The 72089-nt window shown below is 45.5% G+C and overlaps 1 protein-coding gene across 1 annotated transcript; it reads left to right on the top strand.

Moving 5' to 3' along the window:
- Positions 1-13837: 13837 nt before the first annotated feature.
- Positions 13838-49656, top strand: KCNC4 (potassium voltage-gated channel subfamily C member 4). Its single transcript, XM_021000904.2, is given in 5 exon segments — positions 13838-15244; positions 30890-31634; positions 31637-31828; positions 37996-38193; positions 48467-49656. Coding segments are annotated over 5 exon segments (1878 nt in total). The 5' UTR covers positions 13838-14563; the 3' UTR covers positions 48529-49656.
- Positions 49657-72089: the final 22433 nt, after the last annotated feature.

Raw genomic sequence — 72089 nt, 5'->3', positions numbered from 1 at the left:
ATTTATTTTTTAAGAAAAAAATTTGAATGCTGAATTTTCTCACTCCCTTTCATCCTTCCCCTTACCCAGTGTGAAGGCAAGAATTGTGATATCAATTACACATGTGAAATCATGCAAAACACATTTCCGTGTTAGTCATGCTGCAAAAAGTACCCACCAAAAAACAAGTAAAATAAAGAAAGTGAAAAATTGTGCTTCAATCTTCATTTAGATTACACCAGTTCTTTCTCTGGAGGTAGAGTATATTTTTCATCATAAGTCCTTATAAATCTTGGATCATTCTATTATTGATTAGAATAGCTAAATCATTCACATTGTGAATTCACATTCACTTTCACTTTGTACAACATTACCATTACCATGTACAATCTTTTCTTGGTTCTACTCACTTCACTTTGCATCATATCATATAAGTCTTTTCAGCTTTTTCTGAAACCATATTGTTCATCATTTCTTATATCACAATAGTATTCCACCATAATCATATACTATAACTTGTTCAGCCACTCCCCAGTTGATGGGCATCCCCTCACTTTCCAATTCTTTGCCGCCATAAAAAGAGCTACTATGAATATTTTTGTAAAAATAAGTCTTTTTCCTTTTACTTGGATTTCTTTGGGATATAGACATAGTGGTGGTACTGCTGGGTCAAAGGGTATAGTTTTATAGCTTTTTGGGCAAGGTTCCAAAATGTTCTCCAAAATGTTTGGATCACTTCACAACTCCACCAACCTTGCATTAGTGTCCCAATTTTTCCACATCCCCTCCAACATTTGTCATTTTCCTTTTCTGTAATATTAACCAATCTGATATGTATGAGGTGGCACCTCAGAGTTGTTTTAATTTACATTTCTCTAATCAAATTGATTTACAGCATTTTTTTTCCATATGACTATAGATAGTTTTGATTTTTTTCTCTGAAAACTGCCAGTTCATATCCTTTGATCACTTATCAATTGAGGAATGACTCATTCTTACAAATTTGACTCAGTTCTCTACATAATTAAGAAATGAGGTCTTTATCAGAGAAACTTGCTATAAAAATGTTTCCCAGTTTCCTGCTTTCCTTCTAATCTTGCCTGCATTGGTTTTGCTTGTGCAAACCCTTTTTAATTTAATGTAATCAAAATTATCCATTTTACATCCCATGATCTTCACTATCTCCTTTTTGTTCATAAATTCTTCTCTTATCCATAGATTTTCCATGGTAAAATTTTCCATGCTCTCCTAATTTGCTTATGACATCACCCTTTATACTTAAATAATGTAGCCATTTTAATCTTATCTTGGCATATAGTGTGAGATGTTGGTCTATAGCTAGTTTCTGCCAAACTGCTTTCCAGTTTTCCTAGCAGTTTTTGCCAGATAGTGAGTTCTTGTCCCAAAAGCTTAAATATTTGGTTTTATCAAATTACTATGGTCATTTTCTACTATGTATTGTGTATCTAATCTATTCCACTGATGCACCACTCTATTTCTTGGCCAATACCAAACTGTCTTGACAATTACTAATTTGTAATACAGTTTGAGATCTGGTATAGCTAAGCCATCTTTTTTGCACTTTTTTTCATTGATTCCTTTGATATTCTTGACCTTTTGTTCTTCCAAATGAATTTTGTTATTATTTATTTCTAGCTCTATCAAATAATTTTTGTTACTTTGATCTCAATGATCTTTTAATATATACATAGTACGTAGAGTACATAGCAAATTGGAAAAAGTCAGGAAGATATGAGTTTAAATACTGCCTCACTGATAGTGCTTCTGCATTAACACCTCCTAGTTCTTTCAGCTTTGGAGAATGAAATTCATCTGGATCTGGTGACTTAAATCTGAAGGTACCTTGATGCTTTCATTATCTCTTTCCTTCTCTTTGTTTTCAACCCCATGTTAGCCATTTTTGTTCTGTCCTTTCCAGTAAAAAAAAAATGTTCTCTTAAGTAGGAAAAAAATTTGGAATAAAGTAAAAGTTGAGTAATTCTATCTTCTTTCTGTCATTTGTTATCATCCAGTCCAAGCACTCACCTTTTATTTTTCTTCTTTTTCTTTTTTTAGACAATTGGGGTTAAGTGACTTGCCCAGGGTCACACAGCTAGTAAGTGTCATGTGTTTGGTCTGAGGCTGGATTTGAACTCAGGTCCTCCTGACTTCAGGGCCAGTGCTTTATCTACTGCACCACCTAGTTGCTCCCCCAGGCACTCATCTTAAATCTTCCTTGATCCTCCTCTTTTCCCCCAAAAGAGCTTCAAATATCCTTTTGTTGTCTTTAGAACTCATTATCAGCCTCAGCTCAATCTAGGTTTCAGTCTTCCAGACACTTTTCATATAGGACTATGCTGTGCTTTTATATTCATCCTCCATTAACCAACTTTCATTTCCATCTTCTGTCCATGTGTTTTAAGAGTCATCTATATTGGTCCCTTTGGACAACTCTCCTTTTTGTTCTCCACTGAAATTATCTATCATTGTGTTTTCAGAACTTGGCCTTGGAGAGCTTCCCAAAGCCCCATGTGCTTTCTTTCTGCAATTTTAGTTGTTACAAAATGCATGTAGAGAGAGAAGTGAAGCTATCTTTCTTGAGAGAACAGTGTTCCTTTCGGATTTCGGAAGAGTTAGGTTCAAATTTTGCCTTTCAAACTTACTTGCTGTAAGATTTTGCAAAAGTAATTTTAATTTCTTTGAGCCTCAGTTTTCTCAACTGTAAAATGGAATAATAGTACCTACCTCACAGCCTTTTCACCAAACTCAAATAGAAAGCATATGTAAAGTGTTATGGAAACTTTAAAGCATTAATGTCAGCTATTTTTATTACAGGCATCAACTATTAAAACCATAAGCATCATTGTCCCGACTGCTGGAGGGAAAATCAAACTTTTATTGGATTGACCGATCCTTTTGGACTTAACTTCCATCTTGCATACTTACTAGCCAGGTGACCTGGGCATATCACTGAATGTCTCCAAGCTTCGATTTCTTTTTCTATAGAATAAGAGATGACAATACTTGTACTTCCCACTCCCAGTATTTTTGTGAGGAAAGCACTTGGTAAACCTTAAAACATTTTATACTTTGCTATCTTTAAAGATCTGTGATTCCCTTGATGCAGGAACCTCCTTCATTAACCCTGGACCTCTGCTTTTCCTGATGTCATCAACAGATCCAGCTGAAAACCTCATCACCTCCAGACTCACCTTCAGGGAAGAAACCCTTCTGAGCTTACAGTCTCAAAGACCTCATGGAGGTGATCTCTCCAGCAGAATACAAGCCCTGCTAAGTCTGACCAAGCTGGAAAAGCATTGAGAGCAGCCCAGGGATATGCTGTTCATCAGTCCATGCAGGACCAGTTCGGCTATAAGCACTGGAATTCATGAAGGGCTTGTGATTTTGTCGACATGAAAACTCCCCGTGTGGAAACTCCTTTCATCAAAGCAGAGCACAAACCACCTATAACTTTGTAGATAAGTCCTAGGGAGTTGCTTGCGTCACACAGAGGCTGTAATCTGTCCAGGGCTAAACAGAGAATAAGTGTCAGAAATAGAACTGGAAACCCATGTCTTCTTGACTGCAAGGCGAGCATTCTATCCACTTGGCTATTCAGCCTCTTATATACAAAAAGCACATTATCCATGTAAAAGCAATGATTATTACTGGGAGGTGCTTGATGGGGGTGGAACGGCATGGTTGCTTTGGAAAACTTGGATCCCACTTCTGTCACTACTATACATGTGTGGCCTTGGGTAAGTCATTTAATTTTTCCAGGCTTCACATTTCTTTTCCACAAAATGAGGAAGTCAGGCTGACTGGCCTCTAACATTTCTAAATCTATCATCCTTTTATCATTCTTCTTTTGTTCATGATCCTACTATTCCTAAGAAAGGATTTGGGGTTGAGCTTCCCAAACAAGGTAATGGAAGGTTTTGTTATACTTTCCCCCTAATTCTCTAGCCAAACTATTTAACCTTTACCAGGTTGAATAGAATCTGCTGCTGACCAGGCCTGGAGAGTGAATAAAGAGCATTAAATAATTCCCTTCTAAATCCAGCGAGGGCTGCAGGTAACAAGAGGAAAAATGGCAGCAGCTTTGAGCAAAGTGCTATAGGGATTATCTCTAAAAACTATGTCTAAGCTTCTACCAGGAAATCTAATCACTGCTGTCCCTTTGCCCTGAATTCAAATTCAGAAAGTATAGGTTAGCAGGTAATCTCAGGACATGTACACAAAGATCTTGGATTTATAGATAGTTGTAAACATTCAAAGTGCCTTTATATCCATTATCTCAATCTCCTTGGAGAATCCCGATAACCTTCTGATGTAGGCAGGTCAGATATTATTGGAGTCCTTTCCCACCCTCTAAAAGCATGTGAGTATAGTTGCAGCAGATAAATTAATGAATGAATTTATGAATCAATGAATTTAAAATATTAAATAGAGGTATTTGCTTGTACCTTATTAAAAGCGGGGGGAAAGATCAGTAATTTTGAAATACTGCATTTTAAATTATCTTATGAACCCAGGAAAATGAGATTAAATGTTATTTTATGACTGGTATTATATCTATATAATATATATGATGATTACTAACATGATATCCGATAAAGTTCAAAACCAAACTAAACTCCAAATATGAACAAGGCAATGTCACATCCTTGGATTTTTTCAGAATTTTAGAGTTGGAAAGGATCTCAGTGTCTTCCCAGCTAGTCCACCCCCCCAAAAAAAAAGATCTCCACTACAACATATCCAATAAGTGGTCATCCAGCATCTTACTGAAGGACACTGTGAAAGGGGACTCTACCTCTCCAAGCAGCCCATTACATTACTTCATAGCTCTGATTAGGAAAAGATTTTTTTCCGTGGTATTAAGCCTAAATTTTCCTCTTTGCCAACTACTGGAGTTAACTACTGACTTGCACCTACTCATTGTGAAAGAAAGTAGCTGCAGAGAGCCATTTTGTAACAAGGTCAAAGAAAGGAGAATGTAAAAATTTTGAAGCAAGTTTCTCTGATAAAGGCCTCATTTCTCAAACATATAGAGAACTGAGTCAAATTTATAAAGACAAGAGCCATTCTCTAATTGATAAATGATCAAAAGATATGATCAGTTTTCAGGTGAAGTAATCAAAGCTATCTATAGCCATATTAAAAAAAACCTCTAACTCACTATTGACTAGAGAAATGCAAATTAAAACAATTCTCATACCTATTAGATTGACTCATAGGACAGCAGAGGTAAATGACAAATATTGGAGGGGATGTGGGAAAAATGAGACATTAATGAATTGTTGGTGGAGTTGTGAACTGATTCAATCATTCTGCAGAGCAATTTGGAACTGTGCCCAAAGAGCTATAAAATCATGCACACTCTTTGACCTAGAAATACCACTACTAGGTCTACATTCCAAAAGAGATTTTAAAAAAAGCAAAAAGGAAAAGGACCTGTATTTACCAAAATATTTATAGCAGCTCTTTTGTGGGAGCAAAGAAGAAATTGAGGGGATGCCCATCAATTGGAGAATGGCTGAACAAACTGTGGTATGGGATTATGATGGAATACTATTGTGCTATAGGAAATGATGAGGAAGATGCTGTCAGAGAAACCTGGAAAGACTTGTATGAGCTGATGCAAAATGAAACATATTGTGTACAAAGTTAACAGCAATATTGTAGGATGATAAATTGTGAATGACTTAGCTATTCTCAGCAATACAATGATCCAAGACAACTCTGAAGGACTTATGATGAAAAATGCTATCCATCCCCAGATAAAGAACTGATGGTATCTGAATGCAGATTGAAGCATACTTTTTTACTTTATTTTTCTTGAGTTTTTTTGTCTATGCTTTCTTTCACAGCATGAGTATTATGAAAGCGTTTTGTATGATTACACATGTATAACCTATATCAAATTGTTTGCCTTCTCAATGGGGGAAAGGGGAGGAGAGAATTTGGATCTCAAAGTTTAAAAAAAGTATGTTAAAATTGTTTTTACATGTAACGGGGGGAAAATAAAATACCAAATAAGTTTTTTAAAAAGGAAAAAAAATAAATGATGAGCAGGCAGATTCCAGAAAAACCTGGAAAGTGATTACATGATCTGATGCTGAGTGAAGTGAGCAGTACCAGAAGAACATTGTATACATTATCAGCAACATTGTGTGACGATCTGCTATGAATGACTTAGCTCTTCTCAGTAATACAATGATCCAAGATTATTCCAAAAGACTCATCATGGAAAATACTATCCATATCTAGAGAAAGAACTCATGGAGTTTGAATGCAGATCAAAACATACTATTTTCACTTTGGTTTTGTTTTTCATGAATTTTTTTTCCTTTTATTCTGTTTGTTCCTTCACAACATGACTAATGTGGAAATTTGTTTTACATTATTGCACATGCATAACCTATATCAGATTGCTTGCCATCTTGGGGAGGGGGAAGGGGAAGAAGGGAGGGACAAAAATTTGGAACTCGAAATCTTTCAAAAAATGAATGTTGAAAATTGTCTTTACATGTAATTAGAAAAAATAAAGTACTATTAAATAAGAAAAAAGAAAGGAGAATGTGTGTCCAGAAATATTGAGATATGCATGCCTTACTGCTTCATCCTTGGTTTCATCCAAAAGGAAAACATTCAACACATGGATGGATGTGCGATTTTTGACAAATTTGATGGTAGACATAAATTGTCTTCCAGTTTAAAAAAAAAAAGTCATCGAGTCACCGAGCACTTATTAAGTATCTGAAATGTGTCAAATGCTATGCTAAGGCTGAGGACACAAAGGAATGCAAATATAAGGTCTGCTCTCAAGAAACTTATAATCTAATGAAGGAAGTAATATACAAACAATTTTGTACAAACAAGATACATACAGGATAAATTGGAGATAGTCTCAGAGAGAAGGCACTAGCATTAGTGGGGATTGGGAAAGGCTTCTATTAGCCAGGATTTGAAGAAAGTCAAAGAAGCCAGGAAGGAGAGATGAAGAGGGAGAGAATTCCAGGCATGAGAGACAGTCAGTGAAAAAGCACCAGGTTGGGAGATGTGATGAACTACACAAGACACAGCAAAGAGGTCAAGTATCCTTGAATCAGGTAGAGTATGTGAAGGGGAATAAAGTATAAGAGGACGGAAGGTGGGAGGGGGGCTTTGAAAGCCAAATAGAGAATTTTATATTTTATCCTGGACTAATAAGGAAATACTGGAGCTTATTAAATGAGGCAGAGGGTGGTAACATGGTCAGAACTGCCCTTTAGAAAGCTCATTTTGACAGCTGAGAGGAGAGTGGATTGAAATGAGGAGAGAGTTGAGGCACCACTAAGTATTACTGTTTCTATTTTACAGATAAGGAGACTAAGTGCTGGAATGACTAATTGACTCACCCAAGGTCATACAACTGCAGTTAGGAAGGGCTGAGTTCAAATCTACCCTCAGACAGTTACTGGCTATGAGGCTGTTGGCCAGTCACTTAACTTCTCTGTGTCTGTTTTCTGATCTGCACAATAGAAATAATAATAGTACCTACTTCTCAGGGTTGTTGTAAGGAGAGAATTAGATAATATTTGTAAAGCACTTCGCAAATCTTAAAGTGATATAAATGCTAGTTATTATATTATCACTAATGAGAGTTTAATTTTGGAGAAAGTTATTAGAGTTAATGAAGTGTATGTTTCCTTCCCTCTATTTCTTTTATTGTCTCATATTAGTCCATCTGTACTTTCTGACAACTCACTTTGCTTCTGTAGGACTCAGCATTTTCATATATAAGTTGTAAGGTTTGGACTATATTACCTAAGATTACTTTCACTGTTTCTGAAGCAAACTTTGCAATGGGGTGCTATACTCATATTAATCACCAGAGGTCGCTCTCAGCACATCCTTCTTCCCACCTTCCTTCCATTCTCCACATCACCCCTCTTATTGGTCCCCTTTGCCTTCTCCTTGTCTCCAGGCATCTCCCTACAGAGTTCATGCTACTCTACCCCCATACCTCTCATCTGAAGATCTGTCCAGAGGAAATGGGGTAGACTACAGCAAGAAGGCTTTGACTGGAGTGTGTGTGTGTGTGTGTGTGTGTGTGTGTGTGTGTGTGTGTGTGTGTGTGTGACAACGATGGTTCTAGAACTAAGCATAGTTAAGAAATAGATAAGGAAAATAATGTATGAAGGTTACTGTCTCTTTTTGGGGGAGGATTTTTGACTGAAATTAATACCCATCTACATGAGGCTAGAGTTATGCAGCTGAAGGGGCAGCAGAATGAACAGATTGACCCCTAAAATGGATCTTCAATGTTTTTCTTCTCTTTATCATTTCCATGGCTGTTTCACCTCTCTTTAAGAGACTTCCCCTTTTGTTTTCTCTATTCTTCCTGTTTCTTAGATAAATAACCTTTCCCCTCATTGTACTTACATCTCTTCTTTGGCACCTCTGGAGTTTCCTATTCCATCACTTCCTCCCTTACTTCTGGCCATGACTTCTTGAGTCATCATTGTCATCATCACAACCACCACCACCACCAACACTATTGTCAATAATCAAACAAGCATTTACTAAGTGCTCACTACATTCCAGGCACTGTGCTAAGTGATGGAGATACAAAGGAAGACAAAAAACCCAATCCTTGCCCCCAAGGAGCTCACATTCTAGTGGGGGAGACATCTCCTATGATCCTTTGAACTAGATATGTACAGAGTAAACATGTAGAGAGTAACCTGAGAGGGAAAGGTGCCAGCATTTAGCAGGACTAGGCAAGACCTCTTAGGGAATAGTGTTTGAGCTGAGTCATGAAGGAAGACAGAAATTCTAAGAGCTGGAGATGAGAAGGGAGAATATTCTGGCCATGTGGGATAGCCTATACAAAGGCAGAGAGATAGGAGATGGAGTTCTCTGTGTGAGGAACAAGTAGGCCAATATGGCAAGTCCATAGGACATGTGGAGGAGAATAATGTGTAAGAAGACTGGAAATATCAAAAGGGGCCAGATGATGGGAGAGTTTTAAATCCCAGACAGAGAAGGTGAGACTTGACTCCAGGGGTAGTAGGAAGTCACTAGGGTTTGCTGAGGGGGAGAATGACATAGCCAAGCCCATGCTTTAAGAAAATCACTTTGGCAGCATGTAAAGGATAGACTGGAGTAGGTAGAGACTTGGGACAGAGAGACCAATTAGAAAGCTATTGCCATAAGCCAGGCATGAAGTGATGAGGGCCTGAGCTAAGGCTGCAGAGCAACAAAGATGTGTTGGTTAGCTCCACCAACTCAGGCAGTGCTAGCTTCCCTCCCATTTCCAACCACTTTTCATTTTTCTACTTTCTCTATCCCCTTTGCTTTGAGAAATGCCATAGTCCCAGCTAGTTTATTGAAGTTGTTTATTGATGATGTCTTCAGGCATGAAAGGTTGGTTCTGGAATAATAGGAAGAGTAACTCTAAGGGATGAGAGTCCCATGACATTTTCCCTAAAGTTCTAAGTATAGGACATCTAACCCTGATACTACCTGTCCTACTATTTGAATTTTATTTATTAACTTAAATAAATTCTTTGTTATGCAGTTTATCAAACTCCCCTCTTCCCACTACCCATTCTAGCTCCTCACCCCTTTGACCTATTCCTGTCCTGTGACATTTCTGTACTGTTTTCAGATAAAAATAAGTTGAGGATTTTTTTTTTACTTTAAACCAGTTAAACACTAGGGAGGAAATATAGTACAGTGGAGAGAACACTGATTTTGAAATGTGAAGACCCAGTTTTAAATCCCCCCTTTAATAATTATTACCTGAGGGACTGTGGGAGTAAATAACCTAACTTCCTTAGGGGTTAGTTTCCTTATCTGTAAAAGAAGGGGGTTGGAATAGATGGCCTCTGAATCCAGAGTATGAACTTATGAAATTTTGAATGCTTAGTCTAGGGGCAATAAGGTCTCTGTAACCATGTGTCAACCTGCATCCTATAGGATCATAAGATATTAGCATTAGAAAGCACTTTAAAGTAACATCTCCAGGTATAGTAACATCTAACAGGTGTAAAGCAGCTTACCTAAGGTCTAAAGCTACACAGGGAATTACTTCTATAAGAACTGGTAGTTTAAATAGGTTTTAGTTTTCTGTCCATATTGTTATCAATCTTTTTTTTTTCTGCTAAGGATAATATGTAGCTTCACAGAAAAGTCCTATTCCAATACCTCTTCTTCATGGTATGGTCATGAAACCATGACTCTGGTTTCTAGAAGGCTATTCCAGGAAAACACAAGCTTTGGCTATTCCTACCATGTTGGAAAGGCTTTGAGACAGGACCCTGTGACAGGCTCATCCTCAGAGAGCCAGCCCAAGTGAAAGAAGCTCATCCCCAGGCTGACCAGGGGGTGATGACATTTTTTAGCCAGTCAAGTCTTCAAGATCATCTTTCAAGCTGCAAAAGAGTTGGGCTCTGTGTCAGTGAAAGAAGTCACACCAAGGCAATCATAGATGCTGAAAATATCAAAGTACCAACATCTTCCATTGTATTGTGTTCAAACTTCTCTCAGGGAACTCTGGTATTTTGCCTCCCTCCCCCACCTTCACTTTATCATTGATATTGTAAATGCAGGGCCTTTATTGTACCTATCCCTGGGACAAGCACTGCAGGTGAACAGTAAGCTACACCTGTAATTGAATAGGAGGGAAAAGGGAGCCCAGATAGCATTTGGGGAACTGTGCAGTGCTCAGCACTATCCCAAGCTCTTCTGTGACACAAAAGCCCATTTTTTAAAACACTGATATTCCCTCCCCACCCCACCCCCGTGTTTCTATATCATGGCTTTGAACCGTGAAACAGTTTCCAAAGAATCAGAAGTGTAGGTACCAAAGGACCATAGAAAGAGGTGCAGTGGGCATAAGTAGACCATTTCATATTACTAATGTGGTTTTGTGTTCAAGAAATGGTTTAAAAGATATCATCTGGGGCATATATGATTGGGGGGAAAAAGAAGGGCCAAGGATAAGAGATGGACAGCTCAGGGACTGCACTTGGTTGGTACTCATGGAATTAGTCAATCAACAGGTGTTTATCAAGTCTGCTAGGGTATTGCTAGGAGCTGGAAAATGTGCAAAGACCTAGAAGAAGGCCTATGCTGTGTTGGGTCGATTCTCTATGGAAGATTTATGGAAGGATATGGAAAATAATCACACAGGATGATAAGTTGTGAATAGGTAGTGGTCTGCACCAATGGAAGAGTTACCTTCATGGATGAGATCACAGAGCTATTGAAACATTGCAGCAAATTCAGTTACAATTAGATAGCACTCTGCTGCTTAATGTAAAATAATTTCTTCAAATCTCCTCACAAATTCCAGATAGGGAGACTGTAGGAGATGAAAGTGATTGGTACTTTTGGTGAGGCTTATATTTTCAATGTTCAATAAATATTTTTTGAGCTTGCCATGTGCCCAGCACTGTGCCAGGTGCTGTGAGGGAAACAAACAAAAAACAATATGTTCTTCTCCCTGCTTTGAAGGACCTTACAGTCTAGCTTGGGTAGAAAAGACATAAGTGCATGAAAAATTAAATAACAATATAAGAGATAAATAGCAAGGGAGACAATGTTAAGAGCTGCCGCCAGGCAGCGCATGAGCGCTTACTTTATGCGGGGCACAGTGAAGAGTTTTGTTACGGAATGGGCCTACAGCTGGCCACACATTCTGGCTACGTAAATTCCTTCTCCATTACAAAGACCTCAGGCAAGGGAGAGAGAGAGGGAAATAAAGGACACAAGAATGGGCCTGGCTTTGGTCTGTTAGTAAGTCTCAGTGAATAGGACTGGAGTCCCTGTCTCCCCCAAAGACTCATCTTCTTTCTGCCTCTTCTTTCCTTCTCCATACACTGTGTTCTCTTAAGGTCTCCCAGACGCGGCCATTACCCTGGACAGCTCCAGAACTCTTGCTTTGTTCCACCAAAGGGGAGCCCATTTACCCAAGGCCAAAGGGACCCTGCCCTCAATAGCAAATTCCAAGAATAGCAGGAGACGTCTCCTCAATGTCCTGATTCAGTCCCTGCGACGACTGCTGGTGACTGTTGCATCAGGTTCTCAGCAAAACATACAAATACCTCCGAGGCGCTCTTTTCCAGAACTCAGATTCCTGGGTTGGGCTGTGAGTAAACGAAGCTCATAGTTCGAAAGGTCTCTTTTACTGCAATTATCTTACGGATGGCTCACTCAAGACAGCCTCGCTTTCCAGCTCCAACCACTGGGGAATACCTTCAGTAACCACGAAACACCAACAGTACAGCTAATGGGTGGTGGTGGTGAGGGGGTGATTTAGAGGGTCCTGTCTAGGGAGACACCGAAACTGGAGGAGGCGGGAGATAAGTCAGGGGTCAAAAGCTCCTTTTTCTCGGTCCCCGGGGCTGCAATGGGCGGAGCTGCGGATTAGAGAGCCAGCTCCCTAGAGGGTGGCGAGAAGGAGAAAGGCAAGCAGAAACGGTACGCCGGGCTGAGCGCCGGCAGCGACGGGGTTACTCGGTCCGGCGCAGCTGCGGGCTCAGCCTGGGCCCCGAGAGAGAGAGTCAGCCCTCCAACCCCCAGCTGCTGCGCCCCGGTATCTCATCTTCCCCTCCTGGTCCAGGCACAGCGCCCCGCGCTCCGCCCACCCCACCCCACTAAGGGCGCGCCTGGGCAAGGCGGAGCCGTCAGGAAAAGCCTCCGGAGCTGGGAGTCCGCAGCCGGGAGTCCGCAGCCAGATCCCTGGGCAAAAGATGAGAAGATTCTCGGACGCCTGGGTCCCCAGCCCAAGCCGTAACATCAGTGATCCTTGGAGAGCCTCCACCTAGAGAGGCACCTTTCTCGGACCACCCCCACTTCGGTCTCACCCTCCGACTCGGCCAATCTCCCCCCCCACCACTTTCTCTCCGAGCCAAACGTCGTCCCCCCACCCCACCCCCAACGCCGACATGGGCAGAAGCTTGGATGGTGAGGCCCCCATTGCGGCTGGATCCCAGGGCCCCGGCGCCGGGGCGCTCCGCTGAGGCCAACCCCCCCCCCCCCGAACCCCGGCTCAGCCCTCCAGCACTAGAAGCGCTCAGGTGCCGGCGCTCGAGTCTTCCTCAGATCTACCCGGATAATCCGCTAAGGGCGCCGACAGCTCGGGTCAGCGCTACTGCCCCGCCCCTTAGCTCAGCGCGGCGCAGGACGCCCCGTCGGATTCCCCCGCCCGCCCCGGTCCGGCCCCCGCAACGCTGCACCCAGACGCCACCTCCCGGAATCCCGCTCGCAGTCCGCGCCAGGGACCCAGGGACCCGAGCCTCCCCCGGTCCTACCCGCACCGGCTTGTTTTCCTTCTGCAGGCGCCGCCGCCTCGCCCAGCGCAGCCCCTCCCCCCTCCCCTCCTCCCTCTCTGCGCTGGATTTATGAATGGGGGGAAGAGGCCACATGCCGCCACCGCCGGGGCTGTTGCTGCTGCTGCCTCGTGTTGACCAAGACTAGCTTGGGCTGGCGGAGCCGCTGCCTTGAGAGCATCGACCCGGCCCCGGCAGCCTCTGCTTCGAGGACTTGTTGCTGCTGCGCTACTGCTGCCCCTGCTGCCCCTGTCGCCACCGCGGCCACCGGCGTTGCTGCTCCTAGCTTGGAAGGAGGCGCTCCTGGGGCTGGGTCCGGGTCTGGTGGCGAGAGTGCGGCTCCGACTCCGCGGAGCTGCGAGCTTGAGGGTCAGGCTACTGGAGTGCGGCTTCGCGGGGCTGTGTGTGAGCGCGTCCCCGGCCCTAGCTAGTGCTGCTTTGGACGCTTCTCTGCCGTTTGCGGGGTGGTGGGGGTGGGGGTGGGGGTGTGTCGCGGGTCCCTGCGAGTCTGCCCGGTGTTCCTGTGTGTGTGTGTGTGTGTGTGTGTGTGTGTGTGTGTTTGAGTGTGTCCCTGCGGAGTGGGGGAAGCAGGGTGTGTGTGTGTGTGTGTGTGTGTGTGTGTGATTGTGCCCCTGTAGGGAGGGAGGGTCAGTGTGTGTGTTAGCGCACTCACGTAGTGTGTGTGTGTGTGTGTGTGTGTGTGTGAGAGAGAGAGAGAGAGTCTGTGTGTGTGTGTGTGTGTGTGTGTGTGTACGTGCGCGCGCGTGCCCCTGCCTCTCTGTGTCCCTTATTCTGGCCCTCAGTTTTCCTCTTCCCGCTTCCCCCTCCCGCTGCCTGGCTCCCCCTCCCTTCTTCTTCTTCTCCTCCTCTCTCTCTCTCTCTCTCTCTCTCTCTCTCTCTCTCTCTCTCTCTCTCTCTCTCTCTCTCTCTCTCTCTCTCTCTCTCTCTCTCCCTCCCTCCCTCTTTCCCTCTCTCTTTCTCCCTGGCTGCTCTGCCTCCCAAAGCCCCAACCACCTGTGCATCTGAGAAACCTAACTCCTTTCCTTGGAGCCTCGGGGAGTTGTGCCCTGGCGGGGAAGGCAGGGGCAGAGGCACACCGCTGGGAGGGGGCTGCCTGCCTCTTTCCTCCTCCTCCCTTCCCTGCACCCCCGTTCCCCCTCTTCTCCTCCGCCCCCCCACCCTCAGTCTGACGCTGCCTCCTCGGGAAGGGTGTTTAGAGGGCAGCGGCCGCCCCAAGCCGGAGCCCCGCAGCGCTTCTTATGATCAGCTCGGTGTGTGTATCCTCCTACCGCGGGCGTAAGTCAGGGAACAAGCCTCCGTCCAAAACATGTCTGAAGGAAGAGATGGCCAAGGGCGAGGCGTCGGAGAAGATCATTATCAACGTGGGCGGCACGCGACACGAGACCTACCGCAGCACCCTGCGGACCCTGCCTGGCACTCGCCTCGCTTGGCTGGCGGACCCCGACGGAGGAGGGGGAAGGCAGGATCAGAATGGGGGCGGCGGCCGCGCCGGGAGCAGCAGTAGTTGCGGTGGCGGCGGCAGCGAGTTTTTCTTTGACCGGCACCCGGGCGTCTTCGCCTACGTCCTCAACTACTACCGCACCGGCAAACTGCACTGCCCCGCCGACGTGTGTGGCCCGCTGTTCGAGGAGGAACTCACCTTCTGGGGCATCGATGAGACCGACGTGGAGCCCTGCTGCTGGATGACCTACCGCCAACACCGAGATGCTGAGGAGGCACTGGACATCTTCGAAAGCCCCGACGGCGGCCCTGCAGCCGGGGAGGAGGCAGGGGAGGACGAGCGGGAGCTGGCCCTGCAGAGGCTGGGCCCTCACGAAGGTGGCAGTGGAGCCGGCCCTGGGGGAGCAGGTGCCTGCAAAGGATGGCAGCCTCGGATGTGGGCACTCTTTGAGGATCCCTATTCGTCTCGGGCTGCCAGGGTGAGTAGACGTCTCACCTCTTCTCTTCAGGTGGATTCCCCCAACCAGAGATATAGGGGAGGTCATGTCCTAACTCAGTTTTGAGCTGTGATGTAAGAGAAGTTGGATTTGGGACTAAGACCTGGACCTTCTACCCACTGGGTCACCCTGTGTCTTTTTACATCTTTTCTATCCACCTGGGGCCCCACTTTCTGAGCAGCTTATTTACCTACATACATACTTGCCCAGAAGATTTGCACTTGCACATTTTCTTTCCCATCTTAGACCCTGGACATCATTAACTCTCCTCCTCATCCTCACTTAATCCCTAACCATGTCCCCATCCTACCTGCTTGTCCTGGCCTGCTCTCCATTCTGGGGCTATTTGAGGGTGTTACCTTGGCCTCTTCCCAAACAGAAGCCTTCCAGATGTGCCCTATAACGGTTTCTGGGACTCCTTTTCTACAAAATTCCTCCACCTGATAGACACACTGACTGTCTTTACAATTTCGATATACATAGGAGTCAACAGATGCTGCTGGACAGCTGTATAATGACAATTCTTCATAGGCTAGGAAGGAGTGGGAAAACAAGGGCAGAGCAGGGTTGAAGGTGGGGTAGAGAGGAGGTGGGCTAGATTTGGTCCTGCTTGTTTTCGGACCTTTAAGGAAGCACCACAGATAAGCCTAGAGCTCTAGATCAAGTCTGTGTTTAATCTGAAGCCTCACTGACCTCTGACTTCATTGCTCTTGACCTCATTTGGGGGTTAGACAAGAAGAGTATCCACTTTCCCTGGCTCCAGATGACTCGGGCACAGATTGGATTGTAGCTCATGTGCCTGTACTTCTTCATTGCTATTCATGGCCCTGGATGTGTGTGTGTGTGTGTGTGTGTGTGTGTGTGTGTGTGTGTGTGTGTGTGTGTTGTGGTGGAGAGGAAAGGAACCAGGATAGTCTGAGTGAATACTACTGCTCTCCTACCATGGCTGGGGGCAGGGAGAAGGGGAAGCTAAATCATCCCAGTCTCTACACACACACACACACACACACACACACACACACACACACACACACACACACACACAACGTGGAGGGAAGAAAGAGGGTAAGACTCCTACCCTACCCACACTATTATGCTTATATGACTAAAAGTTTAAAAATAGTTATGGGATAGAGTTTGGCCCTTAAAATAATTGGAGTCAGCTATGAGGCAGGGACCCTTACCCAACCAGCTATAATCTTGGCCCAGGGTCTCCTCAGCTGTGGTTCTATATAAAGCATTAATAGTTATCATGCCACCCTGACCCCCCACTCCAGCACAGAGCATTGTGCCTTGTACATGGTGAGTGGACTTTTAACTGCTTGCTGAATTGAATTGGGGAAAAGCTGAATGCTTCCTTCTGGGAGTGGTAGGTCACCTTAGAAATCCCAAGTTGCCTCATTAACGAGTCTTGTAAGGCAGCCACCCTCTCCCATTGCACCCCATGCCCAGTATCTCCCATTCTAGACCTCAACCCAATCACTGAATAGTTCCATTTCAGCACTCTGGGGAGAAGAGAGCAGAGCAGAAATGAGCGGGGTAGGAGATAGAACTGAAGGTAATGAGTGCATGGGGTTGAGTTGGCATCCTAACTAGAAAAAAGTCTCCTTACTCAGAAGGAAGGGAGGGCCAGGGCCAGAGGGCAGTCTCGCATCCCGTCATGCACATTAGCGTACACCGAGCTGGGCAACGGGGACTCCTGGCCCACGCTGTGAACTAAGACGAATGCAGTGTGGTGTGTGTTGGCCTCTTCCTTGAGCCCAGGATTAAAGGGAGAAGAACATTTGTTGAGGCTATTTGGGCATCCTGGGGTCTTTGGGACTACCTGTTCCTCCAGCCTGGCCCCTGGAATCCTTCACAGCTGATTTCACAAGTTCCTTCAGTAAGGCACCAGGACACTACAGTTGGGTCAGTCATCTGAACTAATGATGAGTGGGGGGAGAGGGCAAAGATAACCCCACAAAGTAAGATAATCCTCCCAATGGCTTCCATTTGGTTCAGGGCCCAGAAGTGGAGATGAAGAGGCAAGAGGATTATGAGTGATGGGACGCTGGCTCTGACTGAGGTGGTGGGGAGGCAGCCTAGGAGGCAGGAACAAAGGCTTCTAGGTTCAGCCCTTTCATAAGCTAACAGCCAAGATGCCCCATTTTCCAGCCAGCTGAGGCCTTTGGGGGTTTCTTACCCTTCTGAGGTTCTTCCCTCCAGGATTGCCCCTTTCCCTGTGGCAGTATCTGCCTCCCAAGTTCTCAGAGCAGACCTCTTGTTTGAGCACAGTATTGCCTCCAGCCGGGGCCCAGCCACCGTGTTTCCTGTACCTCTTCTGAATTTCTCAAGGATCCCAAAGCAGAACTAAGTTTCTCTGACGTTCAGTGCTATGGATGGTTGTGGGCACCAGCTAGAATGGTACTATAGTGGGGCCCACTGATCCAAATCCTGAAATGAACATGTCCAGGACTTAGGTATCCCAACTGGGGCAAGGGTGCCCCTGGGCTTATAGGCAGTGACCCCTTTCTTGAAAATTAATAATAACTGACATAAAAAAAATGCTTTAAAGCTTGCAGAGCACTTTGCATATATTATCTCACTAAAATGGAGTGTCCTAAGAGAAACAGGGATGTGAAAAACCCTTCCAAGTTTAGAGCTTCAGCAGGGCTGGGCCTCAGATTCTTGGATCTGTACCATTATGGTGGAAAAAACAATCGTATAGCAATCAGAGCTGGAAGGGACCTGGGTGCTGGACTTGGGAATCAGAAGACCTGCCCCTTCCTACCTGTGTGACCTTGGGTAACTCTCTGTAAGCCTTGGTTGCCTTCTCTGTAAAATGGGGATGATCCTGGCACTACTTCTATGGAGTTGTGTGAGGAATTATAGTTTCAAAACTGAAAGGGATCTAGAAGTCATCCAGTCCAACTGCCCATTTTACAGATGTGAGAAATGAGTCCCAGGAAAGTAAAGTAACTTACCCAAGGTCACACAAGTTAAATAGCAAATCCAGAATTCAAGCACTCCAAATCTAATGCTCCTTTCACTATTTCATACTTGAAAGAATTCTATAAATGTCACTGCTTTAGGAGTTCAAGACCATGGAGGGCACGCTGGGAGACAAGGGGAGTAGTAGAACAAGCATCTCTTAAGCACCTGCTATGTGCACTATGCTAAACTCTTTACAAATATAGTCTCATTTTGGGGGAGGCAACTGGAGTTAAGTGACTCGCCCAGGGTCATACAGCTAGTAAGTGTCTGGGGTCACATTTGAATTCAGGTCGTCCTGATTCCAGGACTAGTGCTCTATCCATTGCACCACCCAGCTTCCCCCAATGTTATCTCATTTGATCCTCACACCAACCCTGAAAAGCACGTGCTATTATCATCTCCATTTAACAGTGGAGGAAACTGAGGCAGGCAGAGGTAATGTGACTTGCCCTGGGCCACAGAGCTTGTAAGTGTCTATGAGGTAAGATTTGAATTCAGGTCTTTTCTGACTCTAGGCCCAGTCTTCTATTCACTGGGCCACCTAGCTGCCAAGGGAGGGAAGTGCAAACATCCCCTTCCTGAATGAATTTGTAAACATTGTTGTTTAGGCCCCGACCTTGAGTTAGGGAACCTAGGGCAGAAATCAGGCCTAGAGTAAGGGCTTATGGGGTAGAAGTCAAGAGCCCAGGACTAACCAGGAGAGGAGAAGGGCATTTCTCCCAGAAAGCAGCCAAGCAGCCCAGTCATTTGAGAAGTGGATTATAGCAGCAACAAAACAGAAATAAATTAAAATTGAACAAAGCTGGTGCTCAGCTACAGGCCTGGTGGGGCCCTGTACAAGTTCAAATCCAGGTAGATGCCTCATGCTTGGAGATCTGTTACCTTCAAGGTGCTTCTGGAGTCCAGCCTGAGGACGTGGGAATTGTCTCAGCTCTTGCCTGCTAACGTTCTAGGCAGCCAACTCCTCCAGTAATGCTAGTGGGTCTGGCCCTTGGTGCCTTGGTGGGAGCTGCCACATCCCTGCCCGGGGAAGGTAAGAGTATTTCCTGGTGTGGCTTCAGGACCAGAGTTAGATTAATGGCGATTTTGATTGAACTGCGGCAAAACAAGTAATCAGAACCCCCTCCCCGGAGCCAAAAATAACTGCATCCAGTTTTCTGTGGGGCCTCATAAAGTCACAGAAGAATAGAATGTCAGAGCCACTGGGGACCTGAAGGATCATCCAAGTTGTTTAGTGATGCCCTAGGGCAAGGACTAGAATTTATAGTGAAAGTCGGAACTGGAAGGAAACTTAAAGGTTATTCTAATGCAGACTGAAATGCAGAGGTCAAATGATTTTCCCAAGGTCACCAGCCAGTTTGTAGCATAGCAAGGATTACATCCTAGGTCTCTTGACTTCCTACCATCCCACCTTGCTCCTTTTTTTTTTTTTTAAACTGTAGTGATTTCTAAATAAGACTTTCTAGACAGGTGGAATGAGCCTCTTTCTGGGCGAATGGAAGAATGAAGGAGTATCAGCTTCTTCCTTGGTATCTCTGGCCTGTGAAAATTGTTAGTGGGATCCCTCTCTTAGGCCTTTCCAGTGGATATCACAGTCTCAGGGTGAGCAGTGGCTTCACCCAGGTGGTATTGGCAGGGCGAGCTAGGTCTCCTAGCCAGAAAAAAGGAGAAAGACAATGGCAGGGAGCAGCTAGGTGGCACAGTGGATAGAGCTCTGGCCCTGGAGTCAAGAGGACCTGAGTTCAAATGCAGCTTCAAACACTTGACACTTACTAGCTATGTGACCCTGGACAAGTCATTTAACCCCACCTACCTCACCAAAAAGGAAAACAAAAGACCAGTTGGGTAGCTGTGGTTGGGTTCTGACACACCAGAGCTCTAGTGTGGGGAAGGCTGATAGGGTCTGGTCCAAGATGCCACTTTGAAGGCACTAACATTTGCCCAGGCAGAGACTGGGTTGGTTCTGTACGTCAGAGCTATAATTTAATACTTGGCTTTTCCCTACTCATGTAGCTCCTCATAAGTGGTCAGAACGAGTCTTTTTATCCTTGTCTCTTCTCCAATCTCTTCCCAAGCTCATTGTTATTCAGTTGCCTATGCCCCTGTCTCCCTGCCAACTGCACTCCCAAAGTTGCCTCCTACAAGGCCAAGGCACAGCCTGAGCTCACACTAGAGACAGGAAGAGGGATAGAGATAGGCGTTTCGGGGGATAGGGAATGACAGAAAGAGCTCTGAAGGATGCCCAGGGGTGGCTTTTCCCCTCAAAAGAAGTGGAATAAAATAAAATCATTCTAAGAAGTAATTGGAATGCCATTTACCTGCCCACCTCAAGGCCCTCAATCTTGTCCCAAGAAGACCTACCCTTTTTAGAGGGTTGCCTGGGAATTAAAACGATTCGGGGATCTGCTACATGACAGACGTGACAGATTTGAGCCCGGTCCTTGGCCCTCCTGGGCTTTTGGTAGCTGCCCAGTGTTTGCCAGAAAAACCAAAACTCTGAAAGACTGTGCCTTCTGCTTTGAGCCAGTCCCCCATTCCATGACAGGAGGGAGATAATAGCCAGATCTCCTGGCCCTACTCCTGGGTCCCTTAAGGCGAAGGAAGAAGCCTGGGTTCTAAGTTCCAGACTCTTTGCCCTAAAGCAATTTCCTAGTCAAGTCTTCCGTTTTTGTTTTTCTGTCTCCTCTCTAAGTAGACTAACATTTGCTTTTGAACATCTTGTTTCTGGGACGATGAGGTGTTTGTGTTGTTTTTTGAGGGTTTTTGGTGGTGGTGGGGGTTGGGAGTAGAGTAGAGAAAATAAACCTGGACTATTTTGGAAAGTGGAGAGAAATACAGAAGGGGTGGAGTAGAAGAAATCTGGGTCCTTGTGGCCTCCACTGCCTATATGCTTTACCTTCCCAGGGTGGGGATGGAGGGGGAGAGGAGAGTAACTGGGGCCCGAGTCCTGGTGTACCACTTTTTGGCTTCCAAACACAAAACAAGCCAGTTGGCATCCAGCCTCTTAGTAGTCTCGTCCAGCTACTGCTAACCCTGCACAGATGATCATTCTCAGGTCGATCAAAGCATTGGTTGAATCCAGGGAGACTCAGCCTCTGGGATTTTTCAGGGGTAAGTGGTAGAGATCATGACCTGATCTGACTTGGGTCCTTTGGAGTGTTCACACTTTTCATTGAATCTGCCCAGTCCAGCCCAGCATGGACCGTCCTGTCCCTAACGCCAGCCATGGACAAGATGCCAGGCTAAGCATGGACAGACATAGCCCCTTCTCTGGGCTGGCTAGGAATGATGATAGAGGGCTGGAATTTCACACCAAAGATCACCCTGGGGCACAGCTGCTAATGCAGCCCTCCTATCTGAAAGCAATCTCTCTCCTGAGCCCCAGGCCTAGTTTTCCCAGGGACTATTTTCTGCTATGAGGTTCCAGGGGACGTTGCAGTCACTGGAGGGGAGACCAGTCTAACAGAATCTGAGATAGAAAGGTCTTCTGTCTGGCCTTGACAGACTGACTCTCTCCTTGGACCAAAGGGATATCTTTGACACTCAAGATTTGTTTTTCTTTTCCCTAGCATGGGCAAATGACTTTCACTAGAAACAGGTGTATCAGAGTTAGTCTAAAGATCAAGGCTTCCAAATTTGAAGGAGACTTAGGCCAATCTCCTGGGCCTCAGTTTTCTCATCTGCAAAATAATTTGGTTGGACTAATGATTTTAAGGCCACTTTCAACTCCAAAATGTTATAATCCTATGATTCTCTTTCTTCCTCCTCCCTCCCTGCCTAGCTCTGTCCCCATTCTGGGTACCTGGGCACATCCGGGAAGCCCTGAGACACACAAGGTTGGTGGAAATAGGTTAGCATGAAAAGTTTCTGTCATCTGCTTTGGACTAGGAGGGGAAACTGAGGAATCCAGACCTGATGATTGGAAAGGTATACCTGTTTACCTTCTGAAATGTCTGCCTTTAGGGATTTCTATCCCAAGTCCATCAGCACCCATCTAAATGTTGCTAATACTCTGTTTCTGTGGGATCTGCAGACAGAAAAGAAGCTCAGACTTCAAATGTTGTCTCATTCTGAAACTGAACAGCCCTATTCCCATCCCCCATTCTCCATCCCTTGGAGTCCCGGGAAATAAGGTTCTATTTCTCATCTTCCCTTTCTGACAGGGGAGCCAATATAAGGAGCATCAGTAGGTGTCTCTGACTCAGTTTGAGTTTACAGCAACCTGTGTCTTGGTATAATAAAAAGCACGCTGAGACAGACATTAGTGCCTTTGCCACAAACCTTTTTTTTTGGGGGGGGTCACTAACTCTTCATGTAAGCTTATGGCAAATCAGGTCATCCCTCTGGGGCTTCATTCACTTATCTGTAAAATGAGGGGACTGGGTGTGGTGGCGCATACCTGTCCTTCCTGCCACCCCAGGGAGGCTGAGGTTGGTGGATGGATTAAGTTTGGGAGTTCTGAGCTGCAGTAGAGGGCTAAAGCTGATTGAGTTTGCACACTAACTCTAGCACCAACATAGTGAACCCTGTCTGTACCCCACCCCCTTCTCTGATCCCTCTTCCTATCAGGGAGTAGGAGGTCACTGGGCTGCCTAAGGAAGGACAAACCAGCCCAGGACAGAAATGGGGCAGATCAAAGCAGGTCAGAAGTGGGAATGGGCCATGAGTAGCCTCTGCACTTCCAGCATAGGCAAAATAGAGAGACTCAATCTCAAACAAATAAATAAATAGATAGATACAATATTTATCTACATGTATATACACACATATATGCATATTTGTATGAGTGTGTGTATATATACACATTATATATGTATATTATATGGGTGTGTGTATGTGTATATCAATCACAGAAAGTGAGAGAGATGAACAAGTTAGGCTCTGGATCTGGCAGGGAGCCTTAGAGATAATCACTTCTCTCACTCTGAGATTCTTTGGTCTTTAGTTTAGCCTGATAAGTATCTATCAAAAACATCTTCTATGTACAAGGCATGAAAATGACTGTAAAGATAAATGAGAATCAGTCACTGCCCTCAGGGAGCTTACAATAGCACCATGTAGGAGATAGGACAGCGGCACAATGACTTTCTAAGAGAGATTTGGGCATAATACTCTGGTGGAAACTTCACGTGTGCGCGCGTGCACACACACGCACACACACACACACACACACATACACACACACACAATTCAACTCACTTTTTAAAGCTTTTCAGAGAATGGAAGAAGGGTCTTTCACCTTTCCCCACCCTATCACAGTTCTTCAAGATCAGAAAACATCAGGTCAGGTTTCCTACCACCCCTCCACTCTGATTTTTCTAGTTCCCATCAATGCCTTTAAGGCAAAGTAGGGGAGCTGAAAGAGACCTAGTTATTTGTGCCTAGAAGCATCTGTCCAGCACCTTGCCTGATGAGCTGGGAAACAGAGAGGAAAGAGGGGAGGAAGAGTTCATCATTCAGTGGTGAGGGGCAGCACAGGGCTCTTCCTAACTGAAGGCCAGCCAGAGATAAAGGGGTTTGATCTTTAAACCAGCCCTACTTCCCAGCAACCTCAGAAGCCCTGCTTTCCAGGATGGTCTTCTGGGGGAGAGTGGAGGTGCAGCCAGAAACACCCCTTAGGCTGTGAAATAAGTGGACTTCTTATCACTGCACATGAAGCTAAGTACAAAATCACTCAGTCGTTTAAAAAAATAAAAGCACCAGGTCAGCATTGCATGAGAAATAGTTCATTTGCAGCCACATTGAAGACCAGACACTGTGGATGATTTGAGGGCCTTTTGAAACCCTAGCCCCTGGGATTGATAGGAAGCTCAGCCCCAGTGGGTTGTTTTCCCAAAGAGGTTCTTTAGAGGCAATGATATGCACTGGGGAGGACACCAGCCTTGGACTCAGAAGACCTGAATTTGAGTCCTACTTTCACCATTTGCTATTTGTTCCCTTGGACAAGTCACTTCCATCTATTGGAGCTTCCATATCCTTCTCTGTGATTTAATTCAACAAATATTTATTAAATACCAACAATGGAAGGGCCAGCTACCCTTGGAAGCACAAAGCCCTGGGTTCAAGTCCAGCCCCTTGCACACATCAGCTAGGAGTCCAGGGCAAATCACTTGACCCTCCTGTGCATTCAGTTTAGCTAAGACTACAGGTTATAGAGAAGACAATTTTATTGCCACTACTAATACTACTAATAATAATAGCTAACATTTATATAGTGCTTTAAGGTTTACAAAGCACTTTATATGTCTTATCTCATTTGATCTTCACAACAGACCTAGGTACTATTATTATCCCCATTTTACAGATGAGGAAACTGAGGCTCAGTGGAGGTCATTACGTAGCTTGCCCAGAGTCATACAGCTAGGAAGGAGGGGTCTGAGGTAGGATTTAGTCTTCTAGAGTCTAATTGCAGCATGGGATGCTTGAGATGAAGAGGCTTAAAGGTTTCCATTCTATGATGGAATCCCAGGTTCATACTACTACCCATCCACAAAAACATTAGGATTAGGGGCACAGAGATAATAACAAAACTATGTCCTCAAGAAATTTACATTCATCAGAGAGAGCTTTGTCGTCCTGTGAAAGGCTAGAGGAGGTATGACAGCTGCCAATCTCATGGCGTTTTTATGAGGATAAGACAAGATAAAGCATGTGAACACACTTTATCCAATCCATGATGCTTTGCTGCGCAGTGATATCATAATAAGAAGTTGCATTTCCATGGTGCTTTTCCTCTCAGGAAGACTGCAAGGTAGGGCAAGAACTGTTACCCTCATTTGACAGCTGAGGAAATCGGCTCTGAAGAGGTCTCTAACAGTGCCAGGGTTGCAGCCCTAAGCCATGGCAGAACTGGGGTCTCCAGCCAGGTTTCCTAACTCTAGGTCCCTCAGACCACAGGACAGAAGATGGTCACTGCTTAGAAATAGCTGAAAGTTCTTAGGCTGAGGAGAAGGACAATGAATGATGTTCCTTTGGGGAGAGGAAGTGGCAGATGAGAGAAAAGCTTCCATTCCAGCTCTTGTGAGGAATGAAATATATTCTTTTGGCTTGCGGGTAGAGAAGCTGGACTGATTTCTCTTGATTGAACCATTGAGATCCCTAAGATAGAAGAATCATTTAGTAAAAGAAAGAAAAAAATACCTGTGGGTTGGAATGAGAAACTTGAATTCTATACCTTAACTGCCTGACCCTAGGCAAGTCATACAGCCTCTGGATACCTCAGCTACTTCAGCTGTAAAATGGAGATAGTAAGACATCCAGCCTACTTCGCAGGGGTTGTTGTGAGGCTTAGAAGAAAATATTAAATGAGAAAGTGCTTTGAAAAGAAAAAGCAAAAGGTTGTATACAAGTGCTAATACAAACTGGGTAGCTAGGCATCACAGTGGGTAGAGCACCAGGGCTAGTGTCAGGAGGACTTGAGTTCAAATCTGGCCTCAGACACTTACTAGCTGGGTGACCCTGGGCAAGTCACTTAACCCTGTTTGCCTCAGTTTCCTCATCTGTAAAATGGGCTGAAGAAGGGAATGGCAAACCACTCCGGTATCTTTGCCAAGAAACCCCAAACAAGGTCAGATTTAGAAAAAATAATTTTCAGGACCCTGGGCAAGCCATGGCCATTCACTGTAAGCTTGGTGTTTTTGGTTTTGCAAGTTCCTTTTGATAATGACCCAGTTCTGATCAAAAACAGAGAGGGTTGGTCTTTGGCCCTATAAGGAAACTGAGGCCTGAGAAAGCACAAGACAGCTCTTGCTTTCCCTTCCTTCCCCCTTGCTTTATGCTGAACTCAGCCTCTTGGCTCCTCTATCTGAACTTGTTTTTTTCCAAATTACTAATTAAGTTAAAGCTTTGGCTCCCAGATGGGCCAACTTCCCCACTCAGGAAGCAGCATCATTCCCATCACCCATTTGTCTCTGTAGCGTGCAGTGCCTACAGAGGCTCAGCCTCTACTCAGCCATCTCTAAGAGTCCAGCTTCAGTGTTTTCCATCCATTTTCTGGTGAGCAAAGTGAGGCTTAGGAAAGAAACTTGAGCCTCGTGTGGAGCAGAGCCAGTAAGCTCATGTCAACTCTAGGTAAAACAGAAGCAGATTCTTCTGACCCTTTCTCTTTCCTTGGTAGCAATCCCTTGTCCCCTTCCCCCCCCACACACATACCTTAATCAGGTGGGGTCTCTTGTGTTCTTTCTCTCCCTTCCCAAGGAGCAAAACCCGCTCTCAGGAAAAAACCAGTAGATCATTATAAATAAATAAAAAATTATAAAATTATCCTTCTCAGGAACAAGGTGAAGTAGTGAAAGGAATGCTTGTCTTAGAGTCTAGAGGAACACAGTCCAAATACCAACTCTGCTACTCACTACCTGAGGAACAAATCAGAACCTCTCCAAGCCTCAGTTTACTCATTTGTCAAATGAGGGGGTTAGATATACTGACCTCTGAAGTCCCTTCCAGCTCTAAATACATGATCCCCAATCAATCACTAACATTTATTAAGTGCCTACTATGTGCAAGGCACTGTGCTAAGTACTGGTGATACAAAAAGAGGCAGAAGATAGTCCCTGCCCTCAAGGAGTTTACAATCTATGAACATTTGCATTTTAGCAAGAGAAACGGTCTCAAGACAAAAGTGTGACTCTGAAATTTCAGTTATCAGTAAGTAGGGTGACAAAGGTATTCTGGTAGCAGGACTTCCTCACACCCCTGAAATTGTACCACTCAGCAACTGCCTATCTTGCTCACTGCTAAGGTCTTAGAGACAATACCTTTCCTTATCTTGACTAGCACTTATACCTGTCATCTGGGGGGTAAGTGAATGCCTCATTCCCAGGAGATGTGGGTCCCCTGCACAAATGCTCCTGGATCTCCACTTTCCCTCTTATTGCATCACCATTTGATGAACTCAGGGTGTCCTTGGGGTCCCAGCCAGTAGCCTGTACTTTCCCTGCCTGTCAAACTGCTCCCCTGCACCCCAGCTGCCTATAGAATCAGTCAATAAGCATCGATTGTGCCCAGCCTCAGTGCCAAGTACAGGAGATACAGAGAAAAAGCAAAAACAGCCCTGCCTCCAAGGAGTTTAGATTCTAATGGGTAACAGATAACACTAAAGAATCATCTACAGTAGATGAAGGGAACCTTGCAAAGGGATGACAGAAGGGGCTGAGGCAGGGATGGGATCAAGAATGCCCTCCTAAGGAGAGGAAGCCTTCAAGCTGATGATGGAAGGGTGCTAAGGGTTCTTCTAAGAGGGGAAGGTTAGGAAGGAGAGTGTTCCAAGCATGGAGAACAGCCAGCACCAAAGCAGAGACAGGAGATGGGGCATCCTGTGTGAGAAACAGCAGTGAGGCCAAGATGATTGATCACAGCATGCACAGAGGGGAAAGAATGTAAGAAGATTGAAAAGGTAAGAAGGGGTCAGGTTGTAATGAGTTTTAAATGGCAAACAGAGGACTTTATATTTGATCCTGGGGCCACAGAGTTTATTGAGCAGGTGAGTAGCATGGTCAGCCCTGTGCTTCAGGAAAATCACTGGCAACTGAGCAGATGGTGGATTAGGGCAGGGAGAGACTTGAGGGAGGGAGACCAACGAGAAGGCTCGTGCAATAGTTCAGGAGAGAGGTAATGAGCTAAGGGGTGGCTTTATAAGGAAAGGGAAGGGGCTGAGTGTACAATATGTAGAGAAAGAAATTATTAGATTTACAACTGGTTGGCTGTGTGGGCTAATTCAGAGATGTGGAAGGTGACACCAGGGCTTTGGACCTGAGTGACTGGAAGGATGGCAGTGGCCCTGACAGTAATAGAAAAGTTCAGAAGAGGGGAGGGTTGGCGATAAAGATAATCTGTCCTCTTTTAGAAAAATATTTGTCCCATAGGCACCAGTCTAGCTTTTCTACAGGACAGGGGGAGAAGTCATTGCCCAATATGAGAACTTATGCCACAGGGGCAGATTGTGATACTGGAATCCCTGAAGTGTCTCACTTGCCTCTCGGAGTCCCCAGGGATCTAGTCCAGGGGCAGGAGGCTGCAGCAAATGGCCTTTCATGATTCCTTGTAGCGTGAGGCATCTTATGCCTCACAGTCTCAGGGTCTGCGATTCTTCTCCCCTCTAATCATAGACTTCCTTCCCCCACTTCTCCCATCTCAAAAGGTGCCCCCAACCCCAAGCTCCTCAGTAGCTCAATTGTGAAGCAAAAGAAAGAATATCTGATTTGAACTCAAAAGATCTGGGTTGGAATGGTTCTGTATGATCCTGGGCCAGTCAATTCCCTTTTCTGGGCCTCAGTACCCTCATCTATAGACTGGATGAACTCTAAGGTCACTTCGCGTTCTAAATCTTATGAGCTTTAAGGTCCCTCAATTCAAAATGCTACAGGATCTGGATTCACATCCCACTTATTCCACTTCAAATCACCTTTGTGATTGTGGGGGCAAGTCATTTAACTTAGCACAGTGCTTGGCACATAGAAGGCACTTAAATATTTATTGAATTGAGTTGAGTTGAACTTCCATTTCCTCATCTGTAAAATAAGGATAGAAATATAGGCTGACATAATGAATAGGGAGCCAACCTCAGAGTAAGGAAGATGTGGCTTCGAATCCTACATCTAATACCTACTGGCTACATGAGTGATCCTGGGCAAATCACTAAGCTCTCAGTCCCCCCCACTCCCACTCCAAGAACTGTCTAAACCCTAAGTTTTAGGGCAATCTTTTATCTTCATTGGTGGGGGAAATTTCCTCACTAAAAGTTCTCTATACCAATGAAATCATAAGTTTAGGTCCCCCCAGATGGCAATAATAATACCTGCCCTGCCTACTCCACAGGATTTGTGGTTAGGATCAAATGAGGTAACCTATGGAAAGCACTTTGTAAACTATAGAATGGTATGTAGAAGTCAGCTGTTATTATTGAGGAATCTCTGAATGAAAGTGACATACCCCCATCCACCCACTTCCCTACCTCAGCCCCTTCCAGTCCTGGATGAGGCAGTGTAGGCACAGGCGGATGGAAGATTTTGGGGGGGAAGGGAAGTAGGGATGTGAGAGTAAAGAAGCTGGCTGGCCTCCAGCAGCTGGGATCCTGACGGGTGGCGGATGGCAGCCACATGAATAACAGAGAAAGGTTCCATAATTGGTGTTATTACACATGCATTTCATCTCCATTCATAACGATTGGACACTTAAACCCAGTAGTTACTCAGTGGAACCTTGCTCTCATCATGCCGACAGCTGCGGGGATCAGCCACTGTCACTGGACAGAGCCTTTGGTGTGCCCATCTCTCCCTCACCCCACCCCCATGAACTGGAAACTTTGGGGCAAGAGTGATCACACTGTCTCCTCTCATCTGTCCCCTTCCATCCTCACCTCCCTTCCTTCAGAGGCTACTTCTTTATTCTTCAGTGTGGATTCAGGTCAATGTCTGGAATGAGAGGACACAGTGAGAGAGACTGAGGACAGTGGGATCATAGCGGGGTCTGTGTGTAGAAAACAGACTTTTTGCAGAGGAAGAAACACAAAGATCATTTGCTCCATCCACCCACTTCTGGGCAGAACCTTTAAGCATTCTAGGTACCTTATCACCTTACATTATTGTAAGTTGCTTGAGAATAGGGACCCTCGCTTCATTAAATTTTGTCTTTCCTTCAGCACCTAGGACAGTGGAACCATACACAGCAAGTGTTTAATGTTTGTTGTGGTTTCCATTTGGTTCTACAAGCATTTATTAAAACATATCTACAAGGCATTGTGCTGGGTAATGAAGAGTACAAAAACAAAAATCAAGACTTGTTTGCCTTCAGAGAATTTACATTCTAATGGGGATGCAATACGCACACAGATAAATATAATACTAGCTAGGGTATGGGGCAAGACACATGTGCCCTGGGAATATTTGAGAAGGAAGAATGTGTGTGTGGGGGGGGGAGAGGGAAGGAGGCAATCAGGGAAGATTTCCTGGAGATGCTGGTACCTGAACCTGTAAGAAGGGTAAGGCTTCTGAAAAGTAGAGATGAGGAAGGAAGGAGTATATTCCAATCATGGAATAGAGCTTGTACAAATGCAGAGAAACAGGAAAATGCCTTCCTTTTTTAGAAGGCATTTTTCTTATATTTATTAATTGCTGCCCATAAGAAGGTAAGATCTTTGGGGGCAGGGACCATCTTCACTTTTTCTGTTTATCCACAGCACTTAGCACACTCCCCAGCACATAATACCAGGTCAATAAATGCTTGTTGATTGATCTACTAATGGTATGTCCAAATCATGGAACAGCTAGTTCCATGTTAGGCTGGAGCATTACGTGCATGAAGAGGGTAACATGAAGTTAAGAGTGGGAAGGTCAGTTGAAGTAGAATGTAAACTCCCTGAGGGCAGAGTCTATTTACATTTTGTCTTTATGTCTCCAGCACCCCACGCAGATTGGATTTTATTGTCCAGAGAGATCTCCTGAGCTGAGCATTTTGCACCCCTACTCCACCACCCATCCTGGGATCCTCCTCTTACCCCTCTTTGTCAGGCTACGTATATCGCCCCCTACACCATACCTATCCAGTCCAGGGAAGTACAACTTGTTCTCATTCACCCTAACCCCACCAGAACCAGCCAAAGCGATATAACCTGGTCCCTCCCTCCCCCTTCCTTTGTCTCCTCCTCCCAACCTGCAGGTTGTGGCCTTTGCTTCTCTGTTTTTTATCCTTGTCTCCATCACCACCTTCTGCCTGGAGACGCATGAGGCCTTTAACATTGACCGCAACGTGACGGAGATCCACCGAGTAGGGAACATCACCAGTGTGCGCTTCCGGAGAGAGGTGGAGACAGAGCCCATCCTGACCTACATCGAGGGTGTCTGCGTCCTTTGGTTCACGCTGGAGTTTCTGGTGCGAATCATCTGCTGCCCAGACACTCTGGACTTCGTCAAGAACCTGCTGAACATTATAGACTTTGTGGCCATCCTCCCCTTCTATCTAGTAGAGGTGGGGCTGAGTGGACTCTCCTCCAAGGCAGCCCGGGATGTGCTGGGCTTTTTGCGTGTGGTCCGCTTTGTCCGAATTCTACGCATCTTCAAGCTCACCCGACACTTTGTGGGCCTTCGAGTCTTAGGCCACACCCTCCGTGCCAGCACCAATGAGTTCCTGCTGCTAATCATCTTCCTGGCCCTGGGTGTCCTCATCTTTGCCACCATGATCTACTATGCTGAGCGGATCGGGGCCAAGCCATCTGACCCAAGAGGCAATGACCACACTGACTTCAAGAATATCCCAATTGGCTTCTGGTGGGCTGTGGTCACCATGACAACACTGGGCTACGGAGACATGTATCCCAAGACGTGGTCAGGGATGTTGGTGGGGGCGCTGTGTGCATTGGCTGGGGTACTCACCATCGCCATGCCCGTCCCTGTCATTGTCAACAACTTGGCATGTACTACTCCCTCGCCATGGCCAAGCAGAAGCTGCCCAAGAAGAGGAAGAAACATGTGCCCCGACCCCCCCAGCTCGAGTCGCCAGCCTATTGCAAGTCAGAGGAGACATCACCCCGAGATAGCATCTTCAGTGACTCTAGCCCCCCAGTGGGGGAAGGAGGCATGGTGGAGAGGAAACGGGCAGGTGAGGCTTATATGGGGGATGCTGGTAGGGTGAAGTTAAGGCCTTCAGATGACTCTCCTGCCTTGTGACCTGGGCCGCAGGTTTTAAGGGGACTGAGAGGGTGGCTCTGGCTCAGATCCTTCTAGTGCTATTGATTCTTGATACTGTATTGACCAGGCTATGAGAGGCACTTTTCTGCAAGGGAAAATATTGGCATCAGGTTGCCCCGTGTCATATGGCTATCTGCCACTCTGGGGGACGTGGAGTGAGTTCCCTAGGGTTCGCTGCAGCTACTGCTCCACTAGGCAATTCAATTCCAGGAGCATTTTATTAGGCAGTCAACAAGAACGTATATGCTAGGCACTGTACTAAGTGCTAGGGATACAAAGAGAGGGGGAGAAGGTCCTTCCTTCAAGGAGCTCACATTCCAGTCAGGGGAGAAGTGTATGAATGGCTAGGTATATAGAAGATGTAGATGAAGGCTATCCAAAAGAACACACCCTTGGAAACACTGGAGATGTTGGTGCCTGCCTTCAAGGAGCTTGCATTTTAAAGGGAGAGACAATATGTATATAGATAAGAAGCAGTGATGTAAGTAGAAAGGGCATAAAGACAACCTACCTGGTGACCTGAGACCCAGGGTCTTAGATTTAGAAGGGAGCTCAGAAGCCATCTAGACCAACCCCTTCATTTTAAAAAATGTATTCATTTTAAACTTAAATATAAAATGAGAAAAGGGGAAAAAAAGACATTTGCCTGTACACAGCAGAACACAAAGACAGGAGTCAATATAAAGCTGTGAATTTCCATTTCACACTGTTTACTTTTTTAAAAAACCTATGTAATAAATACTACACATTGTTTTCAAAGCTACCCAGCTTTTCTGTGCTTCCTTCTAAATTTCCTTTTGTTCTTTACTGCACACTTTTTGTATTATTTTTCTCCCCCCCCCATTTTTATAGCTTTGTCTGAATTCTACACATCTTCAAAACTGAGCCCAGGTCCCCTGAATCAGTGCTCTCCCCCCTATATCACTCTAGCCTAAATTCTGACGGGACTTAAATCCTTCTGGAGTCTCTTATTGTTTCTGGGTTTCACTCTCCTCATCTACAAAATATCTATGTCCTCTCTGTCCTGGACAGTAGTGAAGACATAAGGTAATAGAAATAAAGGAGATTTGAAAAGTTAAAACTACTTACAAAGTAAGAGATTGGCCTGACAAAGGCAGCATGATGTAGTGAGTAGACAACTAGATTTGTTGTCAGGATGATCTGGATTTGAATCTAGCTGTGGACAAATCAATTCACCTTTCTGAGGCTTCATTTTCTCATCTCCAATGAGGATGACAGGATTGTTACAAGGTTCAAATGAGATGATGTGCATAAAATACTTTGTAAAGTTGACAGTGTTATATAAAGAGCAGCTATTATTTAATTGTTAAGGGGAGATCACTGACCTTGCAAGGTATATCAGCAAAAGAAATACTTGCTTCCAAATATTTCCTGGAGCATCTCAAAACCTAATCAATAAGGTCAATTAAGGGTAGCTCAAGGCTGCCTTCCATTATGCTTAGCCTGGACCAAGTCTTCATGGGGTCCTAAGTCCAGATTTGGCCTCTTGGGTTTGAAATGGATGGAAAAAAATGGAAGAAAGGTCAGGTTCATGTAATAAGCTGAGAATTTTAAAGGGGATAATCAACCAATGAGAATACTGAAGAAGGTAAAGAAAAGTTAGAGGAGCTGGGATCATGGGGCCTGGGAAGAGAGGGCTGAGGGTAGCCTTCATGTTCTCTAAAGATAGGAAAGGCTGTTTTAATAGTCGGTTTCTGCCTCTGCTTAAGATTGAAGGAGAAAACTCAACACACAACAGATTCAGGTTTGGCTATAAGAACCTCTTCTTCACTGTTAAGTATTAGAGTGGATTTCTAAAGGAAGTTATGAAACCCACATCTCTCGTTTGCTGAGGGTAGGGAGGATTGGCTGGTGGGTTGGCCGGGACTTTGCTTTTTGGGGTAAATGAGTAGTTTGGCTCTGGCCTGTGAGGGAGAGTCCTCCAAGGCAAGGACTGAGATCGTGGCCTGAGGGCCTTTGCCTGTGGTACATGCTAGAAGTTGGGCTGCCAGAGGTAATTTGATCAACAAGCATTTATTAAGTGCCTACTCTGTGTCAGGAATTATACCAGGCACTGGGATTACAAACACAATGAATGAAACGATCCCATTTACAAGGACTTTTGAGTTTTAAGTGGCCCCTACTAGCTCTGTCTTCCCTTACAAAGCAGGACAGTGTTCTTAAGGCTTCCCTTCCCTGTTCTTCAACCATCCCACTTCCTCCTTTCTTAATCCCTGCTTCCTAGCCCCACACCCCAAGATATGAGAGCATTTTAAACTGTCTTCAGGGGTGTCAGGAGCTCAGAGAAAAATTTAAAGTCCATGAGGCTAGTTCTCCATTGTTATATGTGGCATTGCAGCCACTCCTTTGACATGAACTCAGTCGTCTGGAAGCTTCAGAGGGCATTCATGCCATCATATGTTTGGGTGAGAGCCACTAAACTTATGCCTTAGGATTTAAAAATAAGGCAACTAAGGTAGGGTAACTTGCCCAAGGTTACACAGGTGATAAAATGACAGTTGGTATTAGAGCGAGGTTTTCTTGCTACTATCACGGCCTCCACCCCACCCCCCCACAATGAAGATTCCTAATCTCTAGGGTATTGTACAGCTCTGATATTTTATTTTTTAAATTTATTTTTAGTTTTCAACATTTGCTTTTATACGATTTTGAATTCCAAAATTTACCCCTCCACCTCCCCAAGATGGTATGCAATCTGATATAGGCTATACATATACAATCATATCAACATATTTCCACATTAGTCATGTTGTGAAAGAAGAATCAGAACAAAAGGGAAAAACCACAAGAAAGAAAAGAAAGCAGTATGCTTCAATATGCATTCAGGCTCTATGGAGTTCTTTCTCTGCATGTAGATCAGCCTTGATATTTTATCACTATCATTTTGACCCCATTCAGTCTAGGTGGGGTGTGGCATGGTGGAAAGTCACCCTAAGTTCCAATCTTGATTTGTGACCTTGGGCAAATCACACAACATTTCTAGAGTTGTTTCCTTGTCTATAGAATGAGGAGAGGCCACAGGTGGTATCCAAGGTGCTACCTAGTTTAAAACTTAATTAGTTATGCTGCTAGACATCTCATAATACTGTCTGGAACTTGTGAACAGACAATAAAGGGTGAGAATCATAGTCCCAGAGTCCAAAAGACTGGAAGGAAGGAAACAATCATTGCTTAGCCACCTATCATATGCCAGGCACTGTCCAAAACATTGTGCAGGGTGCTTAGGATACAGACAAAAATGAAAATGCCCCTGCCCTCAAAGAGATTATATTCCATACATCTATCTAATTATATTTAAATTGTATACAAGATAAATAGAACATAAATTTAGCACAGAGGTAATAGCAGCTCTTAAGAATAACAATGACAATCCCTTAACATTGGTAAAGAGGTTTAACCTTTTTAAAGCACTTTTATATCTACTCTCTCATTTGAGCATCACAAATATTATTCAACAACCTTGAGAAGTAGGTACTGTTATTATCATTCTCATTTTTTAGGTGAGGAAACTGATGCAGAGGTTGACTGAATGTCCAGAGTCACATAGCTAATGTCTGCGGCAGGATTTGAACTCAGGTCTTCATGACTCTTCTATCCACTGGGCCACATAGCTAGAGGTCCTGACTGGAGCTACCCTGAAGGATTTGCAGCAATCCTAGGTCTAGCTGGATTTTGGTTGCCATATTCCCAAGAAAACTAGTAAGGCCACTGCTTGGAGGGCTGGTCCAGAGCTTGTGGTTGGCAAGGAGCCAGGAATCAGCCATGGCACAGGAAAGCTGAAATGTGAGTCTCCAGGTGATTTCTCTAATGGACTTCCAACTATAACAGGGGAACCCCATAATGAACAGCCATTTGTCTTGGAAGGCCCTAGTATCCAGTCTGGATTCTTGTGTAGAATAAAGTTTGCCCTCCATTATTTAATCAGAGAATTTGAGACATAGAAGGGACCTGGATGTTTAACCCTAGGCTGGTTCTCCATGCTTGCAGTGCCCCTGACCGCAGTCTTCTACCACCTATCGGAAGTGTTTGCTCAGAAAAACGAACTCACTTTAAGACTTCCACAGAGGCTTGATCCAGGCCAAGCATGATAGAAGCCACCTGAATTTACGTATAGGCTGCTTATTGATTAGGTCTTAAGAAGCCCCTCACTTGAGGGAATTTGCTTTGCTTAACTGTGGGTATGAATTACAAGGGTTTTCTTTTTCTTTTGTGTGTGTGTTCAATTGGGGTATGGCAGAAGTGGGAGGCAGAGAAATTAAATGCCATTAATTGGAAAAAAAAAGAAAACTAAATTTATAAAAAGCTAAAAAAGAAACTCCACACTATGTAACAATTGGAAAGAAATATTTCCTTTCTTACCATACTGTACAATGAAAGCTTCCCTGATTTCTCTTGTTAATCCACTAACCATTCTATTAAGGGCTTAAATGTACAGTAACTGGCACACAGTAGACACCTTATATATGTACAACCAGGAAGATAAAAACAACTCCCCCACAAGATAAATGAGATAACATATGTGAAGTACTTTACAACCCTTAAAGTGCCATATAAATTATAGCTACACATTAGCTAGTTCTATTAAATGCTTATTTGGTTGATGGGTTGGTTTGGTTGAAGGCATTGTGTGGGGTTTTAAGGATACAGAGACAAAAATAAAATAGCCCCTGCCTTCAAGCACCTTATATTCTTTCTTTCTTCCTATTTTCTTTTTTCTCTCTCTTTCTTTCCTCCTTCCTTCCTTTCTTCTTCCTTTCTTCCTATTTTCTTTTTTCTCTCTCTTTCCTCCTTCCTTCCTTTCTTCCTTCCTCCCTTTCTCCCTCCCTCCTTCCTTCCTTTCCTTTTTCTTTTTTTCTTCCTTCTTTCTTTCTTTTGACTACCTACCTATTTATCCATCCACCTATCTCTATCCATCTATCTAGATATCCATCTATCTCTCTAACCATCCATCTATCTATCCATCCATCCATCTGTCTATCCATCTCTCCATCCATCTATCTCAAACTATCCATCCATTTATTTATTCCTCTGTCTATACAATTATATTCAAATGTATACAAGACAAATACAGTGTAAATTTGGTTGAGAGGTAATAGAAGCTCTTAAGAATATTAATGATGACAAGCCTCTGCTTACATAAATAAAGCAACTTAACCTTTCCAAAGCACTTTTCTATCTAGTATCTCATTTGAGCCTCATGAGCAGTCTGGGAGGTAGGTAGCCCTGCCTATATGCTAGACCTCACCAGAAGGTCAAGGAAGGAGAAGCTGGAGGGAAGGTCTAAGGAAAAGGGGCAGATCATTGGAAAGAGGGGCCCACCTGGAAGCAGATGGCTCTTGGAAAGCTGCCAAAAATTGCATGAGACATCCTCTAGCCACAAAGAGCTTATCTACTTTTTTAGTTCATCTGTGCCATGATTTCTCATCCATAGAAGTTGAGGAAGCACCAGCCAAGCAAAAAAGCTAGCACATTGGCATTGGATTTAGGGGCCTGGAAAGAGGGTCAGGTCCTCTGTCCCGGGGTATATGGTGAAGGTCATAGGTTCATCTTCATCATCAGCTCATAGACTTAAAGATATCAGTGAACTTAGAAGTCTAGTCCAATTCTCATTTTCAGAGAAGCAAACCCAGATAGAGAGATTTTAAGCGAGTTACCAAGAATCATACAACCAGTGTTTGAGGCAGGATCCAAACCAGATCTTCCTGACCCCAAGACTTTGTCTATCTGCTGCACTACACCATCTCTAAGATGACCTTTCTCTCCAGAATGGGAGACTTCTATGGGTGGGCAAGAGGGGATGTGGTATCATAAGGACAGCTCCTTGCCCAGAGCCCTGACCCACTAGTGCCAGGTTGTCCCCCCCACCTTGAAGGGACAGAAGAGCTGGAGCTGAGCTGCCAGGAAAGAGAACAAGCCTCATGAGGAGGGGCCTCCCAGGCAGCAAATGAATTCATAACTGACCCATCTCAAGCAAGAGGACCATCACCATTTCCTTCCCCATGAGTGCAGACCTTTTAATCCGTACTGTATTTCCCTTCTCCTTCCTGCCCTTAACAGATTCCAAGCAAAATGGAGATGCAAATGTGGTGCTGTCAGATGAGGAGGGGGCCTGCCTTACCCAGCCCTTGGCCTCAGCCCCGGAGGAACGAAGGGCCATGCGCCGTTCCAGCACTAGGGACAAGAACAAGAAAGCAGCTACCTGTTTTCTGCTCAGCGCTGGAGACTATGCTTGTGTTGATGGCAGTGTCCGAAAAGGTAGGAAGGAGGGCGTCTAGGGACAGGTGAGCCAGGTCTGAGGTCAGGGGGTCCCAGGGTGGGGCCCTTTCCACTGTCTTCTCAATATGATAGGCCAACTCTGAGGCCAAACCACACGTTTGAATTAGGTCCAGGCTTATCTGCCCCCAGACCTTCTGTCCGTGGCTGTTCCTGCCCCCCTCTCCTCCACCTCTTTATACTGACCACCAGCTCTAGTGTGTACCGCACACTAAGCCTATTCTTCCAGGGACTTATCTCCTCTCTATAAAACCCACTTCTTGGCCCTCCTATACTGTTGACTCTGGCTGTTTGACCCTTCCTGATACCCACAGCTTAAGTCCAGTTCTGTCTATCCCCATCCCCATAAGCAGAGCCCTGCTTTCCTCATTCATCTCTTTCTCCGTTGCCTTCCACCTCTGCCATCACTACCAGCCCCTTCTCCTCTGCTCCTTGCCTTTCTTAGGGAGCCTAGTTGGGTTCCATTCCATTTTTGGTGTTCTGGGCTATGTTTGGTCTGGGCATGAGATGCTTCAGGAGCCCTGAGATGCCTTTCTAGTCTGCCAGGATTTCCCATGCCATTTTCTCTTTGATAGCCCCCAGCAGAAGGAGAGTCCACAGCTGTCCAAAGTCAGGACTGCTCGATGACCCTGGATGAGGGAAGCATAAAAAAATCAACCCCCTAAAACTGGGATTCTACAACTCATGTCCCACTTCTGGATAAAGATCAGACCTTGGGCTCAGGCTAGCCCAGAAGGTCAGATTCCCCATAGTTTGGAACAGTCAAGCAGAGAGGAATGCAGCCATTTAGGAGGCCTTCCTTAGCCTGCCTGTGTCTCCAATGCTAGGCCAGGCTAGCCCATACCCGATGCCTGCCAGCACAGAGCACTGACTCTGGAGAGGACCTGGGTTCGAATTCCACCTCTGACACTTGTGACCTTGGGCTAGTTTTGGTGTTGAGATACCTTCATCATCATCATCATCTCCCTGTATTTCCTAGGTCACCCTGGGACAGTGGGCTCAGCTCCAGTCCTCTGGGGATTCAAACAGCCAAATAAGGGGATCTAAGGAACAATGGTTGTAACCCATCTAAAAGCTGCCTCTGTCAATGGCACTTGACCATACAATTGCTTCTATATCATGACCAAATCCCCAATTTAAAAGTTGTCAGCCCCTTTGTTAATGTTGATGATGGGGTTCAGTTTCTGACCCTAGGCCTAGGAACCCCTCACCTCCCACCTATGCACTTGTATCCCGTTTACCTGGGCCTAGCTAGTGATTCTTCCTGGGGGTCGCTATATGTTCTAAGCTGGAGCATTTCTTATGTGCTTCCCCAGCAGTGAGCGCTTGCATCCTGTCTTGGGCCTGTCCTTGCCCATCTGACTATTTCCTCCACCCTGTACCCCACATCCTCCATGCCTCTGACCTCCAGCACTCCGGCCCTAATTTTAATTATGCCCAGCTCAGCCCTGAACATTTATCCCGGGTCAGTAGGCCTGCCCAAACTCCTCTCCTCAACTCAGTCCTTTCCTGTCCTTTTCTCTCCGGGCAGAGGCCCCAGAGTACCCAGTCCCTGGTTCTTCCTTAGACTGTCCTCACCTTTTCCCTCCCAGGGCTGTATCATTGGTTCTGCCCAGGTACCTACCAGCTCTTTCTTCCACCTAGTCTTCTAGGAATTTACCTTCCATGTATAAGAATTTTCATAAGCATTAAGCTAACAGCCGTCCAGTAACATTGTTTATCCCAAGTCATCTTTTCATGGAATAAATTAACAGTGGCAGGGTGGTATATGCCTGCAGCTTGAAACTCGTAGGTCTACTCAGAGAGGAAATCCTATGGCTGAACTGATAATAATCAGACACTAGAGAGGGGGTACTTTAGCCTTATTTGATTCCTGTACTCAACTCCCTTGGGCAACATGCCTACTTAGTTAGGCTGGAGGGACAGCCTGGCCCCCAGGTAAGAAAGGGGTGCCAGTTGGTATCCAGATAAGACATTCATTTTTGGTACCAGAATGAGTTGCTGCATGGCCCTAGGGGGACCATGTGCTGTTTATTTGCCTCAGTGACTGTTTCTGTGAAACAGGGACCAGAAACAGTGGTCTGCAGCATACTGAGAGTGGTTAGACCAAAATGAGCCTAGTCCTAAAGTCCTGGGGTTGACAGTTATGGCCATTAAGAATCAGCCCAGAGCTCTTGGCAGTGGGGGATAGGTTCTCACAGGAAATTGTTCCTTAGCTCCTGCTCTGCTTCCAGGTCCCAGGGGTCCCCTTCCTGGTCAGAGAATGAAGAGGAGGTTGGGGGCTGGGGTATAATCAGATGCCTGAGACTTTCACTGAGGGAGAGAGAGGCCTGAGGGGTTCTGGCCACATGAAGGAAGTGTTCCCAGGTTCAATTCAATGGCTAAATAGTGTCTGAGCAGATGGCTCCTTTACCTTTCCATCTGAGTCAGCTGCTTCAGCCCTACCCTATGGCCCTTTGTTCTGCCCCCATCCTTAGTGGCTTTGTCCTCAAGGGTGAAATGAGCCCACCCCCAAACAAGGTTTTCTACTTTTCTTTCCCAGACATGGCACCTCATCCCAATGGTGAGGGCCTAGGTTTCAGTTCAGAGAACAGATCTGGGTTCAAATGCTACATCTGACATTGACCACCTGGGTGACCTTGGGTGAGTCATTTTACTCCCATGGGACTCAGTTTCCTGATCTATAAAATGAGGGAGGTGGAGATGGCCTCTGAAGTCCCTTCCGGCCATAGATCCATGATGTTTATAATCATCTACCTTTCCATAAGGAGAGAGCACTGTCCCAAACACTGGGGAATAGGTGAGCCAGTGAGTGCCTTAGTGCATATGGGTCTATGTGCATGGATGTGCTTTCTGCACATGTGCGTGTGTGGCAGCAGAAGAAATAGGTCTTCTGTTGGCTTCTGTTTCAATAGCGTACATGGAAGGGTATCAGAGACAGGACGTGTTTCAAGGTTGCATCGGTGGATGGGGAGGTGGCAAGGATGGGGGAAGAGAGGACAAAAGCTGGAGGCGTGGCATCTGGCTCCGGGGGTGTCCACATGTTGGCATGTAGTAAGAGCAAGAACTCTGTGTGTGTATATGTTTGTGGAGAAGGGAAAGCCTGCCTCCTGCTGCCAATACAGTCTGTGCCTCAGGGAGAGGAGCCCTCTGGGGTACCCACGGGGCCCAGCCACTGTGTTTGTGAGATGCCTCTACACAGCTCCTTGGTAACAAATACTTTGCTTAGCCAATTAGAGTGACCTTCAAGAAGGAACAGGTGGGTTGCCGGGAAACCGGTCCTGCTAAGCAAGCGTGGCAATTAGCATTCTCGAACCCCCAACGCTCGGCAACTTTCCCTGAACCTAGTACCCGAGCCCAGTTTGGAAACAGCATCGTGGGGGAGCAGCTGTGGGGCCTGGCCCATAGGGTTAGCCTAGCTGACTTCACAAGAACCCTCACTAGATGAACCACTTACTGCTCCCTAGGCAGCTGCTTCCCCCCTCCCCACCCCCCCCCCATGTTGGAAAAGAAGGAAGGTGATCTCAGGAAGGGCTGCTCAAGGTCAGGGGAGGCCTGTCTAGGAATGAAGGTGTGACAGGTGGGGTGGGGATGAGATAGAGGGTAAGTGAGCAGGGGAATCATATCAGGCCAAATTCTCTATGTAAGAAAGATTTATCCCGCACATTTTCCCCAGGAGGGGAAGATTTTGTTCCCAGGTGGGAGATGAGAGCTGGTAAACCAGGGGACTTTCAATGCCCCTTGGTGAAAAGACTGCATAGCCTAGCTGGGCAGTGAAACCTTCTCTCATCATGCGTCTGCCTTTTCTTCACCAAGGCTGTGAAAAGTCCAGAAGCCTAAACAACATAGCCGGAGCAGCAGGAACAAGTCTGGGGCTCTCTCCACTCACATCGCGCTACAGCTCACCCCACCCTCCAAGAAAGCTCCTGCTCTCCCACCCCTTCCATTCTCTAATGGGCCCGACACATGGACACGCTGCTCCTTAATCAGCCCGTCTGCAGCGCCACGGTGCATCGAGGCTGCTCCGGCTCACTCTCATCCTCCTCGCCCGTCCTCTGCCTCTCCCCCTCTCCTCGCCATGACTCATGCTGCCCATATTGATGCTTCCCAGCCCCCTACCCTATCCCTTCCCAGCCCCCACTCCTCCCCTGCTCAGGCATAATGGCCTGCAGACTTTGGCCCACTTGGGGCCCCTCACTTCACCCTGCTCTTCAGATTTCTCAGCTCTGGAGTCATTGACCAAAAGCAGAGAACTCCACTTTGCTGCTCCCCTCAGATTCCCAGGGTCATCTCAAGAGGGCAAAGAGTAAGATTCTTCCGGGCCCCTGGCCCTCATCTGTCTCAGGGCTCCCTCTCTCCCTGCTCTTTTCTGCTGTCTTTGGTCTGGGCAGTGTTACGTGGGTGCATACCCAGGCGGTGCACCCACACATATATATCCTAGAGCCTGCTCAACTATGCTGGGGCCTTAGCACCTTTCTTACCTTAGACATTTATTTTTTTAATTGCAACAAATACATTCCATTTCCATGCTGCCTTTAGCCAGTAATGAAATAGTCTGTGAAAGGATGTCTTTGTCTGTCTGTCTATCTCCCTGCAAGAGTTTGGGCCCACCTAAAGCAATACTCTTGCCATAAATGGGCTTTCATTCACTTCTCTTCTCCCCAGATCCATCTTTCTCTCTCTCTCTCTCTCTCTCTCTCTCTCTCTCTCTCTCTCTCTCTCTCTCTCTCTCTCTCAGGTAGGATGGGGGTGGGAGAAGCTTAGAAGCCTTTACTTTACCCTCAGTCATGTTGCTATCCATCCTGGAGGACTAGACCAGGGACAGGACCCCATGGTAATGGAGGAGGATTGGGCTACCCTCTGGAGCTCTCCACTCTGACCTGTGCTGACTGATAACTCAAGAGAGAATCACCATGTGCTACAGAAAGCACAGCTTTCATATAGTCCCCCCTTCTGCCTGGCTGTTCCAGGCAACCCCCTTCCCATCCCCCTCATACCCTCTGCTGGGTTCACAGGCAAGGCCACAGAGCAATAATCAGAACCCCAGCCACCCCTCTGTTTTCATCTAATTCCCATGTTAATGTCTATGTGTGCCTCCCCAAAACACCCCCCATCCCCAAACCCCTCCTCTCCTGCCAAACTCCCCACCCTGCCTGCCTCTGAGTCACTTACTGTTCCCACCCAGCCTCTCCTCTCTCTATTTCTGCCAGAAACAGAGACTCATCTAATTTCTATAATTAAGTGTATTCATTTACCTAACGATCCTGATCTGGGAGCACAACAGGTTTGTGAGTCACTGAGTAAGCATGTGTGTGCCTTGGTCGCAGCTGAAGGAGACAGGAGAGAATTGATTTCCCACCTGGTCCCAACCTGCCACTTAGCCAAGGACAGGGATATTCTTTCCAGGCCGGGCCTCTGTGGTAGTGTCCCTATCATGGGGAACACGGAAATCTTTCCAGCTGAGCCAGGTTTCCCACTGGGGTCCTCCCGACCCTCGGTACTCCTGAGCTTGGCTAGTGCCTGGGTCTTCTGAAAGACCCGAGAAACTTCTCGGTAGAGACACTTCATGATCTACCTGACAGGGATTAGATCTGACAGTGGAGCTATGTGCTTGGCAATTTTTAGAATTGGCATTATGCAACTTAGTGGGAATGACTAACCGTCCGTCTCTGCTCCTTCCAGAGCTGGCGGACTGCAATGAAGCAGGTTCTGGGAGTGGAGCAGCAGTAACAATTGGGAAGCTTTGGAAGATAGAAATTGGGGAGGGGGTGAAGGGGGGAGCTTGCCTTCTTGGGAGGAGTGAGGCCTCTGTCCTGTTTTAGATACTTCCTAAGTCTTAAGGTTCCCTTTGAGATAAGCCTTGTGCTAGCTGCTGGCACATCCTAGGCTGGGTTCTCTGGGAATACTGGTGCCTGTGCCCCACCCTGCCCTGCCCAGAGTGTGATGCTCCCTGTAGGCATTTGAAGGGGAGGCATTTGAAGAATACTTCTCCCAGTGAGGTCCTCAGAAGTAATAATCATCATAATAATAATGATACCCATCATTTACACTGCACTTTAAGATTAACATAGTGCTTAAGAGTGTGCCCATCCATGAGTCCTCCAGAGATAGGAAGGAATGCCCTAAGGAATAAGAAAAACCAATGAGGTACCAGAGTAGCAAGTCAGGCAGCCTTAGAGTTTGGAGAGAGTCTCCTGGGAGGGAGGTGGGAAAGCCAAGGGCGCCAGGGGGCTAATTTGGCCCTGGCCTGGGATAACATGAGCTAAGAGCACACTGTAAGCCCCATCCAAGCATAGCTATTTTCTCCTCCGACTGTTTCAGAGAATTGAGTTGGCTATTTCTGTGGCAACCTCAGGAGCTGTCAGGAACCCAAGTTTCCACAGTACTCTCCCCTCCACCTCCTCTGCCCCTGTAGAGGCACCACCCTTGAGCAAGCTGCCCTTGTCATGGGTCCAACTGGCCCTAGGCAGCCTGATCTGGGCTGGTGCAGAGCTGAGGCTGGCTCTCAAACTTTTCCTCCTGGTGCTTTGATAATGCCACCTAACTCATAGACAGGTAACTACTTGAGGTCTCTGTACCTCCTCCCCCTGCCAACCCCCAGGATCTGTAAGGGCTCTCATGGGGGGGAACAGAGACAGGCCCACACTAAGGTAAGAGGCTTCATTATGGCTGGTTGTGCCCACTGTCTCTACTTCTATAGAAATACCAGCCTCCCCTTAATACCCAGTCCTGAAAGCCCTACTGTAACACTACCTCTGTGAAGCAGTCCCTCATCAGAAAAAAATAACCTTTCCCTCTTCAGATAATGTGAGGCACTTTGTTTGGATCTCTAATTTGTTTATATGTTGTATATCATGCAATGATAAGTGTTGTATTTCTTCTATTAGATAGTAAGTTCCATGAGGGCAAGGACCCAAACTTTGTGTCTCTACCAGTGCACAATGCCCTAGGCATAGCAGGCACTTAATAAATGTTTATTAAATTGAAATCTAGCTTTAGGAAAATATTGTTGGGGCATTAGTGGTGGGGGAAGGGACCAAATTAACTTCCAAGCACTTATTGAGTGCTGACTGTATGCAGAGCCTACAGGGTGCATCTCCTGTGTGGATCAGTCTGGAAAGGACATTGCCTACTGTCTGTTAAGGTGTTAGGATCACGAGGGTTTGGGACGTGGAGGAGGGGCTGTTGGGCTTGGTCCCACCCACCCACCCAAGTTGGCCATTAGCCTTTCAGCTTTTCTTGGATTCAGGACTCAGTTTCTTCAGCTTGAGGATTTGCTTATCTTGGTTCCTCACCCAGCTGCCTACCCATCTGCGGCTGGCCATTAGGCTTCTGGTCTGTCTTGGGTAGAGGACTCATTTTCTCCAATTTAAGGATTTGATAGGACGCTCTCCAGTCCTGATATGAGGATAGGTGGAAGTCTCAGGATGAGTTTTGCATTTGGGACCAAAGTATTAGGGTTAGCATAGGGGAAAGGGGACCTTTTGGGGCCCTCTATCTTGTTGAGAGAGGCAGTCTTAGGGTCAGAACCCCACAGCTTTAAAAGCTATCTCCCTCTGGTGCGTTGTTGAAGCCAGAGTGGAAAGCGGTATGGATCCAAGGGTTGGCCATGCCACTGGTCAGGAATTCTTTCTAGAGGCATCATGTAGACCAGTGATCCAGGAGACAGAGGAAGGCTGATTAGGGCACCAGGACCAACGCCAGTATGCCAACATTGCATTGTTGACTTTCGTTGTGTCCAAGAAGGACAAGGAACAATGCTTCCAGGTAGGGCCCAGTTCTCCCTCTGCTTCTATCCACTTAGCTCATCTCTCATTTCTGGCAAGTGGACTAGTCAGGCAAAGCTACCAGAATGGGGATTCCCTGTGTTAAGAGGCTCTATAAGTACCCTTCTACTCTATCAGATAGCCCAGGGGAAGAATCATGGAGATAAGGGCAGGGAATCATTTCCCAAAAGTGGGGGCACTAGACCATAGGATCTATGGCTGGAAGAGACCCTCTGGTCCAACTCCCACATTTTACAGATGAGGCCCAGAGGGGCTTCGTAGGATTATAAATGTAGAAGGGACCCCAAAGCCAGCTGGTCCAACTCCCCTCATTTTACGAATGAAGAGCCTGGGGCTCAGAGAGGTTAGATGCCTTATTTAAAGTCACCCTGGTAGTAACGAAACCAGGATTCCAGCCTGGATCCTTTCTTCCAGATCTTACTGTCTTCTTTCCCTAGGTCCCTTCCTCCCTCCCTCTAACCTAGCTCAGCTGCTTCCTTTTATCTTTCACACAGCCCTTCCTTGGGGGCGTTTGAGATTGGGAGAATGTGGGTAACCTTTCAGATCAACGGGAGTCCCTTCATTTATCCCCTCCTAAAATGTGACACCTGGCCCCAGGTGGTTTCCCCATGGCATTGGGCTGTGGTAGATGAGGAGAGAAGGGATAAGATGGTATGACAGATTTTGGAGGCAGAGTTGGGAGCAGGGAGGAAGGCCTTCCTCTATCCCCTTTCTGCCTGAGAGGAGGAGGAATCTGCTTTGGACTAAACTGGGATTTGTTGTCTATCCATCATACAGCGGAAAGAATATTTATGATGTAGTTAGAGAATATTGGTGCAAATTCCACTTCTGGTCCTTCTTTACCTGTGTGACTTTGGGCAAATCACTTGGGCAAATGCCCTGTGCCTCATTTATAAAATGAAGGGATCAGAGATCCCTTCTGGAGCTATGATCCCATGAAGATCATGGATCTGGAGCTGGAAGGGACCTCGGAAGCCAGCCCCCCCACCAGTGCGACCCCCAGACAGCTTATTACTTACTCAAGTCCTACCCAGGTAGGAAATGACAGGTCTGGGATGACTTCAGGTTTTTTATTCTTTCCTCTGACCCACACTGTCTCCCTGGTGCCTGGAACCAGGAGAAGGGACCTGGGTGTCTGGTGACCTGAAGGAGGCTTTGATCCTAGGATAGGAACAGTAGGCATGGGGTCCCATATGGGGAGACATATATTTGGAGAAATAGCATTCCTAGTGGAAAGAGCATCAGATGTGGAGTTAGAAGAAACCTGGGTTTAAACCTCTAGCACAGCATCGCTGTATGGTTATGGGAAAATCCCTCAAGCTCCCAGAGCCTGTTTCCTCCTCTGTGAAAGGGGGATAATATATCCACACTGCCTACCTCATAGCGCTGTTCTGAGGAAAGAACTTTGTAAATCTTTGGCTTACTACCCAACTTCATATAGGACCTCTGTAGATAGATACAGGAAAAGGTGAGTGCCTGCCCATTGATTGACAGCAGGGGGAGGAAATCTCCAAGATGCCATCTTGGATCCTCATTTGGTCTTCAGGATTCACACAGTTCCTAAGACATTAGTGGGAGATGAAGAATTGCAGGAAGGTTCCTCAAAGCTGTAATGAGGTATGGATGGGACTACCCAAGGCCTTCTCCAACTCACAGGATATCTGTCTAGTTCCTCATCAGCTTTGGCCCTCCATGCACTGACAGGGAAAGTAGCAGGACATGAATTGTTGGTTTTGTTTTTTTTTTTAGTTCCCTGTCTCTTGTGGGAAATAAATAACTTGCACGCGTTTCCCTTCTGCACTAGCTAGGGTGGGAGACCAGGCTGGTAGGACGTAGCAGGCTGTGTACAGGATCAGGGCACACTGTAGGGTGGCTCCACTGAGGTTGGTAGGAAGCCTGTGATAGCTCAAAGGCCATCCCAATGGCCCCTATGATTAAGTCTGCCAAGCTGTGCCCTCATCTCCTATAGGGGCTGTCTGTGGTTAGGAGGACCAAGGGACCATTCTCTCCCTCCACAAACTGTCCTTCCTATCATGCTCTACTGTATCTTGTACTTATCTGCATACACATCAGATTCTCCCTTAGTAAGTAGAGGGCAGAGATGTGTTGAATTTCATCCTTATATTCCCAGCCCCTTGTATGTAGGCCAAGTGGCCCTGAGCAGGGTCAGCCATGGGAAATGTGTGGGTGTGAAAAAAGAAGAGGGAATAAGGAGAGGAGGAAGGGGATGGTGTTGTCAATAGTTAATTGCTACCAGCTCCTCCCAAGTCCTTCAGCCCACATGCAGAAGGCCATTTGTCGATTACATACAACTGGATTCCTGGGTGCTCTCCACTGGCCCCGTTGCCTGTGGGTTGTGGGTTTCTCCCCTCTAATTTGTTCTTGCCCTTCATCCTATCCCCAAAGAAGGCAATGTCGATGGGAAAGCGTGCGTACCGGTGACTCACACCTGTGCTCTTTAAACACAGAGACCTGCCAAGACGTCCTCTCGTCCAATTATGCCCAGGCCGAGGTCCTCACCTTCTCTTAAAGTTTGGCTCACGTGGAGGCCGGGAGCATGGAGAGAGACAGTGCGAGAGGCTTAAGGAAAACCCTGGAAACCAGGCAAGGATCTTTCACTCGGAAAGACTTGGAAATCCTTGTTTGTGCAGGACTGTTGGAAAAAAACACGCACGCACACACACATACACATCTTATGGCCCAGGATGGGTCTGATGGTTTATTCTGTTGTATATTAAAAGATCTATATGCATATATATATATATATACATATATATTCTATATTCTTACATGCTGTATCCTTGTTGTAGTGCATGTGTTGCTTGGTGGTCTGTCTTTTGTGTCAGCCCCTGCTACCCCTCCTCTTCCCCACAACCCCAAATACTAGGGTCCCATCTCCTTTCTTGCTCCCAGTTCCACATTAATTTTTCTGAAGTGTCCAGAACCTACCAGTAGAATTCCAACTGTAAACTGCCTGCTTGTCTGGTGTGACTCCTGCTTCCACATCAGGCTTGGCTTGGCTTTAGCCATTCATTTTGTGTCCCCCTGTTCTCCTATCCCTGACCCACATGGATCAGGGGCAGGCAGAGCCTGACAGAAATTCAGATGGCACCCCAGGATCCCCTTCAAACAGAACCCATTAGCCCTACCCCTATGGCTTGTGGCCAGGGGAATAAGGTGAAGGATCCCCTGTCCGTATCCCTCTCCTGACCCATCTACGCCATAGACAGGGGTCATTTTGTTATTGTATTTCTGTGTGTTGTCTCTCTCCCTATTTGTTTTCAAAGATGCTGCCAGGCGGACTCAGGGGGAGGGGTGTCTGTCTGTCTGGCTGGCTCAGGGGTCCGAGGACCCGTGGAAGCCTCGGGATGAAATGAGATTGAGTTGCAATACTCTACTTCCTGACTTTGGGCCAGGGGAACGCGTGCAATAGCAGAGTCAGGGCTGCCCCTTCTGCCTTGGCCTCTGCCCCTCACCCCAGCAACCCTTCCCCTCTCCCCTAACCAATCTTCCCCAGTGTCTGTTGGTACTTTTTTAAAACTGTTACCTCTCTCTGTGTCCAAGGCAATACTCTGGCCAGGAGCTGCTGGTCTGTCCGCATGCCTCTGGCTGTTCTACTGTGGTCAAGCCCCAATAAAGAGATTTGGAGCTGTCTCGATGCCCTTGCTGTGTGAATGGGCCTCTCCCTTTCTTTTCTGCAGAACCTGGGGGATGCCTTTACTCATACACTTGGCACACATACAACTGGGCTGGGACCCAGGGCCTCCCCTCTGGGAGTTTACAGTCTAAAGGTTGACATACACAAAGAAAGTTAGGCTCAGACAATCACAAAGGAGGAAAGGATATTAACTGGAGTCCAAGGACTGGTTTCAAATCCTACCTATGATATGCATGACCTTAGGCAACCTAATCTTGGGACTCAGTTTCCTCACCTATTAAACTGGACTGGACATCTTCTGAGCCATTTTATAGGTCGATAATCCTATGACAGAGTTTGTCTTAGGGGTCCCAACCTCCCCTCTCTATCTCATGATATTTCCTCTTCAACCAGGTATTCTCCTCCTCAGAACTGCCCTCTAGAACTCTTCTCTCTCATATACCCTGGTGTGGCCATAAGTCAGTCTTCTATGATCTTTTTAGAGGCCGACATGAATGGGTGGCTATCTGCATGGTTCAAGGGACCATCCAAGTTGATGAGATTAGAGGTCCATTTCAGTATGAGCCTATAGGTGCAGAATGGATGTTTGTTAAATTGAATTGAATTTTAAAACTGGAAGGAACAACTCCATTAAGTCAACTTTTCCCTCACACATTTATATATAGCAGCATCATATAGGGAGGCAGTATGGGACAGGAGAAAGAGTTCTGGATCCAAAGTCAGAGGATCTGGGTTCAAATTCTGCTTCTGATGTTTATTACCTTTCTCTCTGAGCTTCCTCTACTATAAAAGGAGTAGCTAGGTGGTGCAGTGGATAGAGGTCTAACCTTAGAGTCAGGAAGAACTGAGTTCAAATCCAGCTTCAGACACTTGGCACTTACTAACTGTGTGATCCTGGGCAAGTCATTTAATCCCAATTGCCTCACCAAAAAGCAAACAAAAAAAAAGGAGTAAATTGGACTAGATGACCCCTGAGGGTCCTTCTGGCTCTACATGTATGAGCTCTAACATTTCTTCCTCCTCTGCCTTTCAACTCTTGTCCTACAGCCTCAGGGCGAGGTGGGGGGAGAGGAGTTCACATATAGAATGCTTTAAAGCTTGGAAATCATTTTCCTCTCAATAATCCTATTAAGCAAGTAATACAAGTGGGATTGTCCCCATTTTTCAGATGAGAGACTGAAAGACTTGGAGAGGCTAAGTGACAGTGAAATTTGTCTCTTTCCATAGAGAGAAAGCTGGAAGGTGCCGTGAATAGAATGTGGGACTTAGGAGTCAGGAAGACCTCAGTTCTAATCTCACCTCAGACACGAGCTGTGTGACCTTGGGCAAGTCACTTGATCTCTGTCTGCCTCAGTTTATTCAACTATAAAATGGGGATGATGACAGCAGCTACCTCCCAGTGTTATTGTGAAGATTAAATGATATAATACTTGCAAAGCACTTAACACAGTGCCTGGTACATAGTAGGCATTCAGTAAGGGCTTTCTTCCTTCCTCCTTCTTTCTTTCTTTCTTTCTCCTTTTCCTTCCTTCCTTCTCTTTCTCTCCTTCCTCCCATCTTTCCTTCCTTTGTTCCCTCTTATCCTCCTTTCTTCCTCCTTTCCTTCTTTGTCATTCGCTCCTTCCCTCCTCCATCCTTCTTTCCCCCTTTCCTTCTTTCTTTCTTTTTCTCCTTCCTCCCTTCTCTCCTTCCTTCCTTCTTTCTCTCTTTCCTTCCTTCCCTCCTTCCTTCTCTCTTTCCTTCCTTCCCTCCTTCCTTCTCTCTTTTCTCCTTCCCTCTTTCTTTCCTTTCATAAATGTGAGCCCCATCCCCCCAAGAATCCTAAGCCTGAGTAACATCAAGCAAATTTTAAACAAACAAACAAACTTGTTTCAAAGTGAACTAAAGCTGAAGCAGTATCATTCCAACATTTCACACATGAGGAAACTGAGACTCAAGAGGCGAGTGATGGGAATGGCCCAAGGTGACTCCACTCACCAGCGGCTGGGCTGGAACCAGCCCTCTCTGTTCTCCCAGCTCCCGGGAAGGCACAGCCATATCGTTTCATGAAACCTCACTGCCCCCTCACTATGCCGTATTGTAATTGTGGAATCAAAGGTTTTGTCCCTCCTCTATTAAAAGAAACACAGGCATCAGGCAGTAGGAGGGGGAGGCACTATTTTGAGCAGGGGGCCTTCCTGGCCCCCCTGAAATCACACCATGCCTACGTAGGTAGGGCTGACAACGAGGACAGAGCACACAGATGGCAGAGTAACTACTCTCAACCAAAACGCAAACAGCCAGGAAGAAAGTTGCATCCCCTCTGGTGGGGAGTGGAGAGCAAGCGGCCAACCGAGGGAGCCCCCTGCCCAGGGTACGGCAGGAACAGAAGCGCAGAGCACCCAAAGTTGGCTTTAGTTTGATACCCCAACTCTTAATCCCTCCCCCTTGCCTTGGTTTTCTTTGCACCCAAGAACAACACACAACACACACACACACACACACACACACACACACACACACTGTATTCATAACAGCTAATAATAATTGTTAGCATTTATAGAACACTTTTAAGGTTTGCAAAACCACATGACATTTATTATTTCCTTTGCTCTTCACAACTACCCTGTGAGGTAGGAGCTATTATTATCTCTATTTTACAGATGGGGAAACTGAGGCCAAGCAAAGTTAAGTGATGTTTTCAGGTAAGGTCCAACACACAGCTAGCACATATTAGACAAAGGATTGGAACTGAGGTCTTCCTGACTTCAGGCCCAGAATGGCATCTGTTACCCCTTCTCTGCTGGCCTGCTTCACTTACCCACTAATGCTGTGGGTACCAGGCCATGGCACTCAGTCCTGGAACCTCTTGGGACTGGATCATGTGAGAGAAGGACCAAAGAACACCAATGGCTGATTGGAACTGGCCTGATCAGCATGGGTCAGAGGAGAATAGGCAGGGGGCACTGACAAGTAGGAAGTTGAAATTCAGGGGGTGGTTAGACCTAACATAACAGAAAAGAGGCTGAGGTCCTTTATGGCTAGATGGCCCAGTAGGTAGAGCACCAAGCCTGGACAGTATCAGGAGAGGGACTGAGGGAAGAGGATCAGGGAAAAGCTGAGGCACCAGTGTCAGATGGAAGCTAAGGGAACAGTGGTGGAGAGGAGCTGAAGAGACCGTGTCAAGGAGAGGGGGAATCATCAGCATTAGGAGGAGAGCTAAGGGGACAATGTCAGAGAGAAGGCTGTGGGAGAAGCTGAGGGGTAAGCAATGCTAAACTGAGGTAAGAGACTGAAGGGCTAGTATCAGGAAAAAGTCTAGGGAGGGGCTGAAGGGACAGTGTCAGAGAGGGACTGAGGGGACAGTATCAGGGAGAGACTGAGGGGACAATGTCAGGAAAGAAGAAAAGAGGACCATGTCAGGGAGGGGCTGAGGGGACAGTGTCAGGGAGGGGCTGAGGGGCAGGATTAAGGGAAAGGCCTGTTCCTGAAATGAAAGAGAAAAGCCAGGCTCACAGTCCAGGCCAGCCACTAGGAGATGGCAGGCAGCCAGTTGTCAATTAAAGATAAAATCTCTCCTCTCAGCCACAGAAGACTCTGGCCCTCTCAGACAAGAGAAGGCCATTTGCAACTGGGTTTGGCTTGGAGCTGCACGACCGGGCTGATAATGGGATTGGATGCATTGCTGGCTTCATAATGATATTAAGTGTCAGGGCCCACGTCCAAAATTGCTGCTGGTTTTCGCTGATTGATGCAGAACTATTTCCTTATTGGGGCTGAGAGCCCAGCAAGTTCGGGGCACCTGATGCTGGAGTGAGACCCAGGGGTGGCTGCTGGGATCTGGGAGCAGGTCCCTCTGGGCCTCATGGGCAGACACCCCAGCAACAAAGCCCTCACTTCTTCAAGTGGAGAGAGTGGAGCAGAATACTTAACAACATCCAGCGCACCTTCTTTCTGACTAGGGCCACAGGTAGCTTGGTCTATCCAGGGAGGAAGCTCTCCAGGCATTTCCAGGTCTCTGCATAGAGAAACCAGAACTGGTTGGGGAGGCTGATTTGAAAGGCAACGACTCACTCTAGCCCCAGGTGCCATGTTTGATTTAGCAAACCAACTCCTCTTCCTATGTGATCATTTGATCTCAGTATTGGGATTTCAGAGAGACCTCTTTCTCTGATGGGAGGGGAGGGGGAAAGACCATAAGGAAGATCAATTCTTCATGTTTTTTTGTTTTTGTTTTTGTTTTTTGTTTTTAGGTAATTGGGGTTAAGTGACTTGCCCAGGGTCACACAGCTAGTGTCAAGTGTTTGGTCTGAGGCCGGATTTGAACTCAGGTCCTCCTGACTTCAGGGCCGGTGCTCTATCCACTGTGCCACCTAGCTGCCCCTTCATGTTTTTACATCATTAAGAACAGACATCTTATGTGAACCTCACAGCCATGCCCCTATTAGGTTAGCAGAGTGTGAATTATAACCCTCAATTTATACACAAGGAAATTGAAGTTCAATGTGTCCAAGGCCACACAGCTAGTAGGTAAAGAACATGTGACTAGAACCTGATTTTCCTGATTCCTAGTCTAGTTAGTATTCTTTCCACTTGTACCTTTTTAGAGATAGACTGCCCTGGAGTAGTGATTCTAACATGCTAAGTCTTTGGGATGGAATTTCCTCCTAAACTGTCCTACCTGAGGGTACACATTCATCATAATTACCCCTCCTCACTACCCCACCCCATCCCCCAAACTAGATGAGATGTTTATAACATCTAGTCTCTGGTTGGCCAATGACTGGCTTTGGGGGATGGGGTGTTTCTCCATCTCTAAAACAGGGGTACTGATGTATGTTAGACCCTCTTCCCATTGTAAAGAATGGCAAAAACCATTCCCCTTCTTTTCCTAAGATGACATACAAGATCCTTACCCAGCTTGATAGTATAAATACATATGCACAGGTTAACACATGAACACATATGAATGCTTGCACCCTGAACCTCTAACATGTTCCATTAGAGAGGCCCCAGACACAAAGAAATAAAGCACACACACACACACACACACACACACACACACACACACACACATTTCCCTGGCCAGCAACTTGTTATCTGTGTGACCTTGATCAAATCAAATGAAATAACATGTGCACAGCTTTGCAACCCTGGAGATGCTAGCTGTTATTATTAAACTGCTTGTCTAAGCTTCAGCTTCTTCATTTGTAAAATGGGGTTCGACCAGATGGCTTCTGAGTTCCCTTCCAGGATGGCTTCTGAGTTCCCTTGCAGGTCTGCATCTATGATCCGATGACTCTGTGATGCCTCTGGACTACCCAGCACCCCTCTGCAGGCTAGTACAAACCCATAGCATGCTCTGGGAAACACACTTATTTCTCAGTAAACCTCATCTGGGTCTTCATTGGATGAAAGAAGTGGGATGGAGTGGGGAAAGGAAGGAGGCTAGTCAGTGACTCAGACTCAGATGGGGCTCTGAAGGTCTTCTCCTCTCCTTCCCACTTCTGTGGCTCTGGCCACACCCTTATTCTCAATTCTGAGCCCGAGGTGGTGCTGAACAGAGGCAATCATTATAGGGAACACCTGTCAAACCACCTGTCTCCCAAAAGCCTCAGTCACGATGCTTCATACACAGAGACCTGGATCTGGATCTCTTGACCCATTAGCATTCTAAGCCTGAGAGCCTAGGTCCCCTCTATTCAACAGGACCTGCTTAGGATAACAATTCAAAGGAGGTGGCCCTCTCTTGGGTGTAAGGTGACTGTCCGAGACAAATGATGTTGTAGAGCAAAGCTGTCCCTAAAATGGTTATTGGCCATAAAAACTCTTCATAGAGCCATAGGAAGTTGAAATTCAGGGGGTGGTTAGACCTAACATAACAGAAAAGAGGCTGAGGTCCTTTATGGCTAGATGGCCCAGTAGGTAGAGCACCAAGCCTGGAGTTAGGAACACCTCAGTTCAAATCCAGCCTCAGACATTTGCTATCTGGGGGATCTTTGATAAATCACTTAATCTTTGTCTACCTCCATTTCCTCAGTTGTAAAATGGGGATAATAATGGCATCTAACCATTCAGAGTTGTGAGGATCAAATAAGATAACACTTGCAAAGTACTTAGCATAGTGCCTGCTACATAGTAGGTGCTGTATAAATGCTAGCTATTATTTGTATTACTATTATTATTATTATTATTGGCATCTTGCCTAATAGATTTAGAGTTGGAAGGGACTTTTGAGGTCAAGTAGTCCAACACCCTTATTTTACAGATATGGAAACTGAGGACTGAGGTTCAATGACTTGCCCAAGGTCACCCAAAATCTCAGAATTGGAAGGAACCTCAAAAGTCATTTAGTCCAATTGTTACCTGACCAACAATTCTTCCTACAGTATCCTGACAAATAATTGTGCATTCTTCCAATTGAAAACTTCCAGGAAGGGGGACCTCCCCTCCTAAGGAGCTACCCATTTCACTAGCAGGCAGATCCCTCTGCAAGTTTTTTCTTACGTTTAAGACTAAATCAACCTCTCTGCGGCTTTCAGCCATTGCTCCCTATTCTGCCTTCTGAGGCCAAACAGAATGAGAGTCATAATTGTTATTTATCTAGTCTTTTTAAAGTTTGTAAAGAGCTTCACTTTCATTATCTCATTGCAGCCTGAAAACAACCTTGTAAGGCAGATACTATAAGAATTATCATTCCTATTTTACAGCTGAGGAAACTGAGACTCAGAAAGGTGAAATAGTTTACCCATGGGCACAACAAATCTGTAAGAAAGGTACTGAAGGTATTATTATGCCTGTTAAGGTGTCTGCAAACTATGGTCCATGAGCCAAATCCGCCTGAACCTGTCTTTGTACTGCAAAATAAGAATGTATTTTACATTTTAAAATAAAGTTTCGTTTAAAAATGTTAAAAAACCATAGGCCTATAAACAAGTGGTGGGTTGTATTTGCCCCCCCTTCACAGTTTGCCAATTCCTGTTCTAGATAAAGAAACCAAAGTTCAGAGCGTTTCCATAACTTTCTTAGTCATATAAGTAGTGAGAATCATAATCAGGTCTTGAACCTAGCTCTTCCTGACTACAGATCTAGCATGCTACCCACTACACCACAGTGTCACTTAGTAAGGCTAATATTTATTTCCACATGACTTCCTTTAAAATATTTTAAGATTTCTATCTTTTGTAGCAGCAAAGAACTGGAAACGGAGGAGGTTCTCATTAATTAAGGAATGGCTGAACAAATGATGGTATATGAGTGGGATGGAATATTATCATGCTGTAAGAAGCTAGGAAGGGGATGGTTTCAGAGAAAGACTTATATGGGGAGGGGAGATTTGTATGGACTGAGGCAGAGTGAAGTGAATGGAACCAGGAAGACAATTCATACGACAACAACATGGTAAAGACAAAACAGCTTCGAAAGTCTTAAGAACTCTTATCCAACCTGTGATCAACCATGATTCCAGAGGATCCATGATGAGACATACTAGCCCTCTCCTGACAGAGACTCAGTGCCAACTGATTGCAACGTATATACATATGTGTGTATATAGGTATGTCTACACACATATATTTATATGCCTAATGCCAAAATTAGTTTTGCTTGATTATTTTTTAAAAAGACATCTATGGGGTCTCCCCTAAATGTTCTCCAGGCTATATATCCCCGGTTTTTTCAGTCCACCTGTATATGCTATGATCCATATGCCTTTCACCATATTGGTTCACTGTCCTCTTGATACACACTAGCTCATAAATATCCTATAAATATAAATGGTCCAAGTGAACTCCAGGAAAGAACACAAGATGATTGCCTCAATTGTTTAGGACACTACCTTTTCTCTTAACGCAGTATAATAATAATGGCTAACATTTACATGGGGCTTTAAGATTTTCAAAGCACTTTGCAAATGGATCTCATTTTATCCTCTCAACCACCCTGGGAGGTTTTCAATTTCAATCTTCATTTTGCAGATAAGGAAACTGAGGCAGAAAGCCTACGTTGCCCAGGGTCACATGGCTACTAACTATCTGAAGTGGCTTTTGAACTCAGGTCTTCCTGATCCCAGGCCCAGAGCTCTCTCTTTTATGTCATCTAATATCAGATTGAGTTAGCTCTTTTGGCCTCCAGATCATGCTATCTGACACGTTTTGAGCTTGGAGTCCAAGATACTCCTCAGATCATAGGAATTATAAACTTAGAGTTAGAAATTTAGCCCTGATGGGGTCAGAGACATTGGTGTAGAATGTTCAGTGGAACCTGAGGGGATCTCCTTCCTGACCGGGACTCCAGAAAGTCAAGGCCATTTTGGGAGGAAACTCTCCAGGTGTTTCCTGGTAATGTGCTCACAGGGTCAAGACCAGAGCTGGTTGGAGAGGCTAGGCTATGCCAACAGTTTGAACAGCAACAATTTACTTCAATTCTCAGTCTTGTCCAATTCCTTCATTTTACATATGAGGAAATGGAGGTTCAGAGAGCTTATCTGACATGTCCAATATCACACAAGTGGTAAAGTGTAGAGCTGGGATTTGAACACAGGCCATCTAACTCCAATCCCCGGATGTGGTAAAGTTGACTTTTGTATTTCTGTGAAAGCGATTTTTTTTTTTAGTCCAAGTGTAGACTTTGCATTTATCCCTTTGAAATTTAGTTGTTATTAGATCTGGCCCCTTGTTACTAGATCTGTCAAGATTTTTGGGGATGCTGATTCTTCCAGTGTGTTAACTTATCCCTTCCAATTTTGTGTGATTAGAAAATTTATTAAGCATGCCTTCCATGCTTTTATCCAAGTCGCGATAAAAACTCACAATAGCATAGAACCAAATACACATTCCCCGAGACACTCTGCTTGAGACCTTTCCCCAAGCTGATAGCAACTCATTAGTGATGATTCTTTTCTTCGCTTGGGGCTATTCTATTAGTTCAAAACCCCCCTAACAGTACTATCATCCAGTTCTCATCTCTCCGTCTTGTTTACAAAGACAGGGTGAGAGAGTCTGTCAAAAGCTTTGCTGAAATCTAGGCATCTGTATCTACAGCATTCCCCTGATATATCAGTCTAGTAATCCTGTGAAAAAAGGAAATGAGGTTAGTCTGGCATGACCAGGCTTGATGAAGCCATGCTGATTCTCAGTAGGTGAGGGAGATGAACCAGGAGCCCGTGGTTGCCATCTCTCCACATTCTCTTCTACTTCTCTCCAGCTCTGAATCTAATCATGTAACCTCTTGTGGAGTCTCAGTTTTTTCCTCTGTGAAATGGAGATAATAATACTTTGGACTTGTTAGAAAAACACTTTGCACCTTAACAGCATTATATAAAAGTGAGAGATCTGTCTCTCAATCTGTTCACCATTAAGGCATTCCTAGAAGTACCCAAGCAGTAAAGAAAAATGCCTTTTGTCTCAAGAAGGGAAGGATGGAAGGAAGAAAGGAAGGAAAGAAGGAAGGAAGGAAGGGAGGGAGGGAGGGAGGGAGGAAGGAAGGAAGGAAGGAAGGAAGAAAGGAAGGAAAGAAGGAAGGAAAGAAGGAAGGGAGGGAGGGAAGGAGGAAGGAAGGGAGGGAGGGAGGAAGGAAGGAAGGAAGGAAGGAAGGAAGGAAGGAAGGAAGGAAGGAAGGAAGGAAGGAAGGAAGGAAGGAAGGAAAGCTGAAGAAGGCAGCAGAAGAGGGCAAATGGAATGGTGAAAGGTCTTGAGCTCATATCATATGAAGATCAGTCAAAGAAATTAAGAATGTTTAGCCAGAGAAAACTTATAGCAGGTCTGGGCCATTAAAGATGTCTTTAAATACTGGAAGGAGTATTGAGTAGAAGGGGAATTAAATTTGTACTGCTTGGTCCCAGAAGGCAGGACTAGAAGCAATGGGTAGGAGCTGCAAAGAGGGAGATTTATGTTCTGTATAAGGAAAAACTTCCTAAAAATAAAGTCTACCCAAAAGTGGAGTGGGCTGCCTCAGGAAAGAGCAGGTTTTCCTTCTCTGTAGGTCTTTAAGTTGAGGTTGGGTGACCACTTGTTGGGCATATCGGGGTAGGGGAGTGGATCTTATATCAGTTGGATTAGATGGGCTCTGAGGTCCCTTCTATCTGTGATCCCCAGAAAAGGAGGAGAAAAGAGAAGAGAGGTCTATAAGAGGGGGGAATAATAAGAGAAAAGCAGAGAAAGAGGAGAATAGAGCAATGAGGAGGCTAAGTGGGTAGGAGGGTGAGAACTGGGAAAAGTGAAAGAAAAAATTTGATTTTGTAATTTCCACATTAAGTCCCTTAGTCCCTCCAAACACTGCCTTCACACTCCAAAGCAGTGAGGACAGCCTGACTGGTTTCTGTGAGCAGGACCCAAGTTGAATGTGGCATTGACTTTTTTAAGGGATCCATCATATCCCCTGCTCATCGTGGCTTAGTGTTGGGGCTGGGAAGGGAGGGAAGGGGGAGGGAGGAAAAGGAGGAGGGGAAGCTGAATCAATAACTAGATTCCAGAGGTCCCAGTAGTCACCTCTGGCCTGGATCAGCACCTGCCCTTGAGGGCCAGAATGGGCCAGAGTGGAAGTGAATCCAAGGAGGTCCGTGAAGACATGCGTGGTACCTTATCTAAATTTTCTCTCTCCCTTAAGCCTAGTACAGTGCTCTGCACACAGCAAGTTCTTAATTAATGTTTGTTGAATTGAAATGTCTGTTTCTCCTAAGCTCCCCTCATTGGTTTGGGGAGCCTGATACGGGACTGAATGGCCAGAGGTTCTCCTGAGTTCATGTTGACCTGCGAGCTTCATGTTCAAAGATACAACTTGATGAAATGCAACAAAAAAAAAAACAAAAAAAAACCCAACAAAAACAAAAAACCAAAGGTTTTGGAGTCTGAGGGGTTGGGTTCAAATCTCAATTCTGTCAAATACTATCTGTGACTTTGGGCAAGTCACTTAGTCTTGGTCTCCATTTTTCTTCACCTGTAGAATGAGAGATCACCAATTTTGAGTTAAAAGACACCTTAGAGGCCAGTTCCCTTCATTTTACAGATGAAGAAACCAAGCCCAAGTAGGCTGAGTGACTTACACAAGGTTACCTAGGAAGTAAGTAAAAGCACTGGATTTGAACCCAGATCCTCTCATTCCAAATACAACAAGCTTTCCCCTGTGCCTCACGACATCCAGCCTCAAGTCCACCATTATGAGCCCACTAGTTAGTTTAACCTCAAAAGTGATATGTACCTCCTGCTGCTAGGAAAGCTAAGGCTGGCAGATATCTTGGGTTTGGGAGTCCTGAGATGAAGTGGGCTAAGTCAATCAAGCATTGGTGCTAAAGTCAGCTTTGATGTGGTGACCCTCTGGGAGCAGAGGGGACACCAAGCTGCCTAAAGAGGGGTGAGCCCACCCAGGTTGGGAAAGGAGTAGGTGAAAGTTCCCCAAGCCGACAGGGGTGGAGCTGTGCCCTGTACTTCCAGCCTGGCTAAGATAATAAGACACAGCCTTTAAAAAAAAAAAGAGACAGAGACAGAGACAGAAACAAAGAGAGAGAGAGAGAAACAGAGACAGAGACAGAGAGACAGAGAGACAGAGGGAAAGAGAGAAAGAGAGGAAGGAAGGAAGGAAGGAAGGAAGGAAGGAAGGAAGGAAGGAAGGAAGGAAGGAAGGAAGGAAGGAAGGAAGGAAGGAAGGAAGGAAGGAAGGAAGGAAGGAAGGAAGGAAGGAAGGAAGGAAGGAAGGAAGGAAGGAAGGAAGGAAGGAAGAGGAAGGAAGGAAGGAAAGGAAGGAAGGAAGGAAGGAAGGAGGGAAGGAAGGAAGGAAGGAAGGGAGGGAAGGGAGGAAGGGAGGAGGGAGGAAGGAGGGAGGAAGGAAGGAAGGAAGGAGGAAGGAAGGGAGGAAGGGAGGGAGGGAGGGAGGGAAGGAAGAAAGGAAGGAAGGAAGGAAGGAAGGAAGGAAGGAAGGAAGGAAGGAAGGAAGGAAGGAAGGAAGGAAGGAAGGGAGGAAGGAAGGAAGGAAGGAAGGAAGGGAGGAAGGGAGGGAGGAAGGAAGGAAGGAAGGAGGGAAGGAGGGAAGGAAGGAAGGCAGGGAGGAAGGAAGGAGGGAAGGAAGGAAGGAAGGAAGGAAGGAAGGAAGGAAGGAAGGAAGGAGGGAAGGAAGGGAAGGAAGAAGGCAGGAGGAAGGAAGGAGGGAAGGAAGGGAGGAAGGGAGGGAGGGAGGGAGGGAAGGAAGAAAGGAAGGAAGGAAGGAAGGAAGGAAGGGAGGAAGGAAGGAAGGAAGGAAGGAAGGAAGGAAGGAAGGAAGGAAGGAGGGAGGGAGGAGGGAGGAGGAGGAGGGAAGGAAGGAAGGAAGGAAGGAAGGAAGGAAGGGAGGAGGAAGGAAGGAAGGAAGGAAGGAAGGAAGAAGGAAGAAGGAAGGAAGGAAGGAAGGGAGGGAGGAGGGAGGAGGGAGGGAGGGAGAGGGAAGGAAGAAGGAAGGAAGGGAGAGGAGGAAGGAAGGAAGGAAGGAAGGAAGGAAGGAAGGAAGGAAGGAAGGAAGGAAGGAAGGAAGGAAGGAAGGAGGGAAAGAAGGAAGAAATGCCAAAAGTATCAGGTCTGTACTTTATTCACTCATATGTCCTTTGTCATTTCTGGGATATCAGCACATCCCCTAAATCATTGAGTGTCAAGATATTCTGGATGCTTCTACTGTCTCTCCTTCCCCTAGGTCTTAGCTCACTTTCGTGGTGTTTAGAAGCACCACCACCCCCAATACACACACACACACACACACACACACACACACACAACTACACACACCTTGGTCTGAGAGTATTTTTCCTGATTCAAATGAGTGGAAAAAAACTAGATCCATCTTTATATGAGTCCCCTCTCCACTCCCACCCCCCTGCAGCTCCTCTCCTGGGACCCCTGCCCCAGACCCAAGGCTTGGTCCTGGCATTTAACCACTATGATAACTCCCTGAGCCCAACTTCAAGATGAAAGATGTGGGGGCTGTTCTGTGTCCTTTCAACCCAGGACCGGGGACACTGGTTTAGTACCATCTATCCAGAGGCCCTGAGAAGAGGAGTAGCCATCCGAGGCCGTTGCTATGGTGGCCTTCCCTCCCTGCTGTAGCTGCACTCGAGTTGCTATGGAGAGCTCTGAACCACAGCTGAGGAGCCCCGGATAGCTCCCCTGGGGATCTTTAACCCTCTATAATCTGGCTGGGGAGGGCATCTCTTGCTGCCAGCCTCGGGATGCCAAGGCTTCTTGGACCCATTCTGGAGTTAGTTCCTGAACCACTTATACACCCACCCATACTCACATACACACACCACACTCTGATTTCTGGCCCCTAGAAACTCACCAACTCATGGGAATCTCTGTTTTTTGTGTTCTAGTCAATTACCAGCATAGTCTCTCTGGGCCCAAGCTAGAGGTGGCAACTAACTCCCATCTGGGGGTGGTAGGTGGGAGTGGGCCAGAGTTTTCTCTCTATTTCTGGGTCCTTGCCCAGGAGTCTAGTAAAAGCCAGGCAACGTAATGCAGGGGAAAGTGAAATAATTTTGAACTCAGAGGACCTGAATTCAAATCCAGCTCAGCCACTTATATGTGTATGACCTGAGGCAAGTCACTTAATGTCCCTGGGCCTCAACTTCCTCACCTCTAAAATGAAGGGGTTGGATTCAATGACCTCTGAAGTCTCTCTCACCTGTCCTCTCTGGGCTTCAGTTCTCTCTTTTATAAAAAGAAGTCATTCAGCTAGATCATCTCTGAGGTCCACCTGGACTATATCTGTGAACTATGAGATGGCTTAGGGGCACCATTATTAGACTCATTCCCTGTATTGCTCCTGCTTTTGCTGGGCTCTCTTCATCTTCTCCCCTGTCCAACGCATATAAGTCATGGGAGGGAGACCAGAAATGGGGGCTCCAAAGGGAGCTGAGGGGAGGGGTCAGAGCAGATCATGTAGCCCAACCCCCTCATTTTCTAGACAAGGAAACTGAAGCCCTGAGAAGTGGTATGATTTGATCGTTGTCACATAGGTAGCAGAGCTGGGATACAAACAGATCATCTGCCTTCAAGTCCATCGAAGAATAGAAGTAGGAATGAGTTGGCTCCTTAGATCAATGACATTTGTTTGGTAATATAGATTCCTAGCCAATGCTTTAGGTGCTGTCCTGCCAAGCACTTCAACTGGACCGATTCTCAGTCTCCCGCTGCTGCTTTTGTGTGGATTGCCTCCAGTGCCAAGGACTGGGTATGGCCCCTGGGTCCATCCTTCCAGCCTCCCTAATTGCAATCTACCTCAAAGGTGTTTCTCTTGGTGTAGTTATGAGTCAGTTCCATTTCTAGGACAACCAAGACCCTTGATATTGCAATAACCTGCCGGCTGGTCTCTCCCCCTACTCCAGTCCCTCCTTCTCTCATCTGTCAGTGATATTCCTAAAGCTCAGGCCTGACCATGTCATTGTCTATCTCAATAAACTCCAGTGGCTCTCTATTACCTCCAGGATCAAATATAAAATCTCCTGTTTGGCTTTGAAAATTCTTCACAGCCTGGTTTTTTTCCACATACTCTGATCCATCTAGATGCTTCCTTGTAGGCAACACTCAGTTCACAACTCCAGGCATTTTCAGTGGCTGTCCCCTTTGCCTAGAATTCTCTAGGTTCTCATATCCATCTCCTGGCTCCTCTGGCTTCATGCAAGATTCAGTTCAAATCCCTCCTTCTCTAAGAGGACTTTCCTGGTCCCCCCTCCGCCCAGTGGCTCCCTCCAAGATTTTCTGTCATTTACCCTGTGAAGATCTTGTCCTTACCTAGTTGTTTGCACATTGTCTTCCTCAATAGAATGTAAGCTGCTTGAGGGCAGGGACTGGTTTTGCTTTGCTTTGTATCCCATCATCCCCCTTGCACATGTAAGGTGCTTAATAAATGCTTGGGGGAAATTTTTTTAAAAAAATTAAAAAAACAAAATAAAAAAAATAAATGCTTGGGGGAGAGGGGGAATGGAACAGTACTGTGTTATAGCAGAACCAGAACAAGACTTGGAGCCATCAGACCTGTGTTTGAATCTCAGCCGCAACGTTTACTGTACTAATTGTGTGACCCTGGGCAAATCATTTAACATCTTTGAATATTTATTTCCCCATCTGTAAAATGGAAATAATAATAGTACCTTTTCTGCTTACCTCATAGGGTTGTTATGAAGAAAGTTCTTTATAAACCTTGAGGCACTGTATAAAATCAAAGAGTATGAGTGTGTGTGTGTGTGTGTGTGTGTGTGTGTGTGTGTGCGCGTCCAAGCAGGGGAAAAAAATCACAGGATTTGGTGTGAGAATTGAGTTGAAATTCTACTGTTTCTACTCACTAGTAGTACGCTCTTGGACACATCACTGCCCCATTTTGTTTTCCCAATCTGTAAAGTGGAGATAAAAATACTACCTACTACACAGGGTTGGCATGAGGCTTAAATGAGACAGTGTATAGAGAGTACTTTGTACACTATAAAATACTATAAAAATGTCAGTTATCTCCCATCATTTTGGGGTTTTCCTTCTCATTATCATAATCAAGTGGTTTTTTTTGAATTCTTAAATTCTAATTTTTGATGAGTCCAGCCAACATCAACACACAGGAAGATAATAAGAGTGTTATGTGTGAAATTACGAATCTCTATCATACGCCACCTGTTTTTAAAGTATGTGGTAAAATTAATGATAGTGATTGGAAAGGCCCGAGTTCCAATCCCACCTGACCCCCTCCCCACATGCACCTTGTAATCCAGTGACGTTGACCTTCTTGCTGTTCTTCAAACAAGAGACTCCATTTCCCAGCTCTGGCCATTTTCACTGACTGACCCCCATGCCTGGAATGTTCTCCCTCCCCAGCTCCATCTCCTGATTTCTCTGTCTTTCTTCAAGTCTCAGCTAAAATCCTGGAGGAAATCTTTCCTACCCACCCCACCCCACCTTGGTTCCAGTTTCTTCTCTTTGTTGGTTATTTCCGATTTATCCAGTATATAGCTCGTTTGCACACAGTTATTTACACGATATCTCCATTTGACTGTGAGCTACTTGAGAGCAGGGACTATCTTTTGTCACTCTTTGTTTGCCCAACACCTAGCCTATTTCCTCTAACTCACTGACTGATCTTACAACTGAGGAAACAGGTGAAGAGAACTGCCCGTAGTCATACAGCTTGTAACTATCAGAAGAAGGATGTGAACCCAGGTGTTTCTGACTCTTAATTCCAGCACTCCATCTGCCAGGCTGCCATGATGCCTCTCTCTTTAGTGATTGTGGGACTCCCTCCACCGTGGCCAGGGACCATCTCAGCCAATGAGATTTTCCTGCAGCTGAGATGGGCTTCTGGCTTGGGGAGCAAAATATGGGACAAATGACCAAGGACATAACCCTTAGGCAAAGCAATAAAAAAACCTGGTCCCAACTCAGTGACTGGCTTATAATGTGACAAAAAAAAGATAGTAAGGTATTGACAGAAAGTACCTGAACTTAGTAAAGACCTGGGTTCCAATCCTGGTTCTACCACTTCCATAGAGTATGAACCAAGTCAAGTCATTCTACCTTCTTAGCCTCAGGTTCCTCATCTTCATTTTTTTGTTGTTTTTTTTTAAATTTTTTTTTTTTTTACTTTTAGGCAATTGGGGTTAAGTGACTTGCCCAGGGTCACACAGCTAGGAAGTGTTAAGTGCTTGGTCTAAGGCCGGATTTGAACTCAGGTCCTCCTGACTTCAGGGCCAGTGCTCTATCCACTGCACCACCTAGCTGTCCCAGGTTGCTCATCTTTAAAATTATGTCCTTTTACTTCCCACCTCACATAGGTATGAGGAGAGTGCTTTGTAAACCTTAAAGAGTTTTTGTTATAGATTAATCAATGATGGGGACCTTAAAGGTCTCCTACTCCAAACCCATGATTTTATAGATGGAAAAAATGAAACTTAGAGAAAGGAAATAACTTGAACAAGGTAATCATCTGCCTTGACCTGTGGATCATCTACACATCTAGTAGCAGAGCTGAGATGCCAACCCAGATCCTCTGACTCCATGGTATTATCTCCCCTTGGTTTTTCCATCTGTGAAATGGGGACAATGCTTCCTAGTGCTCAGGAGGAGGAAAGAGAAACTCCCAAAGCCTTTGATCAATATTTAAAACACAGGGATTAATGAGTTTGGAGCCTCATGCTTCTTTCATCAATCACAGGTAGGAACTGGGAGGGGAAGAAGGAGAAAAGGAGGAGAAAGGAAAGCAACGGTTATAGAATACATCTTCTTCTGATTTTATTTCCAAACACACCTGTGAGCAAGATCTTAAGAGCCAAGAAAAGTCCTGGCACCTGCAAGAGAATAGAGAAAAGAGAAACAATAAGGTGAGAGGAAACTCAGGCAGAAGAAACCCAGAACAGGAGGAGGGAGAGGCAACAGCTAAGGCGACCAGGATGGAGGCAGAGTGAGCAGGGCTGTGGGACTGAGGCAGAGGCAGTGAAACCTCAAAATTAACAGCACATGCCCAAAATAGAACAGCTGGGCAAAATCCTGGCTCTGTTTGGGTGTCTGCTGAGCTGAGCTTGCATGGCAATAGGACAGGTTGGGAAAAAAATGGCTATTTCCCCTTATAGGTAGGTCAGGCTAGGTAGGGAGGAATTTTATTCTAGTTCCAAAAGAGTTCATACTTAGAGCACAAACACAGATCAGCTTAGAGTCTTAGAGAGTTATCTGGGGGCACTGAGAGGTTAGGTAATTTGGCCAGGGTCACAGAGCCAGAATGTGTTGAGGGGTGGGGAGGAGAAGGAGAATTGAGACCATTTCTTCCTGACTTCAAGGTCTGCTCATCTACAGTTCTTCCTAGCCCTGAGGCCAGCTCTCTATCCAGAGTTGTCAAACTCATAAAACTCCAGAGTGCACTGGAACCAGATTAAAATGTCATTGGGAAATGTTTAACAAAATAAACAAAAATGCAATTTTTGTTGTTGCTGTTCAGTTGTTTTCCGTTGTGTCCAACTCTTTGTGACCCCATTTGGGATTTTCTTGGCAGAGATACTGGAATGATTTGTCATTTCCTTCTCCAGCTCATTTTACAGATGAGGAAACTGAGGCAAACAGAGTGAAGTGACTTGCCCAGGGTCACACACCTAGTAAGTGTCTCAGGCCAGATTTGAACTCATGAAGATGAGTCGTCTGATGCTAGATCCGGCACTCTATGCACTATGGCACCTCCTAGCTAACTAAAAATATAATACAACATAGATAATGTTAATTTGCGGTTTTCTAACTTAATATGCTATCTGTAGACATTCATTTCTATTTGAGTTTAATACCACTGCACTACACCATGTGACCTCTCATATAAATAACAATAATAAGTAATGTTTAAATAGTCCTTTTAAGTTTATAAGGTTGTGAGGAAGGCAGCTAGGTGGCACAGTGGATAAAATGTCAAAGCCAGAGTCAGGAAGAGCTGAGTTCAAATCCAGCCTCAGACACTTTTTAGCTGTGTGACCCTGGGCAAGTCACTTAGGTCTGCCACCTGTCACTGAGGAAACTGCCTCAGTTTCCTCATCTGTAAAATGGAGATAATGATAGCACCTACCTCCCAGAGTCATTGTGAGAAAGAATGAGATAACATTTGCAAAGTTTTTTTTAAATAATTGCTAACTTTAATTATCAGCATTATCTCATTTGAGTCTCAGCATCACACTGATAGTGTCATTACTACAGTGCTTCTATCCCCGTTTTCACAAACTAAGTTTAAGAGGAGCTAAATGACATTCCTGGGGTCACAGTGCTATGGGGTGTCACATGAAGACTGTGAACTCAGTTCTTCCCGACTCCAGCTTCAGCACGCTAGTCACTACATCGTATCACACAGCTGTTAATATTTGGACCTGAGTCCCTTTGCTCCAAATCCAGAGCCCTTTTTACTACTTCATACTTGTATCTTGAAGAAATTATCTTGGAGTAACCATTATATTTAATTATGAGACTTAACACCTCGATACCCACCCCTTCTCTTACTTGGGACCTTTACTCCCTAGTACTACTCTCTGACACTGAGCAGTAAGAGATTTGAGATGAAAGGGTTAGATTTTTTTCCTCTAAACTTTATTGCTATTGATTTTAGGTGGAGAATCTAATTGAAGCTTTCCAAATGTTGGTAGATTTAGCAAAAATGCATGAGGACAGTCTACAACCTGCAACAGAGGGTGCCACCGAGTGGTACCCAAGGCAACTGCTGATGGATTTCTCTCTCTCTCTCTCTCTCTCTCTCTCTCTCTCTCTCTCTCTCTCTCTCCTCTCTCTCTCTCTCTCCCTGTCTCTCTCTGTCATTTTCCACCAGAAGCATCTCATTTTTTTCTCCTCCTCTCCTCCTCCTCCCTATTTTTTTCTATTTCTTTTTCCCCTTCTCTTCTACTTGTGCCCTAATCCTGCCAGTAGCCTCCATGGACCTTGCTTAGCCTCACTTAAGACCTTTGGAAATAAACAGCTTGGTGACCTTTGGTGTGGAAGTCATAAACCATAACTAGGCTAGGCCACTTAGGCTTTACTCTAGATACAAAAATTTTCAGAGTATTAACAGTACTTCAGCAACTTAGAAACAGCTAAACCTAGAACCTAGTTAGCAATAATAATTATTTAAAATAGGAAACCACTATAGTATTTTCCTGATGACCATACCCCAGATAAGCTCCTTCTTGGCCTGACCTTCCCTTGACTTCTTCCCTGTGGATGACAGTAGCCTCATGGTTTGCCCAGATTTCCACCACCACCCACCACCCAAGATGAAATAAATTGAAGGCATGCTTCATGCTGCTTGCTCTCATTACAAAATTCACTATTTATGGATCTGGGATCAGGCCAGGTCTTGACAAACAAGGGTGTCAGATGGTCATGGGAGACTGTTTCTCAGTCCAGCTGTGGGACACTCAGTATCAAGCTCTTTCCCCTTATATAAGAACAGCTGGTTTTTAACTTGGATATCCATCTGGTGCAGGGTTTGACTCCAGGATTTCTGGGGCTGGATAACAGACTTAGATGGGAGGAGAAAGCCAAGTCCTTTCCACCGTAAGTGAGAAGAAATGAAGAGGAAGGATGTGGTGCGCTTGAGTTGTAGGAAAGGTAGAAAGGTAGGCAAGAAATTCATCAAGGACAGTCACATAGTAATTTATTTCCTCTAAATTTTACTTACATATGAATAAGTACTACTGAGATAAATGTTACTATTCCTAGTTTACAGAATAGAAAAGTGGAGCTCATAGATGGCAAGGGACTTTCTCCTGGTCACAGAGCTAGGATTCCAGCTCTTTCCACTAGACAACACTGTCTCTAATAGAAATCAATCAATAAAGAATCACTTATTAAGTACCTACTGTGCCCTAGGCATTGTGCTGGGTGCTGTGGTTACAAAGACAAAAACAAAATAGTACCTGTCCTCAAGAAGCTTACATTTTATTGGGGAAGGCTACAGGTATGTGTATATGTATGTATGTATATATACATACATACATACACATATATATATGCACACATACCTGTATTCTCTCTCTCTCTGTTTCTCTAATACATATATATATATATATATATATATATATCACAACATACAAAATAATTTATTATTATATATTATGTATCACAACATACAAAATAATTATGAGGCATTTTGACAAGGGCGGGGTATTAGGATCTGGGGGGAGATCATCAGGAAAAGCCTCATGTAGTAGAGTAGAATTTGAGATGAGCTTTAGAAGAGACTGGAGATTCTAAGAGATAAACATCAGAAGGGGTTGGATTCCAGGAATGTAGAATGTGAGAAGTTATACATATGGGAGATGGGATGTCATGGGAGCAACAGCAAGAATGCCAGTTTGGCTGAACCAGAGAGTGTGTGAAGGGGAATAATATATAATATGTATGGAATGGTAGGCTGCAGGCAGTTTGTTGTTGTTTTGGTCATTTCAGTTGCGCCTGACTCTTTGTGACCCCATTTGGGGTTTTCTTGGCAAAGATACTGAAGTGGTTTGCCATTTCCTTCTACAGCTCATTTTAGAGATGAGAAAATTGAGGCAAACAGAGTTAAGTGACTTCTCCAGGGTCATACAACTAGTAAGTATCTGAGGCAGGATTTGAACTCAGGTCTTCTTGACCCCAGACTCAGTACTCTGTCTACTGTGCCACCAGAGAGAGTTAGGAGTCAAAGATGACACCTGGATTGTAAGCACAAGTGACTGGGAGGATGGTGGTACCCTGGACAGTAATAGGGAAGTTAGGAAGAGGGACGAATTTGGGTGGAAGAACAATGATTTCAGTTCTGGAAGTTGTTGTTCAGTCATTTCAGTCACGTATGACTCTTCGTGACCTCATTTGGGGTTTTCTTGGCAAAGACACTGGAGTTGTTTGTCATCTCCTTCTCTAGTTCAATCATCCAGTCCAATCATCCAGTCCAATCCCTTAATTTTACAAATGAAGAAAGTCTCAGAGAATGGAAGTGACTTGCTCAAAGTCACCCAGAGTTGGTCTCACAGCTGGGACCAATATCCCAATATCCTAAATCTAAGCCCAATTGCTTTTTATACTATCATACTACCATTCAATTCTAATATTCTAATATTCTGCTATTCTATTCCATCATACATTGAGTGCTGGTAACTAAAACTGTAGTGGTCAATGCCAACTATCCAGATAAGATAATTTTACATTTAATGAATTGCCCAAGTTTTCATTTTCATCTGGATGTTTCATTGATGATCTGGGGAGCTTTCTCTCCTAACTGGCCAAGGAAGACAAGAGTCCTGGGTTATCATCATTATTCTTTTGTATTTATATAGCACTTTAAGTTTGCAAAGTACTATATATACATTATCTCATTTGGTCCTTACAACAACCCTGTGGTATAAGTTACTATTATTATCCCTGTTTTCAGATGAGGAACTGAAAACTCAGGGAGGCTTAAGACAGTCACTTGCCCAGGATCACACAGCTAGTAAGTTTTAGAGGCAGGATTCTTATAAGATTAAAGATTTAGACCTGGGAAGGACCTTAGAGAGCATTTAGTCCAAACAACTCACTTTACAGGTAAAGGAACTGAGACCCAGAGAAATGAAGTCAATTGTTCTAAGTCGCACAAGTGACCCTGTCTTGAATCCAGGCTCCTCTGACTTTACATACAGTAGTCTTTCTCTTACACTATGATGTGGTTTCATCTTGTCTCAATCTGCTGCTCTGGGGAGTTATCCCATCTCACCATCAGAACACAGCTCCACGGAGCCCTAATTGGTTATCAATTCATTCCAAAGAGTGTTGGAATTGGGAGGAGTCCTGTCCCCAAGTTAATTAGGTAAGTACTCCTGTTCTGATTAGGATGATTAATGATGTGTTTAGTTATGATATAACTCTTAGTGGAAATTAGGACCCCAGAGTCCTCTGCTTCTCTAAATTGATCAGTTAGGATCTAATCATTCATTAGAAAGCTCAATCTGGGACACTTTTCACCCTGGCTTCCCAGTTTGT

This window comes from Phascolarctos cinereus, unplaced genomic scaffold (genome assembly GCF_003287225.1).
Source record: "Phascolarctos cinereus isolate Bilbo 61053 unplaced genomic scaffold, phaCin_HiC Scaffold_5;HRSCAF=322, whole genome shotgun sequence".
Lineage (NCBI taxonomy): Eukaryota > Metazoa > Chordata > Mammalia > Diprotodontia > Phascolarctidae > Phascolarctos > Phascolarctos cinereus.
The sequence above is the reverse complement of the archived record's forward strand: the minus strand, read 5'-3'. Positions and strand labels throughout refer to the sequence as shown.